The following is a 72089-nucleotide window of genomic DNA, read 5'->3' as shown; positions in this document are numbered from 1 at the left end:
AATGAATGCAATATTAAAATAATAATCATTAAAAATAGTATTGTATATTGCAACAAATTTATAAAAGAATTATTCTACTTATAAAATTAATGAACTTAAACAAAATTCTGTAAATATAAAAATTAAAAAATAAAATATTATATATAATATAAAAAAGTGTTGTATAGATGAAGCATTAAAAATGACAAGAATAAGATAAACTTTGCAAAAAATATAGAGTGAAATCAATTCTCAAAATTAAGGAGAGAATTTGATTTTTAAACCAAAGTTCGGGGATATTAATGATTTTCACCCCTTTCTTAATGTGGTGTTTTATTTCAATGGTTTCAATTCATCAGTTGAAAATCAAAGATATATACTATTCTATCTGTTCATTTTTATTCGTCACTTATTCTTAAAATAAATTTTTATTTTTGTTTGTCACTTTTGTGTTTTGACATATCAAGAAAGGATAATAATTTTTTTTTATAATTTACCCAACATTAAATACTTATTCATCTGTCCAACAATAATTGTTCACTACACTAAAAATAGTTGTCCAATAATACCTGTATAGTTTAGAAAATCAAGAGATAATTTACCTTTTGTATCTATTTTACCCTTGCTATTAAATACTCCATTATTTATCATCTAACACATTTCTCAAAACATAAAATTTAATAAAGTCAAAGGATAAAATAGTAATACTACTCTTATTATTTATTGTTTCTTAAGTGGTGTGCCAAGTCAATAGTGGACAACTTTGTTGGACAGATAGAGTATTTTCCAAATCATTTTCTAAGACATCATTTAATAGGAGATAATTTGGTAAACTACATATATCATTAATTATTTTCTTAATGGGTATGCCAGGTCAAAATGTGACAAATAAAAGTAAACGGAGGGAGTACATCAAAAATGATTTTTAGTGGAAATTAATTAACGGTAATAACTTAATTATCGCTATAAACATATTTTTAGTTGCATTTAACACTCTTTATAAATGTCCCTAAAGCCTATAGCGACATTGGATCCAAATGACAATTAACTAATGCTGATAAATATTTTATCACTCTTTATTAATATATATATTTATTACCGCTAAAACTATTTTTGTTATAGTGACATTAGCCCCTCAGAGATCAATCGCAACCAGTAGTTATTAGAATAACTAATCGTCATGATAAAAGGAATTAGATTTTAGCTCTTTATTTAAATGTTTAGAATTTCAAATCACATGAGAATGAACCAATTTTTTCTAATTAAATGTGTGTTTTTTTAAAATTAATTTTATGCTACCAAAATTTAAATTAATTATAATTTTTATTATGGAGTTGGTCCAGTAAAAACCTAGGAAAATTTGTCCAAAATTTCTTGCAATGTTCTAGATTTAAATCATTGACTGTTGTATAAGGGTTTTTGGTATTAAATGTTAAGCAAGAAAAGTAGGTTCACTATCATATCATAAGATGGGACATCATATACAGTATATACGATCTGAATGATATAAAAGAAGAAATTAAATTTGTGACACTTACGAATAGTTAGAAAGGCAATACACTTCCAATATTTACTTTTGAGTTTCAATTAATTTTTATCACCTCTTTGTTGGAGCGTTGTCAGGAAGCTTCTACTCGTTGAAACTTTGTTTTTCCTTCATTTCAAAATACAACAACAAATTACTAATTGTTATAAAATAATTACTTAAGCAAATTAAGATTAACACACTAAAAGGAAGAACAATAGAGAGAGTAATGTATTGTATTTATTCCTTCATTCTTTGTTTTATTCAAATGAAGTGCAAAGCCCTTTTATAGGCAATGTGCATGAGGTAGTAGATGGTAGACACAAGCCATCCATCTCTTGGCACAAGGTGCACACAAAAATCACACTTTCAACCTTGCCATGTACAAACTATCCATATACCATATTGTGACATTCACACGTCCACAACACTAATCAATTATACCTGATATAAAATCATTCTATATAAATTCAAGACAAAAAGAAGCGTTACATACTTTTTTCTACGAAATAGTGAGAATTTCTTATACTACATAAAAAACTATATAATTAAGCAAGCATATCTATTATATTTTACTCTCTCTATATATATATATCTAAAGATATTGTTAAAAGAATTTGTAACATAACTATACTTAGGGTTTAATTATAACAAATTTCTCCTCTCTCTTTCTATCTTGTTTGTCACTTTCTCCTTCTCTCACTTATCCATCTCTTCTTACGTTCCGTTCTCTCCCCCTCTCTCTTTCTACAATTTACTTGCGTGATTTTTTTCTCCCTCTATGTATCTTATATTACTATGAAATTCTATTAAATTTTTATCTGAATTATTTTTATCCACTCTTGTGGCTTTCAATTTTTTATTTTTTCGAATGATCGTTGATTGTTGATTCTTTTCTTATTGGATTGACGCTAATATATAAATAAAAAAAAATCATTCATGGTTCTTGATTTGTTGCTCAATGTTTGAATTTTCTCTTCTTATTAGATTGATACAACTAATTGTATCTATATATCATAAAAAAAAAACTATATACGTGGATCAGAAAAGTTGATCTATGTATTTATTTTAGAGGTGATGCAATGTGTATCTATGTTTCAACTTCAAAGCAAATATTTGTATATGTGCGCGAGAAAGAGAGAGAATATATGTGTATTTGTGATTTGTGATTTCAGTTTCAATTGAGATACAACCTACTTTCCTCTTTTCTCTAACTCTCTCGATCTTGCTTGTCTCTCCCCTCTATATTTTGGAAAAAGAAGGAGAGAGACAAGTGAGATTCAGAAGAAAGAGGAGATTGTGTATTTTTGCATCTGTGATCCCAATTTCAATTGAGATCGATACATATTGTATAAGAGATACAACCTACTTTCCTCTATCTCTCAATCTCGTTCGTCTCTCTCTTCTATCCCTCTTGATTTAGCTCGTCTTTCTTCTCTCTCCCAACCTCACACACAAATACACAGATTCACAAAAAATTACACCAAAATTAAATAAATAGTAGTAAAAATTGCACCTTAAAAAAATATACCATCTTTTTAAAAAAAGGGAAAAGGGTCAAATATTCCCCTAAACTATTTGAAAACGTCTAGATATACCCCCGTTTAAAATTTGGCTCACTCGTGCCCTCGCTGTCCAACTTTTGGCATAAATATGCCCTTATGGGCGTTAGTTGGTCTGCTGGAAATATCCAGCTCATTTTACATTTCTTTAAATGCTAAATGGAATTGCCACGTCATTTTTACATTACCACATGACATTTATATTAAAAGGGAAAGGGGTTAACCTAAACTATTTGGAGCTCTTTTAAAACACCTATCTGACCCATAACAAAGGGGTCAATTATGCCCCTAATCTGACCCATAAATCAACCCCTCTTTGAACTTGATCTTTCCAATACTAAGCTCCTCTGACGTTGGGTATTGTGTTGGCTGATGTTGAACCAATTTCTGCCACAAATTCAATAAACTTTCAATCTCAGATTCAAGATTACAAGTAACCAATAGCAGAAAAAATAGGCCTTTTCAAACTAATCAAACTTGTAACTCTTTCTTCATAAAGATCTAAGACCCATAAAACCACATCAAGAAAAATTCCATTTCAGGTGAAAATGGGAGAATTTAGAAAATCAAATGAAGCTCCATTTCTTCACCGATTCTCATACAAATAATCGCATGTACATATGTAAATTAAAAGAATTTAAATGACACAAATTATATGATAAAACATATCTAAAGGGGAGAAAACGGCAAGAGACCTCATCAAGGTGGTCTTTCCGGCATTATCGAGACCCAAAAACAAGATCTCAGCCTCCTTCTGCCATAAACCAAGGGTTGCCAGAATTCCATAGAACCAATCTACCAAGAACATCGTTGATTCAGTTCGCTTTTCCTCCGATCTGAAAGAACCCAATCAAAGCCCTAAAAGAGGGGTTGATTTATGGGTCGGATTAGGGGCATAATTGACCCCTTTGTTATGGGTCATATAGGTGTTTTAAAAGAGCTCCAAATAGTTTATGGGCATAATTTACCCCTTTCCCTTTTAATATAAATGTCATGTGGTAATGTAAAAATGACGTGGCAATTTCACTTGGCATTTAAAGAAATGTAAAATGAGTTGGATATTAGACCAAAATACTCCCATAAGGGCATATCTATGCCAAAAGTTGAACAGCGAGGCCACGAGTGGGCCAAACTTTAAATGGGAGGTATATCTAGACGTTTTCGAATAGTTTAGGGGCATATTTGACCCTTTTCCCTTTAAAAAATAGGTCACTAATAGTAAAAGTTACACCTTCAAATACTAGTTCATCTTAAAACTTTCTTTTCATAATTCTTATTAAAAACCCAACAATTAGATTTTGTTAAATAGTTTGTGAAGACAAAAAAATCCTAATTTTCATCAAGAGTAATTCTTTTTAGAGTTACGGCATTTTAAATATATATAATAAAAGAAATCTTGCTACTTTCTTTAGATGATTTTTTTTAAAAAAAATGCATACGTAAATTGAAGGCGGATCGAGAATGCACTCTATTTTTACTCTTTTTGGTTTTCATTTTGTAGTTAAGATTTATTTGCCTTAAGATATGAAGCAATTGTGTCTGTCCACCTCTCACTTGTTGGAAACAATTGTGGAAAACGAGATTAGACAACACAAACAAAACAACTTGAAGACCTCTCTCCAATATTGAGGAAAACACGAATCTTCTATCTCATTTTATGTGATATTGTTTAATTTTGATATGATATTTTTTTTTTTTAAAAGTGTGTGATTTAAGATAATTCTTTAATATCGTTTAGTCGCAAATCATTTTATTAAGGGTAATTTTATTAAAATTAAACTTTTTAAAATTATAATAAGGTAATATTTTCTTAGAACATACTAAAAAAGAAAGGGTGTTACATAAAAAAGACAGAAGGAATATTATATTTGTTTTTGTTACTTTTCTTTAAACAAAAAAATAAAAGCCTGATCACTATTTCAGAAATTCTTATAGAAAAGTAAGAGCATGTTTAAATCGTCTTATTTGTGTTTTAAGTTAAAATATTGTCATATATTATAAAGACTCGATAATTTAATTTATGTTGTGAAGGGTTAAAATTCGATATTGGCAAGTATTTTTAAAGCATTTTTAGAGTATTTTGATATTAAAAAAAATATTTATAAATATAATATTTTAAACTGAAATAATAACTATAAGTTAAACGTTATAGATTGGAATTTGTAAATTTTAACTTTTGACTCTTTTGACTGATAATCAAAAGCCAAGAGCCATACCAAATAGACTCTGATTCAAAGGACTATTTTTTTGATAAAAATAATCATAAAAAAAAAAAGCAGAACTCCAAAAAATGTTTATATTTTTTTCACTATAGTAAAAATAATTCCGACTAAAGGCAGAGGATAGGCCCCAAGGTGGTCTAGTGCAGGATATAGAAGTTAAAGATTTCAATAAATTTATACTAGATGTTGGGATGAATGAATTGACAGCAGTTGGTGGCTCTTATACTTGGACTAATGGGCACACTTATAGCAGGATTGATAGGGCTATAGTAAATGTTGAATGGATGCTTCAAATGTCAGTCATAGAGGTAATGATTTTAAGGCCATGAATGTTGGATCAGAGAAAAGGCTTAAAATAGTCCATTACCTCTGAGTTTAGACTCAAAATAGTCCTATTTCTTTTTAGTGGAGCATATATAATCCTTATTCTTTAATAAAGTGGTGCATTTTCAATCTCCATTGTAGCCACTGTCAGTTTTTTAACAGAGCAACAGGTTATGCATGTGCTACTCATATCTTTCCCTCCAAACTTAAAACTCTTGCTATTGCAATGTCGTTTGGGGTTCTCCTTTTGAAACATTAGAAGATAAATATGTCAACTAATTATGGTATCCTCCATGACATTCTGAAGTTGTCCTCTGTCCATGACATAGCTGCAATCCCTTTGGACAAATGAGAGAATTGTGTTCAAAACTTCCCCCAAACCCCTTCTAAAGTCCTGTTGAGCTCTTGAGGCTCCGATCCCTCCAGCCTATTATATTCCAAGTTGAGACTTCTCCATGAAAATCCGAGTCTTGACCAATATTCTAATGGAATCTCACCCGAAAACAGGTTATGTCCAAGGTTTATTTCTGTTAAGTTTGGGTAAGTAACCAAGTTCACAGGCAAATGACCATGTAGACGATTGGCATTTTATTCTTTATCAGAGAATTCCACCACCTCAAACACTGTGAAACGTTTAAGGTGACTTAATTCAGGTAACATGAATATCCCTTTGTTTATTCCTCCTGAAAATTTTCACTAAGGTCTAATGTTCTTAGATGTCTAAGTTTATGCACTAGGGTAATGTGTCCTAATAGCAAGTTGTGGCCTAGTGATAGTGCCTTGATCTTCAATGAAAATTGTGGTAAATTCCCATAAATTTGGTTATTTGAAATATCAAATGAAGAGAGTTGCCATAAACCATTAAGTTGAGAGAATGATCTGTAAATTAAGGTTATTATGAAATTTTGGGAAAAGGAATGGTGAAAGAGAATGACCTGGTTTGTTTATAAAGAGAGAAAAAACTACACTAGGTAAAGAAATGGGGGAAGAGAATGATATTTGAGGAGTTGGTTTGCTTGGGAGAAGAAGTCACGTGCACAACCTACTGCTCTGTTAAAAAAACTCACGGTGGTTATGATAGAGACTAAAAATGCACTGCTTTATTAAAGAATCAGGATTATTAATACTCCACTAAAAAGAAATGGGACTATTTTGAGTCTAAACTCAAAGATAATGGACTATTTTAAGCCTTTTCTCGTTGGATCACTCCCCTCTGAGTCTAGGTCTGAACACAAGCTGCAAGAACACTGGCAAAACATTTAGGTTCTTTAATTGCATAGCAGATCACCCTAAATTCCTTCAAATAGTTGAACAAGCTTGGCAAGGACATAAAAGAGGATACATGAAGACAATTTGGTGGAAGCTTAGAAAGGTGAAAATCTAGTTGAAAGAATTGAACAATTTTGAATTCAAAGGTGTGAAGGACAAGATCAAGCACATCAGAGAACAACTGTATACAATCCAAACAGAGATGATAGATCATAATATGGTACATGCTAATAGGGAACAAGAAAGGGGACTGAGGAAGCAACTGGAGAAATGGAGTCTGGTGGAGGAAAGTGCCATAAGGCAAAAATTCAGGGTGCAGTGGTCGAATCTAGGGGATGCTAATACAAGATACTTCTTTGCCCATATGAAAAATAAACTAGCACATAATATTATCACTAATCTTACTACTGCTGCAGGTACAATAGTATATTCCAAAGAGGGCATTGAGGAAGAGGGCACTCAAATTCTATCAGGGATTACTTGGACAGGCTACCAAGTGTAGATACCACTATAATGAGAAGGGGAGGAAAGATCAGCAGATTCAGCTAGCAGCCCAAGTAACAAGGATATAAATGGAAACAACTTTGCAAAACATCAGTGATCTAAAAGCTCCAGGAATAGATGGATTAAATGTTGTAGTTTTCAAAAGAACATGGCCAATAGTGGGGGATGACAAAACCAGCAGCATAAGTTGCGAAACAATGTACTTTCTCCATTAATGGAGGTTGAGCTTTCACCAACAATCAGAGAAGAAGAAGAGAAAAGATATTATTGAGAATGTGAAAACTGAACTGTAACCAATACAATGTATGTGTATATATACACACTGATATAGTTCTCTAACAAACTCAACTGACTATGAATTGTAAACTTGTGACTCCTAACTAACTAACTAACTAACTAACAATGTGAATGAACAGTAATTAACTAATTCTGTGAATTGAACAGTACACTAAAACTAATAACTAATCTTATCACCCCCCCTCAAGTTGGAGGTGAGTTACATACAGACAACTTGCTCAATAAATTAGTATGCTTGACTCCAGTTAAGGCTTTAGTAAAGACATCAGCTAATTGCGCATCTGTGGGAATGTATTGGAGTGTGATCAATCCTTGCTGCAGCTTATTTCTGACAAAGTGACAATCCACTTCTATATGTTTAGTTTTCTCATGGAAAACTGGATTCTTAGCAATGTGCACTGCTGCTTGACTATAACAAAAAACATGTATAGGTAAAGAACATTTTACTGATAGCTCATCAAGTAATCTTTCCAGCCATACTATTTCACCCACAACTTGTCTCACAGCTCTATACTCTGCTTCTGCTGAGGATAGTGACACTGTGGGCTGTTTCTTAGACTTCTAACTAATGGGGCTATCACCCATGAGAACCAAATAGCCACTCACTGACTTCCTTGAGTCAGGACAAGAGGCCCAATCTGAGTAACAATAAGCACTGATGGTGAGGTCAGGCTTATTAGAGATGAAAACTCCTAACATAGGGTCCTGTTGTAGATATCTGAGCACATGATAGACTGCCTTCAAATGGGGCTCTCTAGGAGATTGCATGAACTGACTGAGGTGTTGCACACTATATGATATATCCATCCTTGTGTTGGTGAGAAAGTTAAGTTTCCCCACTAGTTTTCTATAGTGAGTAGGATCTGATAGTGGTGTGCCTTCTGTAAGTCTCATCTTTTCATTAGAATCCAATGGGGAAGTAGTAGTTTTGTAACTCAGAGAATCAAATTCTTTCAAGAGATTAAGAGTAAACTTCCTTTGGGATATAAGAATACCATCCTGTCTGTACAAAATTTCCAGACCAAGAAAATAATGCAGCCTGCCCAAATCCATTATTCTGAACTGATCATGTAAGAACACCTTTAAAGAAGTGATCTCATCTATATCAGTCCCAGTTAGAATGATATCGTTAACATATACTGCAACAAAGACCAGGGCGCACCCATTCTTCCTATAAAACAGTGAATAATCACCGTTAGAATGAGTGTAACCTTTTGAGTAGAGGCTGCTGGCCAGCTTGTCATACCACTGTCTGCTGGCCTGCTTTAAGCCATACAATGACTTCTTCAATTTACAAACCATATTACTACTGTCCACTGCCAGTCCCTGTAGTAATGTCATGTAAACTTCCTCATTTAAATCACCATGAAGGAAAGCATTGTTAACATCCAATTGATACATGTTCCAGCCTCTCTTGACTGCTAAAGAAATCAGAGTCCGAACAGTGGTCATCTTTATCACAGGTGAGAATGTCTCATTATAATCTACTCCAGCCTGTTGAGTGTACCCTTTTACCACCAATCTGGCCTTGAACATCTCTACACTACCATCTGTCTTGTGTTTAATCTTGTACACCCATCTACACCCAATAACATTCTTCCCTTTAGGCAAACCAACTAGTTCCCAAGTGTCATTTGCATACAAGGCATCAAATTCCTGTGTCATTGCCACTTGCCAGGCAGGATTCAAAATTGCCTCTTCATAAGAAGAAGGTTCAATATCATGTGAAAGATTATTGATCAACTGCTGACTACTAGGACACAGACTAGTGAAACATATATGATCAGGGTAAGAAATGAAAGATGTGAGTGAGTGGTGTGGATCAGAAGTGGAAGAAGACAAGTTAGGTATTGTATAAGTGTAGTCTTTCAGGTAACTTGGGGTGTGAAGGTGCCTAGTTGATCTTCTAGCTGCAAGTGGAGCATCAACAAGGGTAGAGGTTTTAGTGATAGGTCTAGGTGGAGACATAAGGACTATAGGTTCAGTAGTTTGTACATTAGTATTTGTGGAAACATAGTTAGTAGTGACTTCAACTAATGTGTCATCATTCAACACTTCATCATTAACAAATCATTTGCTTTACTAGACATGCAAGGTAATGTATCAGAATGGCTTACAAGGGAATTCAAGACATAACTAAAAGTGAAACCAACAGGAGAAGTAACAAAAGGAAAAATAACTTCATGAAAAATAACATCTTTGGACACATGAATTCTCTTGGTAGCCAAGTCGAGGACCTTGTAGCCTTTTGTATTGAAAGGGTATTCAATGAAGACATGTGGTGTTTCCCTTGGTTCAAACTTGTCCTTATGAGTTTTCAAGGTAGTTGGAAAGCAAAGGCATCCAAAACTTCTAAGGTGGGAGTAAGTTGGTGTTCTTTGATATAGTAGTTCATATGGGGACTTGTTTTGTAAGAGTTTAGTAGGTAGCCTATTAATAAGATATGTGGCTGTCAGGACACACTCTCCCCAATATTTCATAGGCAGTTTTGATTGGAATAGAAGTGCCATTGCTGTTTCAAGGAGATATTTGTGCTTCCTTTCAACCACACTATTTTGTTGTGGTGTATAAGGACATGATCTTTGGTGTATTATACCTTTTTCTTGAAAGAAATTAGTTGCTTCAGTACTTTTAAATTCCAGACCATTGTCAGATCTGATAATTTTCAATTTGGTATGGAACTGATTTTCTATAAGGGAAATGAAGGCTTTTATGGTCTGCAATGCATTACTTTTGCACCTTAGCAGTTGTGTCCAGGTTGACCCACTATAGTCATCCACCATATTGAAGAAATAATGGTGGCCATCGTGGGTAGGTGTGTGGTATGGTCCCCATAAGTCAATGTGAAGCAGTTCAAAGATTGTACTGGTTGTGGTTGTACTTTCTGGGAAGGGCATCCTAGTTTGTCTAGCCATAGGACATATTGTGCAAGTGAAGGGTTGTTTACTGGAAAAGTTCAGAGGTATGGTGGAGATATTTTTCAATTTTACAAAAGGTACATGTCCCAATCTAGCATGCCATAAAAATTCAGTGTCATGAGCGTGAGTAAAGTTAGTACCAGAAGAAGAATTAACAGCAGAACATAAAATAGGATCAACAACACAAGCTTCTTTATTGATGGTATGAAAGTATTTTACATTTTGAGATGGACTTTGACATTTATTTCCAACAGAAGCTATCTTACAGTAGTTAAAAGAAGAAACGGGTTGACATCTGACATGAGAACCAATATTGCCATCTGCAGGTGGACAATTGTGACATTTTGGACAGAAAAAATACAGACCATTCTTGGCCTTACCAAGTGCCAGAGGGCTCTTCAGAGAAGGGCCCTGCAGTAAACAAGAAGAGTTGTTAAAGCTAACTATTCCCTTGAGTTGAAAAGCTAAACAGTGAACAGATATCAAATTGAACTTGAAGCTAGGTATAAACAAAACTTTGTACAAAGTTAGTGTAGAAGTCAAACAAACATCACCAATATCAGTCACTTTAACCTTGTATCCATTTGGTAATGTAATGAGGAAAGGATATGGTAATGTTCTAAGGTTTGTAAGGGCATCTTTTGTGTAAGTCATGTGGTGTGATGCTCCTGAATCTATGATCCAAGAGCCAACAGTTAATCTAATACATTTACATGACAAATCACCTATCTCATTTATAGAAGAATAACAAGCAAGTATACCGGCTAGGTTCACTGATCCACCTGCCATGCTTCATGAGCAATCAGATCCAACTTGCAAAGTTCCAAGTAGATTAAGTAGTCGCTCATACTGACTTTTGGACAGGTTCAATGGAATTTGTCTTTCCTGCTCAGTAGTTTCCTCACACTGGCCTCTATCATCCTCAGAGGCATGCACATTTGCTGCAGATCCTGAGCCCTTTCCTCTTGGAGCTTTTGTGTTGGTTGGATAACCATGAAGCTTATAGCACCTATCCTTAGTGTGTCCAATTCGTTTGCAGTACTGACAGAACAAATTTGACCTGTTCCCAGTGCTGGAATTTCCCCTGAAAGTATTAGAATTGCTGGAATTGGAACTGCTTGCACCTCTGCCTGTACCTCCTCTATTGTAGTTCGTATTGAAGCCTTTGGATCCTACATTGTATTGTGGTGACACAGAGGCATTTAGAGAGGTGGATTCCAAGGCCATGTGACTAGGAGGCTTTATTTCCCTCTGCCTTTCCTCCTGTGACAAAATGGCAAATGCTTGTGTCATAGTTGGTAGATCAGACATCATGAGGATGTTTCCACGTACAACAGTATACATCTCATTTAGGCCCATCAAAAAATGTATAAGTCTTCTATCTTGCTCAGCCTTATACATCTTAGTTTTTCCACCACAAATACACACACAAGTGCATTGAGAATTGATATCAAGAGTGTTCATTTCTTCCCATAACTTCTTCATCTTAGTATAGTAACCAGTGACATCCAAATTACCTTGCACAAGGTCATTTATCTTCTTCTGTAGTTGATAGAGTTTGCAACCATTAGTTTGGTCATATCTATCCTCCAACTCCTCCCAAAGCTCCTTAGCATTATTGACGAATTGCAAGCTATCTCGCAGATCTGGTGATAGAGAATTTAAAATCCAAGAGGTCACCATGTCATCACACCTTTCCCACTGCATGAAGGTTGGATCTGCAGAGTTTGGCTTCACGATTTTTCCATTTATAAATCCAGTTTTACTCTTAACAGATAAAGCCCTAAGAACTGCTTGTCTCCATGGCCTGTAGCTAGTTCCGTCAAAAACAACAGGAAGTAAAGCAGAACCTGCATTCTCTGAGGGATGCAAATAGAAGGGGCTATTGAAATCCAATCGAGTTGAAGTGTTGTTAGCAGTCGCGTCACCTGGAGCGTCTCCCATAGAAGAATATGAAGGAGAATGCAATTACAGAAGAATTATGAAGATGAACTCACAATGAGCAAATTCGGAAAAAAAAAACAGAGAAACGATAGTGAGATCGTTTAGAGAAAATCAGGGAGGAAAATGTCGACAAATCGAACTGAATACAATGTTCAAGATGAGAGAGGAGCAGAAATCTCACTACTCTGATACCATGACAAAACCAACAGCATAAGCTGCGAAACAATGTACTTCCTCCATTAATGGAGGTTGAGCTTTCACCAACAATTAGAGAAGAAGAAGAGAAAAGATATTATTGAGAATGTGAAAATTGAACTGTAACCAATACAATGTATGTGTATATATACACACTGATATAGTTCTCTAACAAACTCAACTGACTATGAATTGTAAACTTGTGACTCCTAACTAACTAACTAACTAACTAACTAACTATGTGAATGAACAGTAATTAACTAATTCTGTGAATTGAAAAGTACACTAAAACTAATAACTAATCTTATCAGGGGAGGAGATCATACAAGCAATATTAAAGTTCTTTGATACTGGTGAGATGTACCAACCTGTCAACTGTACTGCTATAACACTCATACCAAAGATGGAGAACCCAACAAGAATCAGTAAATTTAGGCCAATCTCATGCTGCTCAACAATATATAATGTTATATCAAAAGTAATCATTGTTAGATTGAAGAAGGTCATGGAGAGTCTTGTAGATCCTGACCAATCAGCATTTGTGCCACTGAATAATAATGTGATCTTGAGTCATGGAATTGTGAAAGGGTATGGAAGACAAATGATTCTAAAAGGTGTATGGTGAAAATTGACATGAAGAAAGCATATGATTCTCTGGAATGGTCTTTTTTTAAGCAGATTTTGGAAGGGGTCCGAATGCCAGCTAAAGTTATTAGGTGGATAATGCAATGTATTACAACAGTCGCATACTTCATTCAAATTAATGGACATAGTACAACACCTTTCAAAGCAAAAAGAGGGATCAAGCAAAGGCACCAATGTCTCCTTATTTGTTTGTATTAGCAATGGACTACCTGACAAGAATTCTAAAAAAGTTTGCAGACATAGTCTAATTTTCACTACCATCCTAGATGTAAAGCTCAAAAAATAGTGCAACTAAGCTTTGTTGATGATCTATTAATGTTTTGCAGAAGAGATATAAAATCAGTGAGATGTATGTATTAGTGTTTTATGAAATTCTCTTAGACTTAAAGGTTGGTTGCAAATGTGGAGAAAAGTAGTGTTTACTTTGGTGGAGTCAAACAAGAGCTGTAAGAGGAGAAACTGAAAGAACTTCAGTTTATCAAAAGGGATTTGCCTTTTCAGATACCTTGGTGTTCCTCTAAGTACTAAGAAAATATCTTTAGTTCAATGCAAATCACTTTAGGAGAAAATGCAAGGTAGAATCACAAGCTGGACCACCAAATTCTTGTCATATGCAGGAAGAGCTCAACTCATCAAGAGTGTATGTATGCCATCCAGATGTTTTGGTCCCAAATATTCTCTCTACCAAAGAAAATCATTCAAACAGTAGAAGCTAATTGTAGGAGATTCTTATGGACTGGTAATATTGAGACTTCTAGGAAGGCTTTGATTGGATGGGATAAGTTGTGTAGGCCCAAGTCAAATGGAGGATTGCACTTCCTTGATATATATACTTGGAATAAGGCTGCAATTGGGAAGCTAATGTGAAATTTGTGCAGGAAAAAAAACAAACTCTGGGTGGCTTGGATTCATAGCTATTATGGGTAGTATGGTGCATGGAACATACAAGCAAAACAAGCTTCTTGGATAGTGCAAAGAATACTCAAAGTAGCTCAATATCTCCAAGAGGTTGGATTAAATAAGGCATGTGTAAAAAACATGAAAAGTTACTCTATTGGCAAAATATATATGCAGATGAGGGTTCCATGGAGAAGGTAGAATTGAGGTCATTGGTACGGAAAAATGTGGGGGCTCCTAAATGGTTGTTCATAATGTATTTAGCAGTAAATGGAAGGCTTTGCGACTAAAGATAGACTGGCTAAATGGGGTGTCATACAATCTCCTGAATGTCTTCTATGTCTGAGAAAGAATGAAGATCTTGATCATCTGTTCTTTCAATGTCCCTATACTGCAGAAGTGTGGAGAAGAGTCTTTAACTTGGCAAGGGATTAACAGAAACATAATGCACTGGACAGCTGAAGTCCAATGGGCAGGTAAATATATGAAAGGGAGAAGTAGCACAACACTTGTGTACAAACTAGCAATGGCTAGTTCCATATATCACCTATGACTAGAACGTAACAACAGAATATCCACACAGAAGAAGCAGCAGACAAGCACAATTGTTAGGCATATTATCCAGGAGGCGCATGGACGAGGTACTAGATATCCTAAATTAGCCAATAGACTACTTGCTATGAATATGTATCCGTAAAAGGTAAAATGAGACTGTTGTTTGAAGATAGCAAGGATGGAGCTTATGTCCATGTCTGCTAACTTTTTTCGATTTATAATGTTCCCTTGGTAAATAAAATCATTTACTTACCAAAAAAATAAAAATAAATTCCGGCAATCATTTAATAGCAACAATATAATTGTTATTATATTATATTTAATAATAGTAATATAATATAATATTTATAATCATCATCTTATATAATTCTCTCTAAAAATTTTACCTACACTACATATAACATTAACTCAATCATTGTCAATATTTTTGAGGCAATGATTACCATTAAAGGTCTGTTTTGCTATAGTATTTACATAATCATCTAGTATTTAAAATTTATTAATTTGATTAATCTTAATACCAATTGAGTATAAATTATTTACAAGAAAATATATTTCATATGGAAAATTTCTCTATCATGAAATATTTTACAATAGAACATTTATATTAGTTAGTATCAAGTTTTTTTTTTCAATGATTAGAAGTTTAGTCAATAACAATAGCACACTTATAAATAACAATAGCACAATAGCATAAAGTTTTATAAATAGAATCTAATTAAGTAGAATGATGTGTACGTAGTTTTACTTGTATATATGATTTTACTTTTTATTTGTACCAAAAAAATTAAGATAGATAGATTATTTTTGGCACCTGATTATTCAAAATAACTTCAACAGATTTGGCAACATTAATCCCCACCCCCACACACATTTATGGATTCTCATTTAATGCATATTTGAATTTTATGAATTATTACTATGTAGGGCATGGTAACAATATAATAATGCTCACCAATGGTATGATGTTCTATTTACGGAAGGAAAAACTGATAATTTTAATGTTGAATTAATATTCAAAAATATTTTTTTATAACTGCATTGAATTTGCTTTAAAAGACTATACTTTTATAAAAAAATAATTGATTGTACTTTTTTAAACCTAAAATATGTTTTCTTTAAAGCTAACTATGTTTTTCTTTATGAAAATAATACACTTAAAACAATTTATGCTTTTCTGAAACTCTTTTTGAAATAATGCTTTAAGGCTTGAAATTCACTTTACTCGTGAAAATAATGCATAGAAAATAATATGTCAAGATTTTCAAATAACTCTTAAGCTAAAAAGGGTTCATGTAATATATTAAACATGAACAACAATTACAGATCATTAATAATATGAAATAATGAAATCCCTATAATGAAATAAAAAATAAATAATAGGAATTCAGAGAAAATTACGAATATATTGAGCATTCGATAAAAAAAAAAAACCTAGTTTTGAGCTTACTGGTTGAAATCGTAGATGTACGGCATGAGAAAGAGCTTAATTCCTTACTATGATAACCTTACATACTTGGCAGGACAAGAGTTCTTGAAGAAAGCTTGATTGAGAAACTTGAAATCCTAAGTTTGTTCTTTTTTATTCTTGCTCTATGCTTGAGGAGAAAAATATGAGAGAATTCCGAGGTAATACTATGACATAATCCCAATTAGGTATTCAAAAATTGTAGTTTAGGCTTATAAAATTAGAATGAGAAAAGATTGAAATAATCCCAATTAAAAATTTGTCGGAACATTCCATGAGGAGATCTACAGACCATAGTCTGATCTATGGCTCGTGGATTCTATCATAGGAATTCAAGCACAAAATCAGAGCCTCGGAAGTTCATTCCACGAGCCAAAATTACGGCTTGTGATTTGTTCCCGTGAAAATTAGATAAAAACAACTTCTAGGACTTCATTCACCAGGCAAAATTATAGCCCGTAGTTGGATTTACCATCCATAATTGGATCTGTGAAAATAAAGGCAAGAATTCAATTTCTTATGTTGGATTTTACGAGCTCCATTTACGATTCGTACTTCAATTTATGACCCGTAAATGAGACTTGTAAAAATCAGGTTCTAAAAACTCTACTGGAAGTATCTGTGATAAAACGGTTATAACATTTTACTCTGAACTTGGATTGATGCAAACTTGGTGGCATTGAAAAGAAAACTCATAGACCTTCAATTTGATAGGTAACGAACCACTTAATTCTTTATATGCAGAAAAATATGGTTGTTTGAAGTTGACCCTTGCATGAACTAATGCGAAAAACTTAGTAGGTAGGAGGGCTTGAATTCGAGTTAGTGCTAGAGGTCCCTTATGACCCTAAACCACATCTGATACACTTCCGACACTTAGGAATGAATCGTAACACACATGAACAAGTAAGGATCACTCAACCCAAGCGTATATGCTTATGATGAGTGGTTCGGATCCTTAGCGTAAGATCTACAAGGTTTTACAAAAATCAACACACATGATCTTCCTTTTCATAGACACATTACACCAGGTATTTAAAAAGTGGGGGACTATTTGTATGAAACAAAATTGAATCTAGTGAAAGTAGCAAACCACACCATGTCATGTAATGAAATTAAATACAAAGGAGCATCTATAGTGACCCAAGGAGAATGAAAGAGGTTTACCTCGACGTGTCTATGAGAGCCTTAAATATTTGCTTGAATAGTACTGGTACATGATCGGACATCCGAAAGAAGCCTCACCCACGAAAAACCAACTTACAAATGAAAGAAGTGATAATGACCCTCAAAATCTAATAATCAATCTTGAGTCACACACCTACCTGCTCTTATTAACTTCAAGTGAGGCGTCAGAATATAGGCACGTTCTATAAGATAACCTTTTGTTGCCCAAGCATATCGTCATTTCACATTGAAGTGACAAATAATTTTTTGAGCCTAAAAAAAGAGGTTTTACAAAGAAGGCATCAGAAAATCCCAATAAGCTTGAAATTATTATCTCGTTCTTCCCCATTTAGTATTTTTCATAAGAGAAGCCCTAAAACCTCACCTTCACTTTCTTTTAGAAGATTATTTACTTGTATGAAATTACGATCTTGACATTATAACCAAAGAAAATGAACTTGATCGATTTTAACCACTTATCTTTAATCCTCTTTTACAAATTCAATTATTAAATAAATTGACGATTTTTTCAATAAGTAATCACCGGGGTCTCTTCTAATTTGTGTTAGAGCTCCACCTAGAATTGAAAATGTAGTTCATAGTTTAATTTTCTAGCTCAACCCTTGTGTTTATGAATAAAATTTGATGATAGATAATAGATAGAAAAATTTAATTATCGAAAAAAATACTGATTAAATAATTGTGAATGGTAAGAGTTTCAATTATATGATGTAAGCAACTAAATAACAACAAAGCACTCATGTGTTAAAGCACAATTATTTGATAAGGATAAAAACATTGAGATAAAAAGAGAAAATACATAAATTCCCCCTGAACTTGTCTGCATAGCTTACTTTTGTACTTTAACTATATGGGTGTTTGTTTAACCCCCCTAATTTAATTTGAAGTGAATTTAATTACCCCTTAAAGGGTAACGTGACAAAATTTGTATCACTAACTTTCTATAAGCGCGTGACAGAAAAAAAACCAAAAAATTGACACATGTCATCTTTTTATTAGACGACATATTTAATAACTTATTTTACTAATTTTTAAACATTTTATTTTTCAATTAACTTCTCTTCTCTGTAGTTTTTTTTTTTTTTGCATCTTCTTCTTCCTTTCTTTTTCTTTTCTCAAGACTCTTTCTCTTTCTTATTCTTTTCATTCAGTTCAAGGTAAACATTTACTCATTTACTCCCAACTGTAACTTTTTTCACATTTTTTCTTCTTCTTTTCTTTATGTTTTTAATCATTTCTTCTTCTTTTTTTTTCTATTTTCTTTGACAAATTTTTTTGGTGTTTGATTCATTGACACCATTTTTGACATCAAAAAAGATTATTAGATCTATGAGTTTAAAGAGTAATCAAAAAAAGAACCCAATTTTCACTAAAAAAAAATTCAAAGATATTGTTGGCAAAAAATTGATTGTGGAGATTTCGTCCAATTCATTGATAAATTAACATTTTTTTGTAAATAATTTTTTTAATTTTTGAGGAAGGTGGTATGATGTAACTAAAAACTGAAACTGGAATTGCAATTGAAATTTGAATTATAATTTGTAGATTGAGGGGTAAATTCATCGATGGGTTTAGTTTTTGGCTCAATTTTAGATATAATCATGATGGGTGTAGGAGTTGTTGGTTTAATGTGGAAATTGATGTCTACAAATGGAGTATTAAAACCTATTTTCTTACGAAAAGAAAGAAATTTGGAGAAGTTTTTTTTATTTTTTACATAAAGAGAAAATTATTATATAATGGAAGAAGAAAAGTTGAAGAAAATTTCACTGTAAAAAGAAGAGTTGTTGTTGAGAAGGTGACAAACATTGGGGAAAGACAATTAGTGATGAAAAAAAATTATTATGGAGATTTAAGTAATTAATTAGAAATTTAGTTAATATACACGTGGACGAATAAAAATGTGTGTGACTCAACAACACCCAGCCTTCAATTGGGCTAGTGATGGGAGGGTTGAAGAAAAACACTTAAAAGATGTTAAGGGGGGTATTTAAACACCCGTATAGTTAAAGTGTTAAAGTAAGTTATGCGGACAAGTTCAGGGGGATTTTATGTCTTTTCCCAGATAAAAAAGATAAAGCAATCCACTTCACTATAGATGACATTTGTCCAATAAGTATTAGTTATTATATTTTCACATGGAGTATGCAATAATACACTTGTATATAAACTTTTTTTTTTGTTCATTTCATGTATTATTGTATATTTTATATTTTTTTGTTCTTTAATGTTCATTCCCTAGACAATGTTAGTGAATTTGAATTTTAGTCCGTATTGGTCATAGAAAGTTTTAACCTTTTCTTTGGAATTTTATTTTGGAAAATGGTTGGATATAGAGTTGTAATTGTTATATTTTACAGAATTCGAAAAATTTAAATAAAAGTTATTTTAATTTTCACTCCTATTTATTCATAGGTTAAAAACAATTTAAATTTATACTCATGTCCTAACGAACTCTCTTTTGCAAATACTATTTTCAATTTGAAAATAAATGTGATTTTTTTTTACAATTCTTATGTTCAAACGTCCACTTATTTTCTCTCCAAATTATACGAGATAGAGGAGGAGAAAAGAGAGGAAATTGTAAATTAGCGTCAACCATAGATTTTGAGAGTAGATTTAGAAAATTTATATTCAAATATTTATTTAATCATAATTTTTATTAGATTTTGAAAATCTGATATTTAATTTCAAAATGTATTTTTAAATATTTTCAAATTTCCAAAACTGACTCATGTTTGAATTTTTGAGACTTTCACTCACAAACATCAATTTTAAAAAAAATGTAAAAAGCATATCTCAATACAATTTCAATTTTCAATAATTATAACTTTAAAATTTTTAAATCAAACAGGAGGAGCTAGGAGAGAGGGAGACTTTGATTTAGTTAAGTCTTTTATATGCTTTGAAAATTTGCAACTTGTTCTACCAAAAAGAAAAAATGGATAAAAATTTGCAACTTGTGTTTGCATGTAAAATGTCATTTTTAAAAATTAATTAACACATAATCAATCAATCAATTTCAAATAGTTGGGGCTGGCTAGACGAATAATCTATATTTATGTTTTCATATGGATTAACTTTTCAGGTAATTATCCTAATTGAAAGCGATTGAAAATGAGTACCCGAATACACATGAAAGTTTTTATAATTTTTTTTTTTTAAAAAAATAAAAAGTTTAAATGCGGATTTAAAATTTAAACAATTTCTTTATAAATTCCCACTTACCACTTTGGATCTATCACTAACAAAATAAGTGACCAAAAATAAATAAAGATAAATGTAACTATAACCCATTAAAAAAAGAGAGAAATTGATGTAAATAATTTCATCAATTAATAGTTAATTTTTTAAAATATTAATGCATAATATATATCAAATATATATTTTAAATATAAATAATTTATATATATTTAATTAACAAGTATAATTATTTTCAACCGCCAGTCAAATATGTGACTTGTCATAAAAAAAATACGAATTCTTCAATAATTGCCGGCTTGAATAGTTCACGAAAAAAAAAGAAAAAAGAATTATTCTTAGTATTTGGACCTTAGAATGAAACTAAACGGTCAAAATCCATACACAGAGACTTTTCATTAGTCAATTAATTTCATTTTTTTTGGAAAGACGTTTGATTATGATTTTTTTTCTCAACTCTGAAAAAATATTTAATCATAAAATTTTGAAATTCAATTTAAATTTTATATTTTTTTGAATTTGAAAAATAATGCTCCAAATTACTCACAAACAATAAAAAACAATTCAATTTTATACTAATGACCAACCATAATTTCAATTATCAAATATCATTTTTTTCACTTTAAAAACAAAAACTTTAGTAATTTTTTAAAATTTCATATGGGCAAACGTTCACTTCAGACTATAAGATTAAAAAAACATTTTATACATTCATAATTCCAAATTCCCACTAACATTTAAAATCACAATTTTTTAATTTTTTTAAATCTTTTTAAACTTTGAATTAAATTAAAACCAAATTAATAAATTAATATGATCCGAGAACGAAAAAGCCATCACCCCACAAGAAAAACAGGGAAAAAACAACACAGTGTAATGTTTTTCTTTCGTTTTCCTATAATTGTCATGTCCTATAATAATAAAACATCATTTTGATTTATAATTATACTAATAATAATTATTGTATATTTGTATATGTATTGTATGTATAGAGTGAGCATCCCCCTCTTCGCTGTTTTTCTGTTTGGTTCCACTTGCTTTGTTGTGCTAGCCCTAGATCTCATAAGCCAAATATATATATATATATATATATATATTTTTATTTTTTTTATTTTTTATAATACATGCACAACAAAGAAATACAGATCCTTTTTGGCCTTTCAAAGATTTGAAACTTCTTGAACCAATAGATAGCAAGTGAAAAAACAAGAAAAAAGAACATCTTTTTTCTTTGTATCATTCAGGTATTAGGTTCTTGATTTTCTTTGATTCTGTTATGTGGGGTTGTGTTGTTTTGTAATTCTATCATGTGGGGTTCTTCAAAGTTTGAATTTTGATTGGAAATTTTGGGATTCTTGAAATGATTTCAGATTAATTTGCTTTGATGGGGTTGTGGGGATTATGCATTTTTGTATGATATGGTGTTGTATGGTGATGGAGATTTGAAGTTGATGAATTGGGGGTGTGGGGTGTGGAGGGAGTGGGTATAGATTTGAAGGTCAGATATATGGGTTTGACTTTGATTTAAGGTTGGTTGGGGCAACATGGGGAATCTCTATAATTTGTTATGTTTGTGTATTTAATTAGTTGTTTCTTATGTGATCTCATAGACCAATTGTTTGTGTATACAATTAGTTGATTTTCATGTTTCTGTGTTTTCTCCTCCCTGGAATTCTGTATGGTTTGGATAGTTTTACTGTAATTCTGTTGATGTGGATCTTGAGTTAAAGAAATGCTTAATTAAGTTGAATGAAATTCTTATTGCTGCTGTGTTTGATGTGGAAGGTTGATTTTCTAAGTTTTGTGCAACTTATGTATATGTGATTCATGTTTGATAGAAGTTGTATGTACATTATTCGCTCTTTGGCAGTGTTAACTGGACCTGAATCTAATATGGGAGGTGTGAGTAAATCCTTAGTTTTCTTTAGATACAGAAGCCTTGTACTGCATCCAACATGATATATTAGGAGTTAAATTTCCGTAAAAATGATTAAGGATTGTTCTTTATGAGAACATCTGAAGCTAGATATTGATTCAACTCTAACTACTACTTATTTGTTGAATTTTTCATCCTTTTACAGCTTTGTGTTTGTGCTCATCGATTCACAAACATTGCTCAAAGATAAGGCAGTGCACTTGGGTTATTGTTCTCAGAGATTTGGTCAAGGGGTCTAGTTTTTGATGTTGTTTGGTTGCTGATGTGTAATTTCTAGATGAAGACATCTCAGGGGTGGCGTTTAGGCATGAAGGAGATGCAAATATTGTCTGCACCTCGCCAGCGTGCTCAGTTAAAGAAACCGACATGGATAATCGTGTTGGTTTCTTTAGTTAGCTTGTTCCTAATTTGTGCTTACGTTTACCCCCCTCAAGGTTCTGGTGCTTGTTATGTATTCTCATTGAATGGTTGCAAGGGGCTTTCTGATTGGCTTCCACCTGCTCCTGCCAGAGAATTGACAGATGAAGAGCTTGCCTCCCATGTTGTAACTAATGAAATTCTGAACACACCCCCAGTTGTACCAGAGAACCCCAAAATAGCATTTATGTTCTTGATACCTGGTGCATTGCCATTTGAAAAACTCTGGGACAGATTTTTTCAGGTTTGTTTTTGTTATTTTTGCGGAAGTTCCGGTCTGTTCCTTTAAATGTTGGTCTGCTGCAATAATTTGATTCACTCCTGCTGTCCCTATTATAGATGTAAGTAAATTATTCTTGTAATTGTCTCTTTACAGATTATATAAGGGAATCCTCAATGAAATATGGATACATGATCTGGGTGCTATATAGTATAGGTTAATGTTTTGCAGTCTCAATTTAAGGTTTCGTCTTCCGACTTGCGTAGCAAAAGAAAAAGGTTCCGTCTTCCTACGTAGTTGAACTGATGATTATCAGGTTAAATCAGTGACTACTAGTTTGTGTAACTCTAATGCTTTCTGGGTATTCAATAGATCCTTAACTAGCATGATTTGTAAAAGGGTAAAAGGATGGGCACTTATTTTTTGATGTCCATCACTAGTTTAGTGCTTGCCTCCTTTTTGTTAATAAATTGAACTTACTGATAAAAGAACTAGCAGGAGCTGTCTATGCATTTCTGCTTTCTCTATTGCTGGTTTTATTAAACTATTATTTTTTTCAGGGACATGAAGGAAAATTTTCTGTCTATGTACATGCATCCAAGGACAAACCTGTACATTTTAGCCGTTACTTCGTCAATCGGGAAATCCGTAGTGACAAGGTTTGTGATGCTGCTTCTTATTTTTCCATTTCCACTAATGAGGTGCTGTATTTCAAATTTGTTGCTTGAAGTTGGTCCATGTATTGTTTCTGATACACAAATCATTATCGCCAATGTGATACTGTATCTCAAATTTGTCGCTTCAATTTTTTCCATGTATTTGTTTCTGAATGAATACAGTTTGTTCTTTTGAAGCAATTGAACTGATTCTTTTGGCCTTGTTATATTTGAGCTTGACATTGTCTATGGTTCTACCTGTGGCTATTTGTTTGTGATGACACCTGCACTCAAATTCCAAGTAACTGAAACAAAAAGCTGAACGATAAAAAAGTTCCTAAGGTTGTGCTGTTTGCTATTTGTGGTGTAATCAGGCTGTTGTTTGTGTGATCTAATGAATAACAGTTTAACACAAAGTCTGAGAAGAATGATTGAGAATAGGCAGCAGCATATAGTTGATATGCAACATTGTTTGACATTATTACTCATCAGCTTCATCATACTATGTTTGCTTTTTTTAATTGCTTGCAATGGATTAGACATATATCCTTTATGAATTTAAATAGGATCTAGAGCTTGTGTAGCCTACGTTGTCCACTTCCTCCTTTCTTTGCAAGTGGCCAATTAGTAAATATGACTCTGACTATTGCCTTATTAGGGGCATGTGTTTGGGTTGTGTGAATTGACCTTGATGTTTAAGTTGATTAGCTCAAATCAGCCATGTTTGTTGGTAATGCTAATTAGTGTTGCTTATAATTATTGTATTTTCTTTTTTAAAATTTAAACCATCATGTTGTGTTACATGGATTTTTTATGGTCACATATCAAGTACGGATGTGTATATGTTTTCAGTATGGGTATGCTAAGTTTTTGCTAAAGTTCAGTGAATTTTGAAGAATCGTTATGAAGTACTGCACCCTTGTCTTACCTGTTTGACCAGCTATGTTGAGGCAAATGAAGGGAATATTAACATAATAACTTTTGGAAATAAGAACATATTTGTAGCTATCTTAGTCAATTAAAGTCAGAGGTATTTATCATTTCATCTGTATGGCTAAGTTTTGGTGTACACCATTCTGCACTGCAGGTAGTGTGGGGAAAGATTTCTATGGTTGATGCAGAGAGACGTCTTTTAGCGTATGCGCTGAAAGAGACTGACAATCAGCATTTTGTATTACTTTCTGACAGGTTGACATTTGACGATTTGTCTTGCCTTTTGCTTTGTATTTATGCCACTACATCATTTCTGATCATTTTGCTTATCAACTTGCAGTTGTATACCCCTGCGTGATTTTGACTACGTCTACAACTACCTGATGTATACAAATATCAGTTTTGTAGACTGGTAAGACAATTCTGCTGATGCTTATGTTGTGAAATAGTCGTCATACTTTTTGGTTCTCCATGATTGTTTATTAGTATAATCAGCTTTACAATATTATTTTACTTGGGCTTTCCATCATCATAAAGTAAATTTGAACTTTCTTGAAATTGTAATTGTTATTACTCATTTCGTTTATTCATTGTTCCATTTGAACAGCATGACTCCTTTTGTTATATAAGTGAAAAATGCTCTTTCTTCGTCAATAAATAAGAAGTGCTCTTTTCTTTCTTCTCTCAGCTTTGAGGATCCTGGTCCTCATGGGAGTGGAAGGTATTCTGAACATATGTTACCTGAAGTTGAAAAGAAGCATTTTCGAAAGGGTGCACAGGTACCTTTTACACAACTTTTGCTGTTAGCTCTTATTTGTCCATGTAATACAGAGGTCACACTTTTTCATGAAGGATAAAACTTTGGGATTTTCAATAATAATTTGTTAAAAAAATGCTGGATAGTTTGCTTTTGTAATCCGTAAGTGTTCAATGAGGTCACTCTAAAATAAGTGTTCAATGAGTTGGCTAATTGTAGTATTCTATAGGTAGAACCTCCTCTTAGAATGGCCAAATATTGTGGGTAGCTGTGTGCCACTTCTTATATAACAGCCTGATATACCAGTTTGCACCTCTGCAGTTTTCTTGTTCTGATAGGTTAAATTCTGAATTTTTACAGTGGTTCACAATGAAACGACAGCACGCCCTTGCAGTTATGGCTGATAGTCTCTACTACAGAAAATTCAAGGACTACTGCAGGGTTGGTTTTACTTGATCATACTTTGGCTGATGATGATGTGATTATGCTATTAGCTTTCTTTTGATTGCTATTTATTTCATCTGTCGATGTATAAGATGTTGAATTTCTCTATGCATTGATGTTTTAACTACATTGTCCAGCTGCGTCTTCCCACACTGTTCATTGTTTGGAAGAAATAATTTGCATTAAAATTACTGGGATTATTGAATGTGAGACTTGACCCAAATAGAACAGTATAGATGCACGTGGTACTGAAGCATGCCAGTATTTTGAACCTATCCTAGGAAAATGTGCCCCAGTTTATGGGAGCTTTAAGCACAATATCCCATGAATTGTCAGGGCTGCCCCTTTTAATATTAGAATAGTAAGATGCTCATACCTAAGTGGCATATTGGATCTGAAGCATCTGCCTTGAGCATTTGATTTGAAGCATAAAAACTTTTGTTCTCTAGCATTATTCCTCTGTGTTAAGGTGAGCTTAAAGCTACTTTGCTTTTTCAAATAATATTCTTATGGTATTTCCGCTGAAGCTTGTTTCTTTTTGTTTCTCTCAAACTCTATTTGTATCACTATTTGGAAACTACAATAATGTTGATCGCATGGGATTGCTATAGGCACAACGAAACATGCTTATATTCCATTACCCACTCTCTTTTCTTCTTGCCCCTTTTATTTGTTTGTCTAGCTGTGAATTTGGTTGATTTCATTAATCATGGCGCATCTGTTTCTAATGCGACAGCCAAACATGGAGGGTAATCGGAACTGCTATTCTGATGAGCACTATCTACCAACCTTTTTCTACGTGAGTAGTTTTCTTCACCAGCTTGTTTTCAAGTTTTAATCATTTTCAAACTAACTGTTTTCTTGTGTTTTCTAAATTTCAGATGCTTGATCCAACTGGAATTTCGAATTGGTCAGTAACACATGTTGATTGGTCTGAAGGGAAATGGCACCCAAAATCATACGTGCGCAAAGATATTACATATGAGCTTATGAGAAACATAACAGTAAGGCTTACTCCTCTCACTCCTACCCCCAACCAACTCCCTGGCCACCCTTTTTCTAAAATTCATTTAAGGCTTAGTTCCCCTGACTTTTATACTTTATGCCACTTGTTCTTTTTTCTCTCTTATTGCTTCTCGTCTTCTTTCCAACCATTCCCTTCTCTTTCTATCATAAGACTGAGATTAAAGCGGTTTTGGTTTTTTCCATGTGTTGTTGCCCCCTCTTTAATTTTTACTTTATTTTTCTTTCATCAGTATTACGTGTGCACATTGGTCATTGAGCAGAATCTTAATCACTCTAGAACTCGTATTAGCTCCGTTATTTGCAGTAGTTACTTCTTTAGCTGAAATAAATAAAGTTAAATCACGATATTCTATGGCATATCGAAACCATGACATGATTTAATGCTTCTCCTCACTGTTTCTGCAGTCTATTTCAGAGAATGTCCATGTCACAAGCGATGCTAGGGTATGAATAATTACTCACTTTGACAATTTCCTTGCATTTTCTCACTAGTAAGCCTATCTGAAAGCACTGTGTTATTTCCACATTGCAGAAGGAAGTTCAAATTAATCCTTGTCTATGGAACGGAATTCAACGACCATGTTACTTGTTTGCAAGAAAATTCTTACCTGAAGCTCTAGATAGCTTGTTGCAGCTTTACCCCAATTATACATCGATTTAAGTGGGTAGATAACACCCACACTGATTCTTTGGTCGATTCAATCCGACCCCCCTTCATCCTCATTTCTTGTGTATCTTCCAGTGTTGTAAAGCGCCCCCCTCTTCACAGAAGGATCGAGTTTGAGTGCTGCCCCCAAAACCAGGCTTATTTTTTGAGCGCTAGGGCTACTGGCAGACACAGTTAGGGCGACTGTATTAAGAGCCGAGGAATGTTGAGTCAATTGCCTCGAGTCGTCGTGCTTCCTTTGGGGGTAGGTGATTTCATGTTTAGTTTTTCTCTTTTTTCAGTTTTGGGCTATTTTTGTTATATTTATCTTAGTATTGGGATTAAGAAAATTTTTGGGGACTTATTTAACTGCAGCACTGTATTGTTGACCTTTGTGTACAAGTTGCAAATATGGCCCTTGTTTAAAGAAACTGTCAAATTTTGTTTTTTGGTTAGTTTTTGAATCACATAGAAATTTCATAATCCTATAAAGTTCTTATATTTATCATTACATTTCTTTTCCGTATCGTCAAAATCCCAAGTCAGTTGGAGTCGACTATATTCTTGCTATCCATTTCAATAGAATCGGGTGATTAGTATGAAATATTCATCAAGATTCTCGCTATATTTCACTAGTTGTCAACCTCGTTTTTTATCTGGGTTTGAGATCGACTATGTTTCGCGAAACTCACTAAGGTGGGGACGATAATATATTTCTTCATTTGGCTTTAAAGTTCCATATCTACACTTGACCTATGATTTCATTTGGTTATAGCCTTTTATGCCTATTTCTTAAATTTTCTCATTTCATTTTCATATTTCTCTGTATATCCTCTGATAATATTTCATTATAGCGATCAAGTTCTTTTGGAGCTGACTTTTCAAATTATGTTATATTATATTTCTTACAAGAATATTTTGCTATAATAGTCTAAACATATTCGGAATATATGACATTGTTATAAATAGGTTAAACTGTACAATCATAGGAGCCCATTTAGGTGGCTTCGTTGGGATTTCAAAAGTTATTTGAGTTTTCTTTGATCATGATTTTTTCATGTCTTTTAAATATTTGAGTTGTTAATAATTATCATATACTACTCTTTACTCGGTTTTCAATATGAAAATTTCATTTTAGAAACCTTAAAGATTCTATGTTTGAATTTATGGTCAACACTTCAGGATTTGACTCTTGATACCACATAAATTAAAACGAAAGTAAAACGAAAGGGAAAACATCATTATTATTATGAAGGTGCAAGAATTAGTATGATAGAAAACTAATTCTTTTATGATTGGAAAAACGAAAAAAGTTGAATTTCCTAAAAGATTGTAAAGTTTTTTCCTTTTATGGGGATAGAAAACTAATGAGTATTTCCTCCGCCTTAATTATATGATATAGTTTGATTAGTTAATAAATTTTAAGTAAAAGACTCAAATATGTCATTAAACTTTGAGAAAAGACAACTTTATGTTATTCGTTAAAAGTTTGGCTCATCTATGTTATTTTCGTTTGAGAAAAAATATATTTATGCCATTATTTGTTAACTAAAATGGTATAGATAAACCAAACTTTTAACGTATGACATAGATAAATCTTTTCTCAAAGTTTTCCTTTTAAAAAATAAGTTAATTAATGATGTGGCCGAATAATAATTGACCACGTGTAAAAAACGATTTTGCAAAATCAAAAGTGTTTTTTGTTAACAAATAATGACATGGATACGCCTTTTCTCAAACGAAAATGGCATAGACGAGTCAAACTTTTAACGAACGGCATAGAAGATCCTTTTCTCAAAGTTCGATGACATATTTGAGCCTTTCCCCTAAATTTTATTTAAAAAAGAATAATTTTTAATATTTATGATCTAAAATTAGTTATAGATATTTGTGTGACTATAAATTATCTCATTAAGGGTAAAATGAGAATTTTAAATTTAAATTGTTAGTACTAAATATAAAAATATGTCATATAAATTGAGACAACGGGAGTATATCATCAAAACATTGGAAGAAACAATTAAAAACAAATAATGATTGAATTACGGACAAGGGTTGCCACAAAGTGGTAAGTACTCTCTCATTTTTAACTAGAAATTTTAGGTTCAGACTCTATTGGATAGGAAATTGCCTTTCTGAGGGAGCCCTTTTTCCCCAATGTGAGACTTCTTATGGGTCATTTGAACTTTTTTTTTTCTATTTTGTGTTAATCTTTAATTTATTGCCCTCATAATAAATAATTTTTTTGCGGAGCATAAGCTTATATTTTCATATCATAATATCACATAAGTTATTCTCAGGCATAAAACTTATGTTCCACTAACCATATTTTTTTAAAAATAAAGACATGTTCCACTAGGCATAAGTTCAACTAGTAAAGGACAAAGATTAAATATCACCAAATTTAAAGGACAAATAATTTTTTTTAAAAACTCATTTAAAAGGCAAAACGTGCAATTTTATGACTTCTTGTTGCTGGTGCAGATCCAAATTGTCATACCCAATACAAATATCAAATATCAAATGAAAATATCTAATACAATGACGAAAATGTATTTCTCACATAACTCGTTGGTAAAGGTAAGATTATTACTCCCCAACCTTGTACATTGGTTCTTAAGCCTTAGAAGTTAGAACCTAAGATATTAATCTTGGGGGAGGGTTTGACATGATTTCATGGTGGGAAAAGCTTTAAGTTAGGGAAGATGATCATTAATTAACTTGGGATTAGGATTTGATTATAACCTGGGTATTAATAGGCCATTGTGGTTTGATTGTTATTTTTGTTTATAGTTTTAGATCAGGAACAAGACAAGCCACTTCAAAAAGGGAAATTTTGGGTTCTTTAGAGTTTCCAAGATGCTTGATTCAAGGTATAGGTGATGGGTGTGCTTTTCGGTTTATGTATGTTGCTTTATAGTATCATTGTACAATGCATGTTAGTGGAAAACATAGGGTGACATATAAAATGCCATCATGTTGATAATCTCATGCAATGAACTGGTTATGTGGCTTATGGTTTCAAGTGTTATTGTTCATGATATTTGTGATTGTGCATGAATGTCAGTGTATGCTGGTTGCCTCGGATACCATGCTTGGTACATGATATTTTCACGGTTGGCTAGAATATCACACATGGTATATACTAACAGTTGAATCGGGTATCACGCTGATACACTAACTACGAATGACTCAGGTACCACACTGGTACACTAACAAATTGAGTTTGAATTTCATGAGAGGACCAAATATGTGTTCATGATTCCATGAGCGGATTGAGTATTTGCATTTGTGATCATATGGGACATGCATCCTGATATTTGTTGCTACATGATATGTTACTGGAAGTCTATACGAATTGATAATTGTTAAATGTTGTTTCTGTGTTACTGTTTTGTGGTAAATTATTTACATTCATATCTTGGTCTGGTCGTATGATCCTACTAGTATACTGTGATTTGTGTACTGATACTGCACTTGTTCTTTTCTTGTTGAGTACAAGGCATTTTACAGCTGCTGATCCAAGACCTCAGTTAAGGAACGCTTAATTTCGAATCTAAGGGACATTCTTAGATTATTGTTATTGTTTTTAGCTTTGGGGTTGCATCCCCTCTATTTTGGACATTAAAATTTTGGTACCACGACTTTCAATTTTTAGGAGTTTATTTCCGCACAAATATTTCTGATTATTGGATTGAGTTTATAGGGGCTCAATTTTTTAATTACTGAATTGTTTTAGATTATTGATTGAGTTTATGGGGACTAAAACCTTAGTTGTTTGAAAAACTGTGTTTTCTATTTATATGATAAGCTTGCTTTAAATAAAGTAGATTTTACATAAATCTCATAGTGTTAAAAGCTAATTACACCATATATTTGTTTTTTCAAATTATAAAAATTCCTTAAATTTGATGGAATTCGGATACATCTCATCAAAACGTCTCGATACATCGCGTCCCTGTTTCGGACATCCCTTAACTTCTTGATACATTACGTCTCGATTTTGGATACATCACTTAACGTTCCGATACATCATGTAAAGTGATGTATCCGATTGATACATCGCATAAAGTAACGTCCCGATACATCGTGTACGTCCTGATACATTGTAAAGTGATGTATCCGATCGATACATCGCGTAAAATGATGTATCCTACTGATACATCGCGTAAAGTAGAGATTTTTGTATTTTTTTCAAATGGTAGCAATTTTAGAGAATATAATAAAATAAGTTGTGTATTTATATAATTTTTCCTTAAATAAATGGTGTTTTGGGTTTAATTTGGGTTAGTTGTCTGTTCTCCCACTAGGTTATTTAGTGTGGGTGTCACCCCCGACGGTCTGGATCGTGACAAAAAATATTTTTTAAACTTTGTTATCTCTTACAAAATTCTCCAAAGTTGATGTAATAAAGTATTTTCGTAATACAAATTAGACAACAATGTTATTTGTATAATGTGTTTTTCATGCTTCGTCAAAGAAGTCTTTTTTTCTTTTAGAGAAATACTTTACGAAATTCTCCAAAGTTGATGTTCTAAGTATTTTCGTAATACAAATTAGACAACAATGTTATTTGTATAATGTGTTTTTCATGCTTCGTCAAAGAAGTCTTTTTTTCTTTTAGAGAAATACTTTTTTAGAGCTTTGACTAATTTAAATATGAGAAGAAAGAAAAATGTTTGAATTTCCACCATATCAAACACATTCTAAATTACTATGTATAGTATATTATACACAATTTGATATAAATACTCAATTCATATAATCTATTATTTGGCTTATGTTGCAATTAGGCCTAGGTCAAACTCGAAAACTTAACACGATAATTATAGAAAAGAAAAAAATTAGTGTTATTATGATTATAATTAATTGGGATGGCAATTAGGATGAGGCGGCGTTAGACTTTCACACGAGACAAAAAGACTTTAATGGTGTATGAAAGCTACATTGTTGGACTACATACACTACATATACTCCTAATAGATAAATTATGTTAATAGAAAATTAATTAGTATATCATCAAAACATTCAAAGAAATAATCAAACAAATAATAATCAAAGTTCCAACAAGTGATAGGACAAAGTGGTAAGTATTTCCTTCCCTCATTTTAATTAGAGATTTTAGGTTCGAACTTTGTTGGATACAAAGAGAGTTTTCCCCCAATGCGAAATTTCTTGTGGGTCATTTGAAGTTTTATCCTTATATCGTAATATGTCATAAGTTATTCTCGAACTAAATTTTAGTTTTAAAGAACTTATGTATCACTAGGCATAAGTTAGATTAGAAAAGAACAAAAATTAAACATCACCCAATTTGAAGGATAAAAAAATAAAAAACTAACTCATTTAAAAAGCAAAATGTGCAATTTTATGACTTCTTGTTGCTGGTACAAATCCAATTTTTGTCAATATCCAATATAAATACTGAACATTGAATGAGAAACTCTTTTAAGAAGTAATTATGACCGTATTACATATACTACTAAAATATGAGAGATATTTAGCTAGTGACAATATATTTTCTTCTTAACAATAATATGCATTTATTAGTTTAAAAATATTTAGCGGTATACCGTTAATGTCATTGCATCCAAAATAAATAGCGATATTAATATAATTTTTTTATTTGATGTAATGTGTTATTCATGCTTTCTTTGAGTCCCCCAATTCCCACGGTTATGACACATTCAAAAGTAGGTACATGTGGGTGTATATTTTTATTATCCAATTGGGCAACTAGTCTACTAGGCTGATTTGGATTTAATAGATAAACCCAATATTTTCAAAGTCCAACATATATATATAATTGGCCAATTATCATCTATCTCAAAACCAAGAAGAATAATGAAAAAAATGTATTGTTGTTTCTCTTTCAATATAGGACACTCTGATAAACTCAAGATAATTAGAGTGGTGCATTTGAATGGCTGTGTAGAAGATTTTGATCATCCTATTAGTGTTAGTGAAGTCATGGGAAAAACCAAAAAACATTTTATTTTCTCTCAATCCCAACTCTTATCCACTTGTTTACAACCTCTCAATCTTGATTACATGTTGCAACAAGGCAATATTTACTTCTTGTTACCTCATTCAACTTTTCAATCTTGTGTATCTCCTATTGATTTGGCTCCAATTGCTAAAAGACTTAGTGGCATAGCCAAAAAACCCATGGCCTATAATAAGGACAAGCCAAGGAAGAAAAAGTCATCGAATGGTACTACTAGCCAACGAGTTTGGAACTCACCGACTAGTAGCCCTAATAGGTTTTCAGATGAGGGTAAATGGGCTGATTCAGAGAAAGGACGACTTATAACCTATGGTATGGGACAAAGAATGTCCACAAAGTCACCAAAGTGGGAACCACTTTTGGATACCATTAGAGAAAGATCGTTTAATCGGAGAAGTGAGTCTGATCTACAAGAAAAATTTTAGATGTGAAGTTTGTATAGCTCATGAAGAAAATTGTTAACTTTTGTATTCTCATCAATTTTTCTTTTTAACTATTCTAGTTGTCTTGTGAAGTCTCTTTAGAAGAAGAAGGTTAGTACTTTTGATTTATACAAATTTCATTTGAACTTTTGTTAATGTTATAGTACTAGTTAACCACATATGGGTTATTAGGAGTTGTTCTGAAAATTTGTAGCCCTTTCAATGGTTTCCTTTTTTGTAAATATACGAAGAAAATTTGTTGTTTCTTGAGTTAAATATGTTTATGATGAAAATTGGACTTTTGATGCATAATGTTGAAAGTCAATGGTGATGCATGAAGACAAAATTGGCATTACTCCATATTAATTAGGATGGCCTACTTTAATTTTAATGGGTCCAGACAAATTCAACATAAGAAATATAATATTTAAAAAATGAAATTTGACAATTAGTTGTATTTGAATATGCCTTTAACTTGAAAACAGTTGAAATTTTGTAAGTGAAAAAAATGTTTAACTTGATAAAATGGGTCAAAAGCCACATTTTAAAACTTGAACTCGTCTTTTTTTTAAAATAAATGGTAAATAACACAAATCTCATTAGTTTAAAATTTCTGTCATATTTCAGTCCCCAAATACATATATTGAGTGCGTCTCAATACATATATCTAGGATACATACTAAGTATATACATCTAACTGTATCTAATTATGGAATATATGTAACTGAAAAACATCAATTTAAGAGCAAATCACGTGTATAAGTATCTATCGTATCACTGATCCAAAAGTTTCAAATTTCTTCACATTTGTTTTGAGCATCAAAAGTCTTTCTCCATAAATACATATAAGCTTAACTTAGATACAGTAACAACCTAACCCGGTCGTTATGAGTAGGTCGATAGTGAAAGAATTTGGACAAGAAAATTTTTCGGATATTGGCTTAAATTTTGTTGGCTAGGCCAGTCACGTATGGAATCTAGGCTAGGTGAGGTCTAGGGTCATCCAAATATAGAACGGGTTTAATTTTGAGGTTTGGTTGATATATTCTTGTAGCCAAGATATTAAGGAGTCCATAAGGCCTTTCGGAATTGAATTCGGGTCAGTAGAACTCCTGAAATTGAACTTGGCATGAAAAGTATGTGTCGGAACGTGTCAAGGGAGAGTTTTTGTTATACAAATGACATTTTACTGGAGTTTAGGTTGCAAAACTTTTGTCGATCTCGCTATAACGGTAGACGTCTCTCTGTAGCGGAGTGTGCAGACCGCTATAGCAAGGCTAGTTGTCATTATAGCGAGCTGGGCCGGTATAACAAGATGAATTGGGATTTTATGCAGAAAACAATGCAAAACTTCTATTTTCTGTACTTTGAATTTATGCAGAAAACAACCCAAAATATCAGCTCAATGTATTTTCTAACGTTGTTTTGAATTTTCTCTTTATTTTAAAAAAGTGAATTTTGTTAAATGAATGATATATAAATATTTCTGCTTGAGGAATTTATTCTCAAATGAACTAAACATCATTCTATACTCTTGAAATCTGAAGTATAACCAACAAGTTTATAGCTATTCTCTTTGCTATGTCCCTTCAATTCGCAAAATTTACATTATAAACTGTAATTCCTACTCATTTAAATAATAGTCTCACACTTCAACATGAAGATGTCGATTCAGTATCGACTCTCATCAAAGTACAATGCCATTGACATAATCAAGATGCTAAAAAGGAAATAGCATGGACTTGTTTGTTCACCAACTCTTACTACAACTTTATAAATTTTGCTAATTGGCTATGTGTGGAATAATAAAATAAGAAAAGAAAAGGAAAAGGGAAAGTGTGTAGAAATTCCACAGCTTTTTGTCAACCAAAAAAAATAAAATTAAAGTCAGCCCTTTGAGATGTATTTTGTCTTTTATCCTTACTTGTTTAAATGATTATTTTTATCTATTTAATTTTAAGAAATTAAGAAATAATTTATTTTATTTTTTTATTATTAAGTATTAATTATTTAAAATTCATTTTTCAATCAGTGAAATGACTTATAATAATTAAAGATAAAATAATAAATTAATTATTTTATTTATTATTTTTAAAAGAATATGTCAAATCAATTATAGACGAAGAAATAGAGTGAAGACAAGCCAAATTTATAAAGTAGATACAATATTAATTAGGAAAAATCACCTCATATACACATTTAAGAGTCAATATTACAGGTTTTAAATCTACTTTTAAAAAATTCTTGCTTATAACAGTTTAATTACAGGTTATAACATATCACTAATTATTTATAAATTAATTAAATTTTACTTTATTAAATAAGTATTTTTTTATAATTTTATATTATTATTAAATTATTTAAATAAAGAATACCCCATAATTATCTCTTACACAATTATAGGGATTTTACATTGATTATACTTCCTTATTTAATGTTATACTCATAACCTCCCATTAGTCAATCCCACCACCCTTCCCCCGCATCTATCCAACTATACACGCTATCACTCCACTTTCACCTTCTTCACTCCCATTTTTCTCACCAGCCAACTACACCAACATTCAATCTTTCGTCCAAATTTTTTTTCCAACAAAATTATGTCTAAGAAATCCATTGAAACGCCTCGAAAGAGTCCCAGATTGAGTGAAGGAACATCTAATGATGATGTTCATGTTTCAAATTTCAATATATTAACTCAACCCCCCCCCCCCCCTAAAATTGTTGAAAATCCGGCACGGATGGTTCATCTAAGTTGAAGGAGGGACAAAGAGAGAAAACATGAAGAAAAAAAAAGGTCACCCCTGCAAATCAAAAAGGGAAGAAGAGGAAGGGGAAAATTGTTGAAACCCCTTCTGATTTCGATTTTGATTTTGTAACTGAAATCAAAAAGAAAAAAAGAAAAAAAAAAAAATGTAGAAGTTGGAGCATCTTCAAAACCATCAACAAGAAGAACAACAAAAAGTTTTTTTTTTTTACTTTTGACAATTTTTTTGTGTTTAAGTACTTTATGATATATAATATCATATGTTTTCTTTCAGGCAGATACCATTTACATATGAATTACTAATTGCCTATTACAATTTCAAGATACTATTTTGAAAATATCAGTGTGTTTTCAAACTGTACATTTATTGGATGAAATCTATATGAAATTTGTATAAAATCTAATTAATATGTGTATGATTACGCTTTAATGTTTTGATTTTGAAAATTTTATGAATTGTGATATAATAATGGTATACAAATGGTATGAATTGCATTTTAACATTGGTGTGATTGTCTATTAACTGTGTTTATGGTATAAATTATTAAATTGGTATGAAAATGGTATGATTTGTCAAACTACTGATTTTTTCTAAAAAAATCACATGATGCTTACTTTATATTCTAAACATGTTTTTGGGTGAAACGTGTATGAAATCTGATTAATACGTGTATGCCTATGAGTTTAATATTTTATTGTTGGATATTGTATGAATTGTGATATAATATTGATATACAAATGGTATAAATTGTGTGATTATATGAATTTATCAATTTTTATACATGTTGTTTGGATAAAACGTGTATGAAATTTTGACCAATATGTGTATGACACTAACTGAAGTTAGTGTGGGAATGAAACACTAACTGCAATTTGTTTTAAATTTATTTATAGTAGGACACCAGTTGAAAACCAAATTAATATTCATGTAAACTTACATTAAATTAAATACTCAGGATACCATAATTACCTTTTATAATTATCACTAATATTTACACTATCTTATGTATTAAGCTAGAATAAATTTTATTTTTAACAGTATGCAATCTGTATGATTAATGAATGAACCGTGTATAAAGAATGAACGGTATATTAAACACTAAGTTTATAATGCACTTCAAACCAATTATGTTTCATATCAAAACAAAACATTAATCTAAACGACAAAATAAAATAATCATTATTTATGGTCGAAACAAATAAACAGTCATTAGTTTTGCACAGAATAATTTGAACATGCTTCATGTTGTGGCCTACTTGACACCATCTACTGCAAGTAACTTTGGACCTTTTGAATTTTACATCAGCAACCCTCTTTCATATATAATTCATTTCATTTGAAAATCAACATAATTCTCTGTTTCATTAAAAAAAAATAACAATTAGTCTAACATTATACAAATCAATTAGAAATATGTTAAATAATATTAACTTTTCATTCCAAAGACAATACAAATTTCATCCATAAAAATCATTATAATAACAACAAAATTATGCACACTCGTCATTATTTTTTCATACAAATATCATTCAGACAGTACATTACAAAACAAATTTCATACAAAACATGATATTTCACATTTAATACTCACTTAATACACATTTCATACAACAATCATCATTCATACCAAATTTATACATTGTCATACTTATTTAATACACATTTCATACAAAACGATTATTCATTCAAACTATATACATTTCTCGTCCCAAAAAATTAATTACTGTCACCCAACTTTATATAGAAATAACAAAAATAATATAAACTCAACAATTTCACATTTAATACCAATTTAAAACACTTGTAATACACTTTGTCAAGAATTCTAATTTTTTTTTACATATTTCTTAACACACTTTTCATACATAATTCATTGGACTTATACTATCAAATTCATTATCAAATAAAATAAATTTTCATAAATTTGTCAACATTATAATTAAATTATTTTTACAGAATAATTAGCACACTTTCATACAAATTTCATTTAATTTATTCTATCAAATTTGTTCATAAAATCACATTAAATTTATAATTTCATAAAACAACAACCGTATACAAAATAAACAAAAAAAAACATTAATTTTTTTACATTTCACGACAGTAAACATAATATGATATCAACAGTTAACAAAATATGATTCCACCTTCAATTAATCGACAGTTTGATCATTCTTGTTTCATTTCGCTATCATTCTAAAACAAACGTTAAACAATAATAAATATTAACCCGAAGGATCCCATCTTTCACCGTGTTTGATTAAAATTGATACGTAGTTGTCCATCACAACAAAATCAAGAATTTTCAAAGATGAAAAACACTTCAATTACTCGAATGTGGGATTTTTTTTTGTTGAAAATTGAAGAGAGAAACGTTGAAATTTTTTTGTTGCAAATTGAAGAGAGAGAAACGTTTAAAAAAAAAAGAAAATAAAATCTGAATTTTTATTTGATTTTAACTGATTTGAGTGAATTAAGGATACTAAATAATCTTAATTAGTTTAAATCCCTTAATTCGTGCTATTTGTTAATTATCTACAATAAATTCAAATTAAATTAACACCACAATTTAAGTTTATTACCCGTTTTCATTAAAAAACATTTTTTTTCATTTTTCTTTTATCTCTTTATTTTATTTAAACAACTTTTTTCAATTATTGAAAACAGTTTTTTTTTAAAAAGTTATTTGTTAGAATCTGAAATTTTTAATGTTATAACTTGAAAGTCTAAATCTACTGCTATAGCTCGAAAATATTACTATAATATATGACATTAATAAAATTTACACAATTAATTAATTGGATGGACCTATTGATGGATTTGAACCGTTATCTCAGCTATTTATTTAACTATTAAAAACGAGTTCACAGAAAAAGTCAATCTAAGAAAGCTCCTTTGAATCGATTTGAATTGACTTATATTAAGTGTTTTCAAATCAAAATAATTTTTAAATATGTTTATAGTGTTTGGATAAAAAAAAAATTGAACATTTGATATTAGACTAAAAAATCAAAATAAGTCAAAAGTTATAAGTTAGTATTCTTAATTTATATATTTTAACTTATAAGTCAATCCAAACAGACTCTTTATAAATAATGGACAGAGATACTTATCGCTCAATGCCTTTGAATAATTATAAAATAATCAATATATATATATATACTGGTATCGATAATTAAGTTTGACCAACGTAACACACCAGGTAAAAGTACACACTTTCAATTTTCAAAATTTAACTTTTTGATTAGGTAGACCTAATTAAGAGTGAGACAATTAGCCATTGACAATTTCTAGGAACACAACTACATCTACATCTACATCTACATCTACATAAATAGAACAAATGAATTTAATGAAGGAAAATGACCTAAAATTATTATTTAAATTCTATTAATTACAAGTTGATCAAGTAGGAACAATAATTGGAGCTTGTGGGACCCACCTCTCATTTGGTGTGGACTCCCACCCTAATTCCTTACTATATGATACTCTAAAATGTTTTGGAATCCAAATTTCAGATTTGGATTTTCTTTCTTTTGCAAATTCTCTTTCTTTTTCTTCAATTATTGCCTTTGATTGCTTTGCTTTATCCCAATTTCTAGTTAGGATTGATTGACTTACTTCTGCCCATACAACTGTTGATTCACTTGGCATAACAACCTAATAAACACAAGAAACAAATGATATTTTTTGAATCATCTATTAAATTAAAAGGAAAAAGAAGAATCGTGAAAGATTGACATTCAACATTAAAAAATGATGAATCGCTTGAATGGAGGCACATGTGATTCATATAGAGGGTTCTATTTCAAGATTAAGACACAGTTGATTGATTAATCATATATTTAATTATAAGTCATCCAAAATACTAGTTGTATTAGCAAATTGAATTTGTTTAAAATATTTCACACAGTAGAAAACACACAAGAAGTAATTTATTGCTTCTTCTTTTTAAAAATCTATATTTAGTCAATTGATGGAGTGTTAATTAAGTGAGACGATTAAAATAAGATAGAGCATAGATTAGATAAACAGCCTTATAATTAAACTATTAAATGTTTTTTTTATAAATAAAAGATTTTTTCCTTGCATTCCTTCCTCTTAGAGAAAAAAAAAAAAGTAAATTAGTTTGGATTGGCATAGGCATAAAACATTTTATAGAATGTATGTTGTGCAGAATCAATAATTTGAATAGAAAGGATTACTATTTTAGTACTCTCTGTCTCATATTAATTATCATGTTTTTTCACAATTCTTTAAAAAAAATCATAAATAAAAAACATTTCTTACTAATTGATCCTTACCTCTTTTGAATGTAATAATTATTATTTATTTTTAAAAAATAATTAATTTTTAAGGGTAAAATGAAAAACAATTAATTAATTTTATTTTGAATTTGTAGATTAACGAACCATTTTTGAGGGATATTTTTAGTAATATTGATTTAAAATAAGGTGTTTCGATTGGCTTAAAATTTGGTCAAACCTACTTTTAAGTCAGTTTTCGACTTCTAGAAGTGTTTGACAGATATAAAAAATAACTTAAAATAAGTTACGAAGTGTTTGATAAGGTAAAAAATGACTTAAAATAAGTCAGAAACCAAAAGTATTAAAAATCATTTCAGTTTGACTTTTTATTTTCGACTTAAAAGCTACTCCCTCCGTCCCATTTTATATGTCATCCCTTTCTATAAATAGCTGGACCACAATACTTGTTATTTTATAAAATTTATGCATATTTTGCCTATTATACCCTTGATAGAATAGAGTTAATTAATCTTGTCATTTATTAATAAAGTTGACTTAAGAAACATTAAATAAGGGTAGAAGGGTAAAATTACATCATTTTTTAATGCAAGTGCAAAGTAAAAATGTGACATATAAAATGGGACGGAGGGAGTATTTTTTATGCCAATCAAAACGGGCTCTTAGTGTCTTTGAAGAAACTTTTAAAATGTCATGAATACAAATTTGTTTAACCAAAGAGATTTCAGTGTGTGCATATTAGCTCCAAATTTCATGTTTTTTTTTAATTTTTATTTTGAGCAATTTAATAACAATATCCATTTTTCTATAAGAATTAAAGAAATATTACCTTTGGATCTTTCACAATAGGAGTCTTCATTCCAGATAGTGATTCCTTTGCATTGTAAATCTCATTCACTTTTCCTGTAGTTATATCCTTAGTTGTCACACTTCTGTGGCAACAAATAAAAAAAAATTAATTTTTTCACGTTAGATCAAAAAATTGAAAAATATTCTTTTCTAAGAGAATGAAGTCTTCAAATGACATCCACACTGACTATCAACCCAACTTGGATGAATCGAGCTTATTTGTATCGCGTTCACGTGAATTCAATATTTTAATTTATATATAAGAATTTAGTAAAATTGTAACAATGAGTAAATATGAACACATAACTTTAAACATATAATAGGTTTAATGCTTAAAATCTTAAAAATTAAATTCATAATATTAAAATCTTGAATCCGCCTTTGCAATCACTTCCCGATACTCCCATCACCATCACCCTAACACCCCTACCCCAACTCCATAGTATTTTCCTAGATTTTATACAGATATATTTTGAGATAATATTTTTTGGTTTCTACTTATTTACCAACAAACACAAAAATAAATCACATATTTTTCATAGAAAACATTTTCCTTCATACCAAACATACCCCTATACCATACACATATTTTATATTTTGGTTTCTGGTCAAGCTGTAGAGGGTATCGTGAGACAGCCTGAAGCAGAGGGAAAAATACGAGGTACGCTATTGCTTAGTATAGCTTTTATGTTTCTCTAACAAAAAACAAATAATTGGAAGGAGGAAGGAATTTATAATATAAAGTGCAAATTTACCTATCCCAATGTCCATTGATCTCACAAATTGTCTTTGAAGTTGAAGAGACAAAAATCTTGCCTTTAATTGATCTATATCCTTTGTTGCTTAAGAAAGAAGCTCCTTGGTAACATAAATCAGCTTGAAGATCACTTTCTTCACACTTAATTGTTACATTTCCAATCCAATCAACACCAGGATATGGAAGAAGTTTAATCACCAATTTTGGTGAGTTCATTACATAATTTTCTTGTTTATTTAGAAGCCTCAACTCCTTTTTTCCATGTACCTCAGTTTCAATTTTTGTACCTATGGCATATTAAAATCGTCCGTCTTTTAGTAAACGTATATATAGTGTATAATAAACAATTCAATTATTATGCAAAAGAACTCAAAAAAATGAAACTGTTTGAGTTAAATTTGGGACAAAGAATTTATATATAGATGTTAAATGAAAGATTTTTATTTGAATGGCTAAAGTACAATTTTTGAGAAAGCTATTTTATAGATTCTCTGAGAATAACGAATTAAAACAGAATCGAATTCATGTTCATGTTAACAGAAGAGGAGATTCAATACTAAGACGTTTAGGAGAAAAGGTTGACCTAAGAAAATCCAAATTATTCTCTTTCCTTTTGTTAATTGAAGAAATAATTAGAAAAAATAAAACAAAGTATAAAAAATGAAAGAAAAGAATATAAAGATTGGTTAAAATAATTAATAGTACCATAGAACTTTGGGACAGGATTATGGCACCATATCATTTCAATATTCTCTTTCTCATCAGTTGCATGAAGAGCAGTCACTGGTGGATGGTGGGACACCTAAAATAATAAAACACCAAATTTAGATTATTTTTTTCAACAATCAATTTCTCATAAAAATGTGTCTTTTTTTCTTTCAATTATGAGACAGAAAACATTCAATAAGTACCAAATGTGAGATCCTTTTATTAAAAAAAAATAAAAATTCTTAAACTTCAAACCATTATGAAACCGTAGTACGGAATTCTAACAAAGGTGATATAGTACTCAACAAGACTCGAGCCCAAACAGAAAAACAGGCCTAATTGATTTGGGTTTGCAATCGGCCCATTTGTCATCTCTTTAGAAGAATAAAGACAACATCAAAGACTAAGCCCAGCTGCAACAAGGCCCACAACTTCATGGGTAATGAAACTCCTAGATTTTAAAGGGAAACTTACATTAATCCCACTAGTTTAGGAGTTAATTACTTAGAAATACTCTATTTTACGATATTACGAATCTTACAAGATTTTAGCCCGTTCAGATACGTCCAGATACATGTATCTCTGGATACATAAGATCAAAATTAGGTGTAATTTGTTCTAGGTACACTGTATCTAAATGAATTCACGTGTATCTGGGATACATAACAAATCTCGTTCGCCTCCCTCCCCCCTCCCATCTCACTCGCCACTCTCCAATGTATCTGGGACACCAGATATATGCAAATCACACCAGATACATGTATCTAGTATGATTCTCATGTATCTGGGATACATAACAAATCTCGCTCGTCTCTCTCCTTATTTTAGTATATCTGGTAGTAAAATACATGTATATAAGTGTATCTTCCTCAATTTATATTAGGAAACTCTTAATTAGTGGTCAGAAACATAATATTATAAAAGTATGTAGTTTATTCAAATAAAATTTATAATATGTCCAGACTTCTCTTAGTTAAAATTTAATTATCTCACTAACCTCCTAATAGAAAGAATGAAATTACAAGTAGTATTGAACTTCAAACATAAGAAGCCAAGGTGGATTAAGGAACTTCTCAAATTCCAATACCTTGACAAATCACTTTATGTGTTTCACTATGTGAAAAGTACTACTACATATACTATAATTCATAGTTCATGTAAAATATGTGGTACCTGGATCTAACTCAATCCCAAAAGCTAGCTCATGAGGGGAAAATTGACCAAGTCAATATAAGGAGACCATCAGTCCATTCTCCAACCAATATGGGACTTTTACCCACTCTAACAGTTCAAACATTTAAAATAGGAAATACATACTTTTATGAGGAGAGGTAATAATACAAAATCTATTATCTTTAATTATTACTATCACAAGAAAGTCGTTAATAGCTCTAAAGAAAACTATGTACAATTGAAAGATATAAAGAAGTTATTTTCAATAGATTTTCGCCTAAAAAAAATATTTTTTAAGCAATCACGTATTATAAATCAATTAAATGAGAATATTTCTATACCTGTTCCAAGAGGACATTGAGAGAGGCTCTAGAGACATGATGAGTCTCACCAAGAATAGGATTATAAGGAGCCACACCAAACATTAAAGGCCTCAAAGTGGATATGCTCCAACCCACCACTGATTTCAACCTTTCAAGTGAATTCTCCCCTTTTCCACACTTACTTAACATGTCATTGTTGATACAATACACTGTTTCCCCATAACATTGCAGCTGTGATTTTGGGAGGTTGAATAATGGAGGTAGCTGAAATTACATTCCCAAAAAAAAGAGACTTTAATTATCAATAAAAATAAGTCGTAAAACTTCAAGCATGATCAAATTGAGCATGATGTGTATAATTAAAAGAGGTGACATATGTTATGTGAATAACGTATCTGCATAGTGAATGCTTGAGAACACGTGCAAAGCATTTTCAGAATTTAAATTGAAAGTATCTAATAATTAGAACATTACTTTATCATGTATTCATGTGCTCAATTGAAACAGATCGTAATTTAAATGTTTAAGTCAAATACACTGACAAGTTTAAGAGGCTATTGATGTACGTCCTCTATCATAATAAGAATACTTTATTATATGTTCAGATACTTAATTGAAACAAGTCTTAATACAAGTATCTAACTGAAATGTTACTAGCAAGTTTAACAAGCTATTGAGGTATTCTACATTTCTTTTATTATTTTTGAAACTAACATCAAATAACGTTAACAATTGATTCGAATAATTTATAGTCACTATGCCTAATTTTTATTTTATTTTTGTTTACTGTTTAACATTTGACAATGTTCTTTTATTGATTGGATTTTATTGCAATTTCAACTAACATGACTGTTATGGATTAGGTAGATTATAACTTTTTTCCATTTTGTTGTTCCTCTTTCCTTGCCAACAAATGATTCTCAACCTAAACAATTGAAGTAGATACTTGAAGAAAAATAAAGTTGGGGACCAAACTAAAATATAATGTGTCCTAAATCCTAATTGATGATTAATTATATATCTGTTATTAACACAAATGAAAATCTTGTTGGGAGCACCATCTCTGAATAGGTCCTTCAGTGCACGATTCAAATTTAGTCGAAGCTCCAATGTGAACTTCGAACACCAGGTGGGAAACCAAAAAAATTATACATCTTTTTTTTTTAGTACTATTTAGTGAATTGAAATAACAAAGATAGTGTATAATTCTAAAACCGAACCGTTAAGAACTAAAAATCAGTGAACCAATTACTAATATCTCACTGAATTGGTTATCGATTTATAGTGTGTTCATAAATAAAAAATCAATAGATTGAAGCAGTAATAAAAAAAAATCAAACCGAACCGATCGATAAGCACTTCTCAAAATAAAAACTTGCCTGAATACGTGTGAGATCAGATCCTGGCCGTACACTGCTGAAAAGGCTTAAAATTCGTTGGAGCAGATTAGGTGCTCTGTAGTCAGCATCATTTGATTCCTCCTCCAATGATAAGGGTGCTGTTAGAATAACCCTTGGCCCCACCTCTCCTTCTATAACCTACACCCACACACATACAAAAAAAAATTATTTTTATTTCTTACAAAATTTATAATTATTTTTATAAATTTTCCTTAAATTAGTATGTGTTTAGTATCACTATTTTATGGTTAGGTGTATGAACAAAGTCGCATGTCGAAAGTCGATAAGAAAAAAAAGTCAGATAAAATATAATGATACTCTTAATAAAGTATATTTACGTTGCTTAATAATTGATATCAGAGCTAATGATTTGACAAGACGAGTATTGTCAGAATGATGATGGGAGTTCAATTGATTTGATGTATTTGCCAGTCTGTGGGCGGATTTATTAATTATACATTTACTATGTATAATAGAGATGTAAACGCAAAAAAGAAGATAGACTTAATGGCTATATAATACACTTGATTAATATGATTGAAACATAGTGAATCTCCATATAAACCTAAGGTTTATTATGATGGATCATCTCAAGATTGTTGCGTGTAAAAAAAAAAAGTCTATAATTAAAAGTTGATATGAAAAAGAAGTTATTTTTAAAGTTTGTTTACCAAAAGCAAATTCTAGAACAATTTAATTGTATTTCCCAACTCAAACTATGTTCTCTATCATTTGAAAATTAAAAAAAAAAAAAGACATTAATTAGTGCAAGTACTCTCCAAAGAGAAAAAACCCAAAACAGGAAGCATAGAGAAAGTAATAGGATCTTCCTACTTTGTTTGCATCTCAATTACTATTATTTTCCAACTCCACCACATAAAAAGGATACTAATGCCTAATCTAAAATTAATTAAAGTCAAACTAATTAGGTCATAATTAGAGGTGGCAAAATCAAATCAAACATGTGAAATATGTTCAAGTTTGTGCGGATTATTGACTCATCCGTTTATTAGTTCAATCCATTTCAGTTCAATTCATTTCAACCTATTAAAAATTAGGTTGACATATAGGTTGTTCAAATCGACTCATGAAAAATCTTATCAAAATTTTATTTAATATGTTATATATAGCTATAATAGAAAAAAAAAATTAGGTACTAAAAATTGTATAAAAGAATAAAATAAAAAATAATTAAAACTCAGTAAAAATTGAACACATTGGATTACGAATCCGTTTCAATCCAAATAACTTTTAAGCTTCAAATTATTTTGATTTATTCAAATTCAGTCCGATCCCATCATTTACCACCTCTAGTTATGAATGATGAAACAAATATAATTACTATTGAATCTAACAATGAAGATACATCAAAGGGATGAAAACTAGAATTTTTCTTGTAGCCACAAGAAGAAATCACAATGTTTAAATTCTATGTACTGATAGTAACTAAAAAAGAAATAATAAAATTAATAATATATTTTATTAACGATAGATTAGTGATAAATTATATTCAAAAATAATATTATATTAGCTAAAGACTATTCGGCAACAAACTAGCGATAAACTTCATAGTTAATTCTTATGTTTTTTTTGTAGCAAGTGTAGAAATTAGATCATCTAAATGATATTTACATGCAATTGTACTTTGATTAAAAAAAAAGTAAGAGTAATAATCTGATAAATAAGACAAACATAATTATTTGTTATAATAGGTTAAAATACAATGATAACATATAAAGATATACTTCATACATCTTTTTTAAAAAAAAATTCAAGTTTCAAATTATCTAAACTGAAAAATACTACTCCTAGGATACTGTGCCAGCTCTGCCTAAATATAATGAATCAGGTTAAAAAAGTGATTAGCAGAAGAGCTAAATTGCTGGAGAAAAATACCCTCAAAAGAAGCAATCCTAAATTAAAAATATCACTAACTTCCAGAAGAAATTAAGCAAAAATATTAATTAATTAATTAGTACTTAACTTAATATTAGTGTTGTTATCCAAGCATAAATATTCCAATTGCGAAATTTATTATTTAAGCATAGTATATATATTGGCCTTTAGTAATTGTTACCTACTTGCGCATTGTGAACATTTCTTTAAAGGTGTGTTTGGTACCAAAAAAATAAAAAAAATTCCAGAAAATAATTTTTTGAAATTAAGTAGGTTTTTTATTCGTCTTTTAATATTCGGTAAGTAATTAAACAAATATTATTACAAAAGTATTTATATACAATTTAGTAAAACATTTTGGGAGTGGGGAATGGGGGTTCAGGATGGTCTGGCGGAGCCAAGATTAGAAGTTTGGGGGTTCACAAGTTAATATACATAATTTTTTCAAATTTTCTAATATAAATATAGGGTCTACGAAAAAGCTGGTGGGTTCGTTTGAACCCACCTAGCTCCGCCTCTGAGGATGGAGCGGGTTTATGAGGACGTTAGGTGGGTAGGTAAGGAGGAGATAATAGACTTAGAATATCATTTATAAAACTTTTTTTTTTTTTTGGGAAAGTTATTTTCCTCTTTTTATAAAAAATATTTTTTGTAACATGCCATCATGAGAAAAAAAAAAAAAAAAAATTTCCTCCTTACCAAATATATGCTAAATTTGAGCTTTTTCGTGAAAATTATCCTAAAAGAAGTTTAGATACTTTAAACCAATTGATCACCACCAAATAAAGGAAGAAAAAAGAGAGAGAATTAAAAAGATTCCAAACTTTTTGAAATATCAGAAAGTGTATCAAACTTTTTTCTTTTCTCCATAAAAGAAATTAAAAAGAGCAAAACAAGAAAAAGTTGGGGGAAAAAAGGGAACTAAGACGTGCACGAAAAAGAACACATCAAAAGAGGAGAAAAATTAAAAAAATAAAATAAAAAATATCACAATCTTAGTTGATTTTTAAAAAAATAAAATACCATTGACTATTAATCACTAAATTAGTATTTTAGTTTAATTTCAAACATTAATCGATAATGTCGTAGAGTCACTACCCAAAAAAAAATAGAATTAGCCCCAAACTTCGTCAATTAAAAAATTGATGATATATCATTAGTCGTCCCTAATAAAATTAACGATAAATTTTACATTTAACAACATAATTCGTCAATAATTAAATTATATCTTTTTTAATAGTGAGTATAATAGTCTATGAACACTCGTTCAAATAATTTTAAAATTTAAAATTTATGAATTATATAATAATTCAAATCAATATATATAATGTTATTAGGTTAAGACTTTAAATAAATATTAAATTCACCTGAACCCTGTTAACTTAGAAGGGCATCTCCAACCCAAACATCAAATTTTACACCAAATTTGGTGTCAACATTATTTTAGTGTAAATCAACTCCAACCCACTGCACCAAATTTTACATAAAAAAATATTTCTCTCTCTCATCATTATTTTATTATAATTTCTTATTTCATAAAACAAATTCTTTCTAAAACACTCACCATATATAATTTATATTATTTTCTTTTATAGTTGTTTGATAAAAAAATATTTTATACCATAATTTTTTAAATAATACAAATTGCTAGCAAATATTGGATGGTATTGCTGATCCAAATGTTCGTGAATTTGTTCGACAAGAACAAATTCGAATAATGGAAAAAAGAAGTCATCAATTTTAGCAGCCGCAACCACAACCAAAACAATTTTCGACCCCATACAATCCATATTTTAATAGTATTGGTGGATCTGGAAAGAATCTGCCAGATTATTAAGTTATTGTTGTAATTTTTTTGAATTATTATGTTTTGTTGTACTTTTTAAAATTACTATGTATTATATATTTCAATTTTGATGTATGTCAATTATTACTTTGTTGAATGTTTATTATTTTTGGTTATTTTTAAGTACATTGTATTATTTGTTTAATAATTTATATGTTTGCATTTTTAATTTTGTTGAAGGTTAATTGTAGTTATATTCAATTATAATTTATAGTAGAATTAACATAAATTTAATTTTTTTTTAAATTCATATATAGAAAAATTAATTTATAAAAAAAAAACTTTTTATATCTAAAATTAATATTATAAAAATATTACATAAAAAATAATTAAATATACAAGAGATTTAATTAAAACATACCATTTATATAATGTTTAATTAAAGTTTTGTATAATGAAATAATATTGAAATACTTAATAAAGTGAATTTGGTGTGATGAATAGTGTTACACCAAATTTGGTGTAATACTAATCAGTATTCACACATCACAATGGTGTAAAATTTGGTATTGGATTGAAGCTCCAAAACACCAAATTTTACATCAAATAAAAATTGGTGTTGAATCGGAGATGGTCTAAGTCAAGTCTACCTGTAATATATGATGCAAGCAATTTTGTGACAATACTTATAACTTATAATAGCAAAGAAATAGTCAAAAAAAAAAATAATTATGATACACCAACTTTTGTCGTACTATTTTTAATTTCTCTTTATTAATATTCCTTTTGTAAATTGAGTAGTCCAAAAAAAGAAAAAAAGAATAAATATGGATTCCCCAGAAAACTTACTTCATTTTCAAATGGCATAATAATTGAACAAAGAAATTAAAATCTAATATTCAAAACATACGATAACAATGTATTCAACACAATCTCAAGAAAGTAAAATTTCAAAAGGGTGTAACGTGTACACAATCGTATCTCCATCTAGTCCAATTGAAAAGATACAACAACAAGGTCATTGCACAAATAAAATCTGAACAAAGTGTTGTATACGCAAATTCATGAAATTGAAAATATAAAACACCAACAAAAATAATAACATATACAATGTAATCAGACAGATAAAATCGATATAGAGAGGATCATGATGATGTATACGTAATCTTAGAGGTCGGGAAAATTTAAATGATTACGATATAAATAAAGAGAGAAGGAAGAAGAAGTTACCATTGAAGGATGATGAGAAGAAGTTGGCTAAGAAATAGTTATTGTGTAGAGAGAGATAATAACTATAATAATAAAATATCGAAGAAAGAGAGAAAAAAATATGAAGTGAATTTAACAAAGCAAGAAATGGGAGGTTTATATGGGTTTTGGACTTTGGAATGCAGGCACGTGGCTTGTTCCTTCTTCCTAGGGCTCCGTTTGTGTTCAGATTGATTTGAAATTAAAATTTTATTTAACTATTTATATATAAAAAAAATAATTAAAAATATGAAATTTATGAAAAATATTTTAAGAAACTAAATTTTTATATGATTTTATTATTGAGTAAATCATAGTTTATAAATAGAATATCGAGATATTTTAAAGAGCTAAATTAATTAACATATTATATATATTTGTGTTTTTCTTATAAATAAATGTTTGTGATTATATGTTATTATAAATTTTTAAATTAAATATGTATAATTTACAACGATTCAGTGATTCAACGAATCAATAATTGTAGTAACTCTAGTTATTCTTTGAGTTTTATATTTTAAAAAAATTAAAATCATAACTTGGGATTTGAACTCCTAGCTTTTGGGAACTTTTGAAATTTGAAATCGAAATTGGAATTTTTGGGTATATCTCATAAATTAGCACTTATTTTAAATAAAATTTAAAAAATCTTTGAATCGTGGTCCCAAATCTCATTTCTAAACTCCTACAAAGTTTTCTTTTAGTTTTTTTTTTAAGTTTCTCGTTTGATGTTTGGAATTTATATTGGAGCTTCGATTAATTTGAATTAATAATGTTTAAAATTCATTTAAGGAAAGCATTCTTATTAATTAAAAAACAACTTATTAATCATGACTCACGCCAAAAAATTTAATTAAGAATAAAAAAATTCCTCCATCACATCATAATTCTTGCGACTCTCTCTCTCTCTTTCTTTTTCATGGGAAACGAACATGCTTTTCTTTTTCTTTTTTCAGATTTGTTATCTAATTTGCTTTTTGCACCAAAGGATTTAGTTGGCATTTTAACACACAAATAAAAAAGTGTACTAAAAGAAGAAGTTGTAAAAGATATTCAAAAAGTTGAAGTCACATTTAGTATGAATTTAATTTGAAAAGAAGCTAGCAGTTTTGCAGTGGAAAATTCACTTGAAAATTGGTCAAAATCATTTTTTAAACTTGAAACTCATTTTCAATTTTTTTTTTTAGGTAGAAAAAGTGTTTGAGTTTGAGTTTAAGATTTTAAACTTTAGAAGTTTGAGTTTCACACTAGAAGTTTCAGGTAGAAAAAGTGTTTATTTTTTTAAAAAAATTAAATATTTGATTGAGTTTTTGGAAAGAAATAAGTGTTCATTTGCAATAACAAAAGTTATTTTACATAAGATAAAAAAACAATAGTTTTTTTTTTTTCCAAAAGTACTTTTCTGAAAAGCAATTTTGAGAAAAGTAAAATATAGAAGCACTTTTAAAAGTTTTGCTAAACACTAATTGTTGCATATAAATATTTTTAAAAATTTATTGGTCAAACACAAACTACTTCTTACCAACAATATTTTCTAAAGAAACATTTTTGAAATAAACACTTCTTTAAATAAGCTAATTTTAAAAGTTAGACCAAACAAACTATTACTAGTGAGTTTATTAGGAAAAACTAGTATCACTCTATCTCAATTTATATGACATATTTTCTTTTTTAGTCAATTCCAAAAAGAAAAAGACATATTTTCTTATTTGGTAAAATATCTAATGGCACTATCAATATTTTACTTATATTGGATTCCACTTATTTGACAAAAAAATCTCCAAAGATATACTCTTTTTAAGAATAGTTTTGGAATATAAAAAATAAATTAAAATAATTATAATATTATAAACCACAAAAAAATATTTATACTAGGATGTCAAATCTTATCTCATTTATCACCTAATTATGATAAATAAATTTACATAATTTAATTGATATGAATTAGGGGTGAATAGTGAGTGAGGGGCATAAAAGAATTTTGCTTTCAATATTATTTGTTTTTTTCTCATGTTGTCATTTTCTACCTAACATATTCTGCCAAAAATTCATCTGTTCAATTTTTCAAAACTCAAATTTTTGTTTGTCCAATACTATATAGTGCACTGGATTCTTGATTTTCATATTTGGACACAACTTTATTCTTCTAGATTATCATACATTTTCTACCGTCCTGCGATCCGAATCTTAGCTCAAAAGTATGAGGTGTTATTTTCGAAAGTAATTATTTTTAAAGACGATAAACATCTTAATTAGGTATGGGCATAGTATGATTAATATCGAAATTGAAATTTTTAGTACCGTGGTTTGAATATTATAGTATTTGGTATGCATTTTTAATTAATTCTTGATATTTGATATGGTATTTGATATATTGCGGTACGGAATATTGTACTGAAGTATCTAATTACATATAAAATTCACATATATGTAACTATATACCGGAGTAATACTAACAAGCGCATAAAATAGTAATTAATTACTAGATGTTGAAATTTTGACTACTTTATCTTGATTTAAATGTTTTTTTGAGTGACTGATATTACCAAAGAGAATTGTTTGTATTTTATTTTAAATATTTTTATATGTGTAAGGTATATAGTATGATACAATTGAGATATTTGTTGAAAAGTCAAAGTCATAATTCTTTATCATGCGAATATATATAAGTCGAAATTGACCAAATTATGCTCACCAATTTACTTGATATATTTATCCTGTTATATCACGAATTACAATAATTTTTCATTTTTTTTTCAATTCTTGATTCTCCAAACTTCATATACATTCATATTTTTGCGTGTGTGGGTTCAATTATTTTTTGTTGCAATTCCTGATTTTAAACTTATTTTTCGATGGAGATTTATACACTATACCTTTTTTTATAGTGTTCAATGGGATAATGATAATAAATTTGTCAATTTGTTTGTTGATTGTGTTGTCATTGGGTCTACCTTTAACTCAAAAAAAAAAAATATTAGTTGAAGCAATTTCAAAAAATATCAAAATTGATAGTAATTAAGTCGAATGCATTAGAAACTAAGCTTATTAATTCAAAGGATGACTTGATCATATCTATCCTAATCTACAATGTTACTAGTGTTCAGATTTATATTAAATCGAAAAAGAAAATTTTAAAGTTCATTGATTACGCACTTTATATAATCGTGAAGGAGATTGATAACAATTGTTTAAATAGAGGCAAAGTTATACAAAAGGTTGATACAATAGATACGATTGAGTATGAATGTGATAGTTAATCTATTGAAAAAAAAAAAATATACAATACAATAATTACATGTTGTAGAGAGAAGTTAAGGAGGAACAAGGAGACTTGTTATATATAATGTAATACATAACTACGATGTGTGAAATAATTTTCAATTTAAGATCATAAAATTAGAAAAAAAAAATCTAGGTAAAGTAACAATAGTATATTTTGGTATAAATATGTATAAAATATATACATATTGACTAAGTGGCCCATCTGTTGTGTGTATATATATTCAAGATATGTGTAAAAACTTGTATATCAATTTGTTTTGAGTAATTGTGCATAACATAATGTGTTCTCTAATTTATACGAAATCACCAATGTTTTAACCAAGCATGTTGTAATTGTTATACACGGTGTTCACGGTTTGGATAAAAATCGATCCAAATAAAAAAATTGAATCAAATCGATTAAATAAATCAATTTTATTTGAGTTTGGTTTGATTTTAGATTTTTAAAAATCGATAGTATTTGGTTTGGTTTTGATTTTATTCAAATAAACTAAAAAAATAACCGAACTGAACAGACAAATTTTACCCTAATTTATTTTGTGAATAGATAGGTCACTTCTTCATGCAATTCTTACATCTCCCATGGTCCATAACCTATGGACAACGTACGACGTATCGAAGAAACTTTATAGAAATGATGTGGTGGAGAATTGAAGAGTTAAAAGCCCACAAATTATTACAAATATTTAATTGAGTTATTGAGAAAAAAGAAAAAACTATTCAATCGTTATCCTCACTATTTCAGTAAAAATTTATTTTCCTCGTTACGATTATCCAATTAGCTTGGTAGAGGAAATGAGGTGGAAACCTATATTTTACTCTATGATTGAAGTACTTCACCAGGCTCGACGATAAAGATACTATTTTCACGAAAAAAATATGTAAATAAATTAATTAATTAAAGTGGAAGAGGTAAGATTGAATAGCCCAATCATGTAAATACCAAGAAAATAATGTAATACCAAGAGGGGAGCTAATATGTAAAATTAGGTCTTAGGGAACTTTATTTCATTTATTAACATTCCATCTCACGCTCAGTGCTGAGCATTTGGTGTGTGGGCAATTTTATTTCAGCGGCTTAACATTGGGTGAAATGACTTTGCTTTGATACCATGTAAAATTATATCTTAGACCTAATTTACATCCCAAAAGTTAGTTCAAAAGGGAGGAAGATTGCACCAACCTTATAAGAAAACCACACATCTCATTAACTACTAATATGAGACTTTTTTCATTCATCGACATAATAGAGTCTCTTCATCTGGTCAAAAGTATGGAGTTATACTCTTCGATAACTCATCATCCTCTTGAAACAAACATTTGAATGATCTTTATCGATCACGAGTGAAATCAATGAATACACAATGATAAGTAAATATATCTTACAAGTAATCACTTGGTTTAAAGAATTGTTGGTTTCCCTTTTAAAATAATGGTTTAACCAAGAAGTGGAGTATAGATTAAACTAGGTTTTGAAGGACTATTAATTAGTGACTTAGCACACTTACTTTATTTGTACTTCATATTAAGGATTGAAAAAACATTATTGAAATGACAAGTTGAGAATGAAAAACTTAGAACATATGGTACCTTATATAATAGGTCCAATTTGTACCAAGCATCTGAAATTTTTACAAACTAACTTATTGTCTTTTTATTCATCATAATTCATAATTGTGCATGTTATTACTATATAGGGAAAAAAGTCTGAAAAATACTTTAACTTTGATCGAAATTGTTGTTACAATATTAAACTTTATGGAGGACTTTTTACCCCCCTGCACTATTTAATAGTGTATTTTAAAGGTATATATGTGTCCACGTGGACACGTTACTATTTATAATTATGCAATATTTATGATGTTCACGTGGGCACATATATACCTTTAAAATACACTATTAAATAGTGCAGGGGGTAAAAGGTCCTTTCCAAAGTTTGGTATCGTTACAGCAATTTCGGTCAAAGTTCGAATATATTTCAAACTTTTTTCCCTACTATATATTATAGATAAACGGGTTATAGGTGAGAGTAGTACCGGTAAAATGAGTCCATATTTTGATAACTCACCCATAATTTAATAGATTGGGTGGGTGATTTTTTATATGGATAAAATATGGGTTGATATATTCATATTTAACCCATAAAAATATGAGTATCCATGGATAAAAATATAGATTAGCCAAATGGGTTAAGCTTCCAACTTTTACACACTCAAAATTCATGATATCACTAAAAATGATGTAATTTTTCTTCCTTTTTATGTTCTTCCGCATAACTAATTATTCCTCTTTATAATTGAAAATGTGAAGTCTTTGACCCTCCAAAAGATATATATATTACATACACATTTCATTTGTTAATTATATTTTTTTTATATGCTTAATTTTATAGTGGGTAACAAATAATAGTTTAAAATAAGCAAATCATATATTAATATTGATATTGCTTAAAGTGCATTAAGCACTTTTTACTCCTAAAATTCAAATATTCATTTACTTTGTAAATAAAAATATTTTCCCTTTATTATTATACAAATTGAATTTATTTAATTGAAAAGTGATAGGATTTTTTCAATTTTTTTGCTTTTATGATACAATAAAACTAAATAAAGTTTTTTCAATATTTTTAATCAAAAAAGAAGACTAAAATATTTTCTCCATGTTGAACTCTAAAGTAGAGTACAATTTACTCATGAAAATATGGGTGAAACTATATTTTACCCAACTCATTTGTTACCTCATCTATTTTCACCCATATGAAATATGGACGGGTTGAATTATTATCCATTTTATATTTACCTATTTTTAATTCGACTAAATTAAAACCCAACATGTCTATTTGCAACCACCAGATGAGAGTCAAAATAGAATTAAGTAGCTCAAAAGGTACACTAAAATAATTGAGTTATCATTTTTGCATATCAACCATTTCTTGAATATCGTCATTGTTGTTTTCTTATAGATGTCTATCAGTAATTACAAATCAGAGTGACCACAAAAGAACGTTAACCTTTTAAAAAAAGATTATGCAAATAAATATGAGGAAATTTCATAAATAATAAAGAAATTAAATTTAATAAGCTTTTTTAGCTATAGTTTACCTAACTACGCTTTATAACTATATAGTTTCCTTTACTATGAGGATTTTTGTTTGTATAATTCGTTTACCAATATACAAATATGGTAAATATATAAATTTTGTATTTATACATTTAGGAATTTTTCAGAACTTATACAAATTAAATGTATCCACAGGATAATTATATACAAATTAGGATAAGCATATACAAATTCTGAATTTATACAATTAGCAAAATTCTAGATTTATACCATGGGACCAAATTATACAAATTCTAAATTTATACAATTTCTGAATGTGAATCACGTAATTATGATCGTAAGTTAGTGACGAATGGTAATTTAATTAAATCATAATTATATTAACTAACAAACTAACTAGTATATATTTATTTATCCATGTAATTTTCCATTGCCAAACATATTTTCTCAAAAACAGGATCCATCTTCAGAAAGAAAGAAAAGTAAACCGTTCTCCACCATTAATTTGTAATATTTTGAAGAAGAAAATATTATAATAGCCACAATACGACAAAGTAAAATTGAAAATCTACTCTCTTTTTTTCCTTTATTTTCAAGATTCAAAATCGATAGATACATATTACACATATTTGTGTGAATATTGCATAATTTGTACAAAAAATGGATCAAAGGAAATTGGTTTGTTTTTAGGGAAACTTATGTAAATCTCATTAGTTTAGGAGTTAATTACTTAGATACATTCTAGTTTGTAATATTATATATTTTACCATATTTTAGTGCCTTCAGATACGTCCAGATACATGTGTATCGGATACATAGAGTCAACATTAAGTGTAATTTATTCTAGTTACATTGTATCCAAATGAATTCTTATATATCGGGGATACATAAGAAATCTCACTTGCCTCCCTCGTCTCTCTCCCATCTCACTCATCACTCTTCCATGTATCTGTTATCCTAGATACATATAGATATACGAATCTAATATGATTCACACGTATCTAGTGTGTATCTAGTATGATTCACACGTATCTGGGATACATAGAAGTCTTGCTCGCCTCCGTCCCCAATCTCACTCGCCTTTTTTCCTTTTTTATGTGTATCCGATAGCAAAAATACATGTATTCTAAGTGTGTTTTCTTCAATATAAAGTATGATTTTATGTATCTAATAGCAAAAATACATGTATCTAAGTGTATTTTCTTCAATATAAAGTAGGAAACTCTTAATTAGTGGTAAGATACGTGGATTGTGGGTGTCAATGGTTTTAATAAAAAACATACTTACTTATATACATATACAATGTATTTTCGGCGAAGGATGTTGCTTGACACCCCTTGAGTAAGGGTGGGTCCACCCTACTAATGAGTGATAGTTTATGTATAAAACCAGAGCACTCCCAATAATTTAAGTATAAAACTCAAAAAATAAGATATATAAATATAATTTAAATACATTTTGACACTTCACTTTAATTTATTTCATGAATAGGTAGGTCACTTCTTCCTTCAATTCTCCTATGGCCTACGGATAAAGATGTATCCAAGATTTTTATAGAAATGACAAAGTTGAGAGTTGAGTTTAATGAAAATTGAGCTTGAAATCTAGATAAGCTCTTCTCCACCCCCACCCCCCCAAATTTAATTACACTAATAGTCATGTACACATCAAACTTAGACTAATATATTCTCTTAATGAAATATCTCAAAAATTCATAAATTCATGAAATATTTGTAAAGAGATAAAGATATAGCTGAATTATTCTTGAAAATTAAATAATTCAAGAAGATCCAAATCTAGAAATATACTATTAACATCCTTGAATCACTGAGGTAATATATATTCCTTCGAAGAGGCATCTCAAAAATCTCAATAATCCATTGAATATTCACAAAGAGATTAAGATGTGGCTGAACACTTCTTGACAATCAGTATTTCAAGAACATCCACGAAATCCTTTTTACAATATGAAAATTAAATAAATTTCGAGAAGGTCCAAATTATCTTACCTTCGAGAAAGATGCCATTAACTTCCCTTAGAATCACGATTAATATATCATGATAACGTCAACGGACCAAATAGCGATTACTATATATATATATATAATATGTTGTGAACTGTTAAGTTAGCATACTATAGAGTATAGAGAGAGTTTGTTATCTAAAATTGAAAGCATATCATTATCAACATAGCAACAATGGTTAACATGCCCAAATTCTTGTAGTTTCTTAACAATCTTGTTTTGTTACTTATAACAAATAATAAATTTATATACTTTAACTTATATAAATTAGGGATGAAGAGAGAAGAGTGAGTGAAGGGCATAACAATTTTATTTTATTTTAAATATGATTTGCTTTTGGGGACAAGCAACTGGCCTCTTTCCATTCCTTAATTTCTTCAAAGTAATATTTCCTTCCTCTCAAATTATTCATGGTGATTTAAAAAAAATAATTATCTCAAATTATTTATTCTTTTTCCTCCTAATTCTTGAATAGATAGGACACTTTCTTCCTTTAATTCATACATCATAGGATGACGATGAATCCAAAAACATTTCTAGAAATGATAAGGTTTATAGTTTTGAATATTTATTAAAAATTGGGCTTGAAATCTACATCACAAGTTTATGTTTTGTAAAAAAAATAATCTAACATTTAATAATTATCAACTATTTATTTCATATATAAACAAAAATTATAGTTGATATCATTACTCTTACCAACCGTTAAATTATTTATATCGGATAATTCATCAACCAAATTTATAGTTGATATAATTAATATTTCCAACCTATAAACCATTTATATCGAGAAATGTATGTTAAACGTAAGGAGATTGTTCGTATTATATGTGGGAGGATACCCTACATTCATGTTTAAATTTACTATTTTATTAAACTAAAGTTTGATAAATAAATGTTGTATTTTTTTAGAGCTTGTGATAAGTGTATTATACTTTTGGTATGAAATATTGCTTATTTGGTATTTGTATAGAGAATTGAGGTAATTTTGATAGATTAGCACAACTTATAAGGCTTTCGATGTCCATGAGCAAAAAATACAACCTAAAAATTTAAATTGTATGTCCAAACAAAACTTCAACTTCATCTCAAATGATTTTAAATCATAATTTCATCTCATATGATTTTATCTCACATGCCCGAACGAATAATCTTAACCAGGATGTTGTTGTCTAATCTGGCTTTAGACCTTCCCCCCCCCCCCCCCCCCCCCCTTTTTTTTTATAAAAATAAAAATAATTATAGGTATTTATTTAATTGACTTGTTCAACGTGGATCCACTGTTTATAAAAGGTGGAAGGGACCTTGGTATATATATATTAATAAGACAAGTGACATCTCTATCAATATAGCAACGCTTTAGGTCCAAATTGTCTATAGTTTCATTCATTCATTGCTACAAGTCAAATCGAAATAAGTAGCTTGAAAAGTATACTAAAATATCGATATATTTGTATAAATAAAAGGTCAACAATTTTTTAAAAAGCATAATTGTCAATTTATCGTAAGTGATATTTACATAATAAATAAAAGACACCATCAACTAATATGATGGAATGGATAGAATTCGTCAATTTTTAATAATGGTATAAAATTCAAGATTGAATATTTAAATGAAGAAATAAAATATTTAAATAAGATTTTTACTTAGTAATGCAAAATTAAATGCCTAATTACTCAATTTAACGGATTTGTTTCATAAAATAGTAACAATATTCTTTAAAATGTATACAATACAATAAAAACATACAATATATATACATATATATATGTGTGTGTGTGTGTGTGTGTGTTTGCTACATTTTATAAAATAAAAGGATTATGTGATATGCAATAATAGAAAGGGCTTTTGAACTATGTGAGATTGAATCAAAATTAAATATCTCCAGTTAATAACATGATCTAAAAATGTTATGTTATAGTTTGGTTCAAAAATATCCCTATTACTAATAGTTTGGTCATAAAATACCCCTATTGTTACTTAATGAATCAAAAATATTTTTTCCCTGATAAATATATATTACTTTTCTTTTAGATACATTTTATTTCTAATAAAAATATTACTTTTAAAGAATCATATTCTTGATCTTTTTTTAAAAAAAAATCACTTTAACTGACACTCTAATTAAGTAGGAAATCATCTTTTTTTCTTCCTATATACCATTTTATCAATCAATGTAAAATAACTACATATACCTTTTTAATGGGATGGGATCCCCTCTAGGAATCCTCCATTGATCTTTAATACATATCCAGATTAATGTTTATAATTAAATTTTTAAAGATATTTTTAATGCATATCCAGATTAATGTCATGTTTATAATAGAGGTATTTTTGGATCAAACTATTAACGATAAAAGATATTTTAGACAAAACTATTATTTGATGACGTTTTTGTTTAATTTTGCATAATTAGGATATTTTTGACCATTTTTTATGCATTATATACTTTGTCATAGTCATAACAGAAATACTCCTCTCACATCATATTTATAAGTAATTCACCAAATTGTAGCATGTATTCTTAAATTCAATAAATTTTGATACTTTGGACAAGTTCCACTTAGGTATTAGGTGGGTAATACATTAATTGAGAAAATCCTAACTTAGGCTTACAGCATGTATTTTCCTTTTGTTCATTATAAATGTGAAAGTTGTTATGATATATTATTAGTAAATGGGGTTATGTGTGAAAGTCAAATCGAATTAAATAGCTTGAAAGGTATACAACGGATCCAACCACAAAAAAAAATTAAGTCATCATTATTGCTTTATTGTTATTGTCTATAGTATCACATAGGGAACATTAGGCCCAATAATTAGTGTACGTGATGATGAAATGAATAGCATCTATCCACCTTTAATTAAATGAGTACAATTTGCTCATAGGCAAACAAAGCACTACAAAGGCACGAAAGATAACTACCACAGTCAAATGGGAACCCCCAGTTCCCAGACCTGGATCCTACGAACTGAATGTGGATGCCTCTGTGAAACAAAGCCCATGTCATGCCTCGAGCCTACACCCTGGACGTGGCTGGCACTCGAAAACCATTGCTGGCCCCAAGCGAACCCTTGGTCTGGCTTACTTACTCAGCGAAAGACTTAAACACAAGAAATAGTCTAAAGAGGAACTTGTGAAATAACTTAGAATGTCTTTAAATAACCATTCAAACTTAACCAATATGACAACCTCAAGTCTCAAAAACATAAGCCAATAATAAAGTAGTGACAAATGAATTTAACTAACTGGTTGTCTGTCTATGAAGCCTCTACACAACTAAGATGGATGTCGGGACAGGCCCACGGCATCGTAATGAACTAATAATAAAACTGAAAGAAATAAAAGGGATCCTCCGGAAGCAAGGAGGCTCACCACAAGACTCTGAGTGCTCAAACTGGATCAACGAGGCGCTGGATGCTGATCCTAGTTACCTGCATCAACATCATAATAAGATGCATGCCAACTGTCATCCGTACATTGAATGTACGAGTATGCGAGTTGAAATGCTAAACACAACTTAAGCTTGAAAGAATCTGAAAGGAACATTTACCTTGGCTTTACTCAACTCCTGAATAACTTAACTCAATATAAAGCAATAAAACATATACAATATATAGAAAGCTTGTAAAAACAGTGGAAACAACTCAGTTCGTTAAAGAAAATGCAATAACAAATTCAACTTTACTCATATAATAAAGTAATATAGTTTCTGTGGGAGATTCTCTAACCGAAAACCACCACTGTAAGCCTAAGTGGTGATACAACGTCTTAAGACGCTGTCAGAACTGTCCTATACTTTGTCATCATATAGAACTACTTAACTTAGTTGATCCACTAGCTTATGCTAAAAGCATCTAAAGGAGTCATCTAAAAAGTATGATCCTTTACTGCTCATGATGGCTACATGGTTTATGGAGACGTGAGTTATCTGAACTCAAGCTCGTCCCCATATCGGTGCTCAATACTACTCCCAAAATATACTTTAGCTCATATGTTTGTAAAAATAAAACTATTTCTTTGGTTTGAGATAATTACTCAAAAACTTAGCTTAAAAGCTCTCTTCCAGTTTCCTTTCTTGTTCAAATGTGAAAACATTTTAACTCTTGGAATACTTAGTTCCCGTATAATCTTTGAAGGATGAACTTTACTCTTACTCTTTACTGAAAATTAGCTCAAATGCTCTTTTAGAAATCTCAATTTCCTTTCTTGTTTAATGTGAAAACATTTACTCTTTGGGAATACATAGTCCCGATATACTCTTTTGAAGAAAAGCACTTCAAACTTTAATCTTTACTCAACTCAAAACGCAAGTCCTAAAACAAAGTTAAAACATTTGTAAAAGACTTTTGGAAAACTTTAAGAACTTCTCTTAACTTGACTCTTGATTTCTCTTGACTTGACTCTTGACTTCTCTTGACTTGACTCTTAACTTCTCTTGACTATTAACTTTCCTTGAATTGAATTATGGATTCAAAGATCGTGATTTTTGATAGGAAAGATCTCATGATGTTAAGGAATGATTTTAGATAACTAAACATGAGAAAAGATCAAGAAATCACAGTCTGAGGGTGGGTCCGCGACGCGGAGAAGTATTTAATATTTTAGTTCGAAAATAACTTTTGAGGTAGAACGGTCCGTGACCGCTCTGCGAAATGATTTTTCCCAAATCTGGGGAACAGGTCCGCGACGCTGAGGCACTGCCCAGATTTGCCCGACGAAATTTCTTCTTCGTTTTTTAGCTCGAAACCCTCTAAACTCCATTGGGTTTTTTCCAAAACACTTAGAATCATCTATACCCTCAAATAACATCAGATTCTACTCGAAAACACAACTAAAAACGTGAATCAATCTCAAGAAAACTCCAACATTAACACAACCCATAAGGATTCAAACGAACTTCATCAAGAATTCAAGGGATTTACTTTCAAATCAATGTACTTTGCTGAAATTGAATTAAGTTGGGCGCATGGGTGAACTAACCCAACGCTATGTGATCTCACATACCTTGTAGGGATCACCCTCGACGAAATCCACAAGCTAAACTCGACGATCTTGATGAATCTTGCTTCTCTTCTCCTTTCTCCTCTTCTTTTCTCTTTTCTCCAAGCCCTAATGTATTTTGGTAAAAGCGTAAACTGATCTCATTCTGATTAGACCCTAACTTAATCACCAAAAATGAAATAAAATAATGGGGCAAGGAGAAGACCAAACTACCCTTTCAAAAATCCGGATTGGACTTTCCTTATTCCAACAACCCAACTTCCAAAGGGAATAACTCACTCATACAAACTCGGAATCGTGCAAACTTAGCGGTGTTGGAAAGATCATTTTAAGAGCTTTAATTCCATACCTAGAAGTACCTCTAACTCACCCTGAGCTAGAAGATATGGCCATTTGAAGTTGACCAAAACTCAACTTATTCTAACTTAACAAAATTTCCAGATTTTCATTCTTTCCAAAAATGACTATTTCCAATTATTAGCTTCTTCCTAGTTATTTCAAATTGTGAGATGTTACAATATCTCCCCCTTGAGAACATTTGTCCTCAAATAATACTACTCTTAGTAGGTTAAGGGGGTAACATTAACATTCAGCTCAAACACCCAACAAGTAATCCAATTACAACATGCTAATCTTATAAATAAAAGTCAAGAAAAGGATTAGTACGTTAATTTGGAACTTCTCCGGATTCGAAGAGATGTGGATATCTCTTCTTCATATCTTCCTTAGCTTCCAAGTAGCTTCCTCAACAAACTGGTTCCTCCAAAGAACTTTGACTGATGCTACCTTTTTTGTTCTCAACTTGCGAACTTAGCGATCTAGAATCTGAACAGGATCTCCTCATAAGACAAGCTATCCTTGATCCCAATATCTTCAGTTGGTATGATCAATTCGCCCATACACTTTTTTCAACATGGAGATGTTGAACACCAGATAGACTGCTGATAACTTTTGTGGTAGCTCTAACTCATAGGCTACATTGCCAATTCTCTTGGATATTCTGTAGGGACCAATATACCGGGGACTAAGCCTCCCCTTCTTACCAAATCTCATAACACCCTTCATGGGTGAAACTTTCAAGTATACCAAATCATCTACTTCAAACTCTAATTCCCTTCTCTTACCATCAGTGTAGGATTTCTGACGACTCTGCGCTGTTTTCAATCTCTATTGAATAACTTTCATTTTCTCCATAGCTTGATGAACTAAGTCTGGTCCTATTAACCCAGCTTCACCAACTTCAAACCATCCAATAGGAGATTTGCATCTTCTACCATAAGGAGTTTTGTAAGGAGCTATCTGGATACTAGAATGGTAACTATTGTTGTAAGCAACTCAATGAGAGGTAGATGATCATCCCAATTACCCTTGAAATCAATCACACAATCCATCTTGATACCTCAAAACACTATCTCCCCCTTGTTCAAAAGCCATCACTTTTTGCTTATGAACATTTGCCTTTAATTCAAGCAATAAAGGATCTTTGTCTTACTTATCTTTTGCTTCTGACACTAATGATGATTCAGCCCCATTTATCACCACTACTCCTCCTTCTATGGAATTCATTAGTCGAACTCCTAGTCGTGCAAGTCTATGCATCTCTTTTGCTAACTCTTTCTTACCTTCCTCAAAATGGGCGGTACTACCCATAGATAATATACTCAAGGCATCAACAACAACATTAGCCTTACCTAGGTGATAAAGAATACTCATGTCATAATCTTTTAGTAACTCTAACCACATTCTCTGTATGAGATTAAGCTCTTTCTGACTAAACACATACTGAAGACTCTTGTGATCGATGAACACATCCACATACACACCATAAAGATAATGGAGCCATATTTTCAAAGCAAATACTAGGCAGCTAACTCTAGATCATGGGTTGGGTAGTTTTTCTTATGAACTTTCAACTGTCTAAAGGTATAAGCTATAACTTTGTCATTATGCATTAACACACAACCCAAACCAACTCTAGACACATCACAATATACAACAAAGCCTTTCGTACCTTCTGGTAAGGTCAACACTGGGCAGTAGTCAACCTTTTTTTTCAATTCCCGAAAGCTTTTCTCACAAGATTCATACCATTGAAACTTTACTGTTTTCTGAGTCAACTTGGTCAAAGGAGATGAAATAGATAAAAATCCCTCGACAAACCTTCTATAATATCTAGCCAACCCCAAGAAACTCCTAATATCAGTTGGAGATGTGGGTCTGGGCCAATTCTGCACTGCCTCTATCTTCTGAGTATCAACTTTAATTCCCTCTCCAGACACAATGTAGCCTAAGAATGTCATAGACTTCAAGCCAAAACTCACACTTAGAGAATTTGGCCTACAACTATTTATCTCTTAGAGTCTGGAGAACTATTCTGAGATAACTAGCATGATTTTCCTCATTCCTCGAATAGATTAGTATGTCATCAATGAAGACGATAACAAACATATCTAAATAAGGTTTGAAAACTTTATTCACAAGGTCCATGAATACTGCAGGCGCATTGGTCAAACCAAAGGACATGACCAGAAACTCATAATGACCATAATGGGTCCTGAATGCTGTCTTTGGAATATAACATTCCCTTACCCTCAACTGATGGTAACCTGATCTGAGGTCTATCTTTGAGAAACACGAAGCACCTTAAAGCTTGATAAAAAAGATCATCAATTCTCAGAAAATGATACTTATTCTTGATAGTAACCTTGTTCAACTGACGGTAATATATACACATCCTAAGGGAACCATCTTTCTTTCTCACAAATGGGACCAGAGTGCCCCAAGTTAGATACTTGGTCGAATGAAACATTTCTCTAAAAGATCTTTCAACTCTGTTGATGCCATTTTATATGGCGGAATAGAGATAAGACGAGTATCATGAATAGTATCTATACCGAAGTCTTTTTTCTCTCTAAGGAGGGACTCCGGGAAGATCATCTGGAAAGACTTCTGGAAACTCTTTTACTACTAAAACTGACTGAATATGAGGTATCTCAACACTAGAGTCATTAGCTCGGACTAAGTAATAGACACACCCCATGGAAACCAACTTTCTCGCCTTAAGGTACGAAATAAAACGACCCTTAGAAAATGTTGAACTGTTCTTCAACTCTATAACTGGTTCACTGGAAATTGGAACTTGCCTACTCGAGTTCTACAATCTATTGATGCATAACAAGCATAAAGCCAGTCCATACCTAGAATGACATCAAACTCTACTATGTCTAACTCAACTAAATTAGCCATGGTACTCTTGTGATTGATGGAAACAGGACAATCACTATAGACTCTTTCTGCTAGAATAAACTCACCAACAGGTGTAGAAACACTGAAGGGCTCAAGAAGTTGTTCTGGAAAAACATCAAAATTGAAGACTTAGTTCATACCAGTGACAACATCTGGCGAATCATTTTGCTCTCGACGACTAGCGATAGCATAAAGACGGTTTCCTTCTCCGCCTGCCCTTGAAGTAGCTTATTTAGATGTCGCCCTATCTGGTAGAGCAACTGATGAAAATTGGGCTCTATTACCCCCATTACCATTACTTTGTCTGCTCTTAGGACACTCTCTCATAAAATGACCATTCTTGCCCCGCTTGAAAAAACCAATAGAGCCACCACGACACATCCCTGAGTGGCTCCTACCACACTTAGCACATGCAGGAGTCTTAGTATCCATTTGTGCCCTTCTACCTTACGAATGCGCAGTCTAACTTTGAAGTTCTGAAAATTTTGACTATTATATTCACATTTGTTCCTTGGTGCAGGTGCACTAGCAGATAATGAAGCAGGTTCTTTTTGCTTATGTTGGAAAGAAGACCAATTAACATTACTCTTTTGCTGCCCGGATTCACTCCCTGATGTCTTAGCCCTCTTATTCTCAAACTCTTCTTTATCCTTCAGTTGGTCCTTCTCAACTTGTTGCACGTGGATTATCAGCCTTGTTATGCCCATGTCACCTATTAGCATGGCTGCTTACTTTCCTTACCTGACAGGCGAGACAACCTAACAACGAAAAAACTCATCATACTCCTCATGTCGGCAACCATCTATTTGCTTCTCTTAGCTCACGGGGAAAGAAACGCCCCATGAAAGCATTCTCAAAACAGTCCTACTCACAATCGGTTACGTGCAAGCACGAGTTAGAAATAAACTTTTTAGAGATAAACCTCTAACGCACAAAATGAGTATGAAAGAAGTGAAGGAATTTCTTAAATGTTGCAGCCTCCTAATTATAGATGTGGCGCGCTTCACACCGATAACTACGACTCTACAAACACGACTTCATAGACTCCCTAGGACTCTTGAACTATGTGCTCTGATACCATGTTTGTCACGCCCTGAGCCTATGCCCTGGACGTGGCTAGCACTCGAGAACCATTGTTGGTCCCAAGAGAACCCTTGACTTGGCTTACTTACTCAGCGGAAGACTTAAACACAAGAAATAGTCTAAAAAGAAACTTGTGAAATAACTTAGAATGTCTTTAAATAATCATTCAAACTTAGCCAATATAGCAACCTCAAGTCTCAAAAACATAAGTCAATAATAAAGTAGTGAAAATGAATTTAACTAACTGAATGTCTGTCTATGAAGCCTCTACACAACTGAGATGGATGTCGGGACAGGCCCATGACATCCTAATGAACTAATAATAAAATTGAAAGAAATAAAAGGGATCCTCCGAAAGCAAGGAGGCTCACCACAAGACTCTGAGTTCTCAAACTGGATCAACGAGGCGCTGGATGCTGATCCTGGTTACCTGTGTCTGCATCATAATAAGATACAGGCCAACTGGCATTACTACATAAGATGTACGAGTATGCGAGTTGGAATGCTAAACACAACTTAAGCTTGAAAGAATCTGAAAGAAACACTTACATTGGCTTTACTCAACTCCTAAATAACTTAACTCAATATAAAGCAATAAAACATATGCAATATATAAAAAGCTTGTAAAAACAGTGGAAACAACTCAGTTCATTAAAGAAAATGCAATAACAAACTCAATTTTACTCATATAATAAAGTAATATAGTTTCTGTGGAGATTCTTTAACTGACAACCACCACTATGAGCCTAAGTGGTGATACAACGTCTTGTCCATGCTGCCAGAATTGTCCTTTACTTTGTAGTCATATAGAACTACTTAACTTAGTGGATCCATTAGGTTATGGTAAAAGCATCTTAAGGAGTCATCTAAAAAGTATGATCCTTTACTACCCATGATGGCTACATGATTTATGGAGATGTGAGTTATCTGAACTCAAGCTCGTCCCCATATCGATGCTCACTACTACTCCCAAAATATACTTTAGCCCATATGTTTGTAAAAACAAAACTCTTTCTTTGGTTTGAGATAATTACTCAAAAAGTTAGCTTAAAAGCTCTCTTGGAAATCTCAATTTCCTTTCTTTCTTAAATGTGAAAACATTTTAACTCTTGGGAATACTTAGTTCACGTATAATCTTTGAAGGATGAACTTTACTCTTACTCTTTAATGAAAACTAGCTCAAATGCTCTTTTGGAAATCTCAGTTTCCTTTCTTGTTTAATGTGAAAACATTTACTCTTTAGGAATACGTAGTCCCAATATACTTTTTTGAAGAAAAGCACTTCAAACTTTACTCTTTACTCAACTCAAAACTCAAGTCTTAAAACAATGTTAAAACATTTGTAAAAGACTTTTGGAAAACTTTAAGAACTTCTCTTAACTTGACTCTTGACTTCTCTTGACTTGACTCTTAACTTTCCTTGAATTGAATTATGGATTCAAGGATTGTGATTTGTGATAGGAAAGATCTCATGATGTTAAGGAATGATTTTAGATAGCTAAACATTAGAAAAGATCAAGAAATCATTGTCTGAGGGTGGGTCCGTGACGCGGATAAGTATTTAAATTTTTGGTTCGAAAATGACTTTTGAGGTAGAACAGTCCGTGACCGCGACGCGAAACGATTTTCCACAAATCTGGGGAGCAGGTCCGCGACGCTGAGGCACTGCCCAGATTTCCCCGACGAAATTTCTTCTTCGTTTTTCAGCTCTAAACTCCATTGGTTCTTTCCCTAAACACCTAGAATCATCTATACCCTCAAATAACATCAAATTCTACTCGAAAACACAACTAAAAACGTGAATCAATCTCAAGAAAACTCCAACATCAACACAACCCATAAGGATTCAAACGAACTTCATCAAGAATTCAAGGGATTTACTTTAAAATCAATGTACTTTGCTGAAATTGAATCAAGTTGGGAGCGTGGGTGAACTAACTCAACGCTATGTGATCTCACATACCTTGTAGGGATCACCCCCGACGAAATTCACAAACTAAACTCCACGATCTTGACGAATCTTGCTTTTCTTCTCCTTTCTCCTCTTCTTTTCTCTTTTCTCCAAGCCCTAGTGTAATTTGGTAAAAGCGTAAACTAATCTCATTCTAATTAGACCCTAACTTAATTACCAAAAACGAAATAAAATAATTGGGCAAGGAGAAGACCAAACTACCCTTCAAAAATTCGGATTGGACTTTCCTTATTCCAACAGCCCAACTTCCAAAGGGCATAACTCACTCATACAAACTCGGAATCACGTAAACTCAGCGGCGTTGGAAAGATCATTTCAAGAGCTTTCCTACCATATCTGGAAGTACCTCTATCTCACCCTGAGCTAGAAATTATGGCCGTTTGAAGTTGTCCAAAACTCAACTTATTCTAACTTAACAAAATTTCCAGATTTTCATTCTTTCCAAAAATGACTATTTCCAACTATTAGCTTCTTCCTAGTTATTTCAAATTGTGAGATGTTACAGCCCAGGCCCCTGTGTATGCCCAAAAACAAGTGGAAGCAGGAACTATGTACACTAGATTAACAGACAATATTTTAAACTATACATTTCCCCTCTTAATTATTATTAATATATATTAACTCTTTTCTTGACCAAAAACAAAAAAATGTTTTGAATTCAAGTTTGAATATTTTAAAAGTTATGGTAGACAACAATTCTCTTTTTAAGGAATCTGATACGTTGCAAATATATATATTAGTCGTAAAGAAGTGAGTTCTACATACTATTCTTTCATCTTGTTGGCCTTACTAACCAACAAATCAAAATGGATTGCCAAAAAAAAAAAAACTTTTATCAAAAAAGGTTGTTGGCTTCATATTGTGTAACAAAGTGAGAGGCCGGGGATAGGAAAAAGAGTCAAGTCGATCAGACTCGAGGATCGAGAGAAGTAAACGAAATCATAATTTGATAAATTAAGACTATGAATAATACCATATGATTGATCACCCGTCAATAAAGATCATCTTTGTAAACTGTCAATATATTTAAGGACATTTCATTTTCTACGTTTCAAAAAATAGAAAATTTAAAATGATGTACAA

At 31.0% G+C, this 72089-nt stretch overlaps 2 protein-coding genes across 2 annotated transcripts; one reads left to right on the top strand and one right to left on the bottom strand.

The window, feature by feature from the left end:
• Positions 1 to 21791: 21791 nt before the first annotated feature.
• Positions 21792 to 28236, top strand: LOC125817285 (glycosyltransferase BC10-like). The gene is made up of 11 exons (XM_049496826.1): positions 21792 to 21937; positions 22775 to 23290; positions 23827 to 23925; positions 25010 to 25110; positions 25196 to 25267; positions 25544 to 25634; positions 25973 to 26053; positions 26793 to 26855; positions 26938 to 27060; positions 27488 to 27526; positions 27615 to 28236. Exons 2-11 carry the CDS (start codon positions 22907 to 22909, stop codon positions 27741 to 27743), a joined length of 1182 nt encoding a protein of 393 aa, XP_049352783.1. The 5' UTR covers positions 21792 to 21937; positions 22775 to 22906; the 3' UTR covers positions 27744 to 28236.
• Positions 28237 to 40273: 12037 nt separating this feature from the next.
• Positions 40274 to 51356, bottom strand: LOC125817226 (oxysterol-binding protein-related protein 4C). Its single transcript, XM_049496772.1, has 7 exons — positions 51313 to 51356; positions 46380 to 46538; positions 45019 to 45264; positions 43502 to 43598; positions 42795 to 43083; positions 42020 to 42122; positions 40274 to 40585 (listed from the first exon to the last, which is right to left on the bottom strand). Exons 1-7 carry the CDS (start codon positions 51313 to 51315, stop codon positions 40331 to 40333), a joined length of 1152 nt encoding a protein of 383 aa, XP_049352729.1. The 5' UTR covers positions 51316 to 51356; the 3' UTR covers positions 40274 to 40330.
• Between the last annotated feature and the right edge of the window lie 20733 nt (positions 51357 to 72089).

This window comes from Solanum verrucosum, unplaced genomic scaffold (assembly GCF_900185275.1).
Source record: "Solanum verrucosum unplaced genomic scaffold, falcon-dt-bn FXZP01000259.1, whole genome shotgun sequence".
In the NCBI taxonomy this organism is placed as follows: domain Eukaryota; kingdom Viridiplantae; phylum Streptophyta; class Magnoliopsida; order Solanales; family Solanaceae; genus Solanum; species Solanum verrucosum.
This window is presented reverse-complemented; position numbering and strand designations above follow the sequence as displayed.

Excerpts from the sequence above, each read along its gene's own strand:
- LOC125817285 (XM_049496826.1), top strand. The coding sequence starts at position 22,907 with ATGAAGACATCTCAGGGGTGGCGTTTAGGCATGAAGGAGATGCAAATA. Across the intron at positions 25,635-25,972 it reads ATTTTCGAAAGGGTGCACAG|TGGTTCACAATGAAACGACA; the intron begins GTACCTTTTACA and ends GAATTTTTACAG. Across the intron at positions 27,061-27,487 it reads AGCTTATGAGAAACATAACA|TCTATTTCAGAGAATGTCCA; the intron begins GTAAGGCTTACT and ends CTGTTTCTGCAG.
- LOC125817226 (XM_049496772.1), bottom strand. Across the intron at positions 45,265-46,379 it reads CTGATCTCACACGTATTCAG|CTACCTCCATTATTCAACCT; the intron begins GCAAGTTTTTAT and ends ATGTAATTTCAG. Across the intron at positions 43,084-43,501 it reads TCCTGTCCCAAAGTTCTATG|GTACAAAAATTGAAACTGAG; the intron begins GTACTATTAATT and ends AATATGCCATAG.